At 51.3% G+C, this 70,387-nt stretch overlaps 1 protein-coding gene across 1 annotated transcript; it reads left to right on the top strand.

Annotated features, from left to right (window-relative positions):
• Window positions 1-24,687: 24,687 nt before the first annotated feature.
• Window positions 24,688-60,011, top strand: IGFN1 (immunoglobulin like and fibronectin type III domain containing 1). The gene is made up of 25 exons (XM_074385745.1): window positions 24,688-24,772; window positions 27,063-27,116; window positions 27,923-28,042; window positions 29,624-29,763; window positions 30,955-31,054; window positions 33,045-33,089; window positions 33,317-33,362; window positions 33,934-34,108; window positions 35,378-35,491; window positions 37,266-37,434; window positions 38,597-38,869; window positions 39,611-39,662; window positions 45,597-45,712; window positions 46,263-46,387; window positions 47,084-47,225; window positions 47,590-47,889; window positions 48,403-48,702; window positions 49,022-49,195; window positions 50,555-50,683; window positions 52,418-52,720; window positions 53,713-53,801; window positions 55,974-56,169; window positions 56,889-57,188; window positions 58,283-58,609; window positions 59,767-60,011. The coding sequence occupies exons 2-25, from the start codon at window positions 27,110-27,112 to the stop codon at window positions 59,778-59,780; spliced, it is 3,756 nt and encodes a 1,251-aa protein (XP_074241846.1). The 5' UTR covers window positions 24,688-24,772; window positions 27,063-27,109; the 3' UTR covers window positions 59,781-60,011.
• Window positions 60,012-70,387: the final 10,376 nt, after the last annotated feature.

The following is a 70,387-nucleotide window of genomic DNA, read 5'->3' as shown; positions in this document are numbered from 1 at the left end:
GGTGTGGAAGTGGATATGACTATAAAAGCCAAAGTAAGGGATCCTTGTAGTGATGGAAATGTTTTGAATCTTGATTATAGAAATCTTAATATCCTAGTTTTAATACTGTCCTATCATTTAATAAGATGTTATAAGTGATCTTTGTGTATCATTTCTTACAAATACATGCAAATCTACAATTGTATCACAAGTTAATTTTTTTAAAAGCCCACCTGAATTAGTCAAGATGCTAACTTGCAATCTAACTCAAATTTGCTTTGAATATTAAACTGAACCATATAAAACTGCTAATATTTGACTGCTTTTGACATACGAAAATGATGGTTTCATATGGTCCAACCTAATAAATAGTCATGCATTAGCACACGTAACTGGGAAACTCATGTGCAGAAGCAGTTTCAGGCACAGTGGGATTCCATAGAGAAATGGTATCCTGAGGCCTCTGTCACTGTCTCCATTTCTTGGCTCTGCTTTCCTCTGTGAACTAGCTTTATTTCCAGGTAGGATCATTTCACATTGTTGGAAAGATGCTGCCAGTGACCTCAGCCCTATATTCTTATGGCTTATGAACATCAAAGACAAAGTGACCTTCTTTCATAGCATCCATGTGGCCAGTCTCAGGGAAGACTCTGATTGGCTCTGCTTGCATCACATGTTGATCCATCAACCAATTACTGTGGCCAGGTTGATGAGTAACTCTGACTGTCCATCTCCCTGGGAGCGGGGTGAGACACCATAATTAATTCCTCTCGGGCCCAGTTGGATGCTAAGCAGGGAAAAAACGAGATTGTTTCCTTGTTTTTCACAGGAGGGTGTAAGGAAAGGACTATGGATAACTTGTTTGTTCTACTTTTTCATTAAAATTTTTCTTTAAGGAGCATGTACCACATTTATCAATTTTAAAGAGAAAAGTATATATATACTCATTATCACATACATATGTATTATATATATTATCACAAACATATATATATATATATATATATATATATATATACATTCATTATCACAAGGGTAATATTTAGGAGAGATAAACATTCAGGATGAGCTAAAGTCTATCAAGAATTCTAAGAATACTCAAAAAGAGCTCTTTTATAAAGTTAAATTAGTAACTTAGAGATAGAAGAAGGTGTAGATTTGCTACCTGGAGCCAGGGGTGTATTGTTCATGGTGAACACAGGAAAAAGAATAGAAACGCAGACAATGTTTTATGTCTATGTTTTCTGCTAGAGAGAACTGTCTTTTAATTTTAAAGGGTGTGAACTTGCTTAGCCAGAGTGGCAGCCCAAAATGGAGGCCCCAACTGCAAGCAATTGCTCTCCGCTCATGTCCCCCGATCACTTACGCGTGGAGTCCTAACTAGGGAAAGGAGTTAGACTGGTAGGAGGAGGGAAAAGCAAAAAGAAAAAGCAGATAAGCTATACATCTGCATTTCTTCATGGTCCGGAACATACAGCCCTCCTGTGCAAATAACTCACAATCTTTCTTTCCTTGACTTATCACCAGACCCTCAGCTGATAGAAAAACGCAAGTCAGTTCACTGCAAACTTGGCATCACCAGTATGGCAGGTAAACCTTTCCAGCGCACCGCACAGGCACCATCCTATAAAATCCCCAGCAAGCCTCTGTCTCCTTGCCGTCAGCTCCTCTCTTGTGAATTTGTCCCTTGCTTTCTTGCAAGGTATTTTTCTTTCTCTAATAAATCTGCCTTTCTTTCCTATGACTACCTTGGTATATTCCTTTTACCACCTGCACCACCGGCCCTAGTTAGTTACTACTCACGATACTATGTTATGAGCTTCACAATTTTTTCCCAAGTCCATCTAGTACTGGACTTGGAAAAAAAGACTATGATTTTTTTTTTTATTTTTATTTTTTTAAGACAGAGTCTCACTCTTTTGCCCAGGCTAGAAATACAGTGGCATGATCTCAGCTCACTACACCCTCTGCCTTCCCGGTTCAAGCGATTCTTGTGCCTCAGCCTCTCAAGTAGTTGGGATTACAGGTGCCCGCCACCATGCTCAGCTAATTTTTGTATTTTTAGTATTTTGTTTTGCCCATGTTGCCCAGGCTGGTCTTGAACTCCTGGCCTCAAGTGACCCACCTGCTTTAGCCTCCCAAAGTAGGAGGTGTGAGCCACCATGCCCAGCCTGACTCTGTAGAGTTTTATCAAAGACTCTTCTACCAGCAGTCAAAAGGGAGAAAATAAACCCCAGTCTTGTCACATATTTTTTTCTTCAAATTTTTTAAATGCAGGTATAACAGGTCTACTATGAAGTGTGTAAGCCCCGGTATACAGCTACATGAATTTTTACGTTGGAAAACTCGGGTCTAGGAGTCAGGATCCCTGGTTCTGCCACAGCTCTGCTGTTAAATCTCTGTGTGACTCTGAGCAGGGCAGCTCTTTTCCTCCTGGATTTTGGTTGCCCTAATTGTAAAGTGAGAGCACTAAACTAGGTTGTTATTTTACAAAGTGTGCTATGTGTATGCAAGACGATTCTAAGTGTATTGGAAGATAATTTTTCACTTTGATAGAGATGTGTTTTTTATTTTTATTTATTTATTTTGAGATGGAGTCTTGCTCTGTCACCAGGCTGGAGTGCAATGGTGCAATCCCAGCTCACTGTAACATTCGTCTTCCTGGTTCAAGAGATTCCTCTGCTCAGCCTACTGAGGAGCTGGGACTACAGGCACATGCTACCATGCCCAGCTAATTTTTTTGTATTTTAGTAGAGACAGAGTTTCGCCATGGCCAGGATGGTCTCAATCTCCTGACCTTGTGATTTGCCCACCTTGGCCTCCCAAAGTGCTGAGATTACAGGTGTGAGCCACCATGCCCAGCCATAATGTTTTAAACCTTCATATTGAGTTACAATTTGCACAGCATGAAGTACACAAATCTTAATTGAAGGGTTCAATGAATTATTACTATAACAGCATGATGAGTTTCACTCTTGTTACCCAGGCTGGAGTGCAATGGCCCGATCTCGGCTCACTGCAACCTCCGCCTCCTGGGTTCAGGCAATTCTCCTGCCTCAGCCTCCTGAGTAGCTGGGATTACAGGCGCGCACCACCATGCCCAGCTAATGTTTTGTATTTTTAGTAGAGATGGGGTTTCACCATGTTGACCAGGATGGTCTCCATCTCTTGACCTTGTAATCCACCCGCCTCGGCCTCCCAATGTGCTGGGATCACAGGCTTGAGCCACCGCGTCCGGCCCACTGGGGAAGCTTTTATTGTTCCTAATCTTTTACCGTATGACTTAAAATTCTAACATAATGAACTGGCTGCCTTCAGCCCATTCCATCAAAACCTTTTGGCCTTCCAAAAGGTTTGAGACTATAATCTGACTTTCCCTAATATTTCCCTAATATTTTGCCAGCCACCCCAAGTGAATTCCAACATCTGGTTTTTCTGGGTCACCATTATATTTTTGAATATTATCGATATTGTTCTACGTAGCAGTTCATTCATTTGCATTGCGAAATAGCATTCCTTTGTATGAATATACCACAATTTACTTATCCATTCTATCGAAGCTGGACATTTGTGTTGTGTCCAGCCTTTGGGTATTGTGAACAAAGCTACTACTACTGTAAATGTCTTTTGGTGGACACATGCACTTCTCTCTCTTGGGTATATATCCAGGAGTAGAATTGCTGAGACATAGGGTACTCAGTGTTATCACCATACACGATCTTGTATGAATCTGGTATAAATATATAGAGGTGTGTTTTACAGGAGGGGAAAAAAGATGATCTTAAACTTTTTCAGATTCTTACAGGGATTTTCTAATTTAAAAAGTTTTTTAGGCCAGGCATGGTGGCTCATGCCTGTAATCTCCGCACTTTGGGAGGCCAAGGTGGGTGGGTCATGAGGTCAGGAGTTCAAGACCATCCTGGCCAACATGGTGAAACCCTGTCTTTACTAAAAATACAAAAATTAGCCGGACGTGGTGGCGCGTGCCTGCAGTCCCAGCTACTCGGGAGGCTGAGGCAGGAAAAGTACTTGCACCCGGGAGGCGGAGGTTGCAGTGAGCCGAGATTGCCCTATTGCACTCCAGCCTGGTGACAGAGCAAGATTCTGTCTCAAAATAATAATAATAATAATAATAATAATAATAATAATGCCGACTAGGATTCTTTAACGCTGAACACTATCTACTGAGTTGCTTCCCAGAGAAGCTAGGTAGTGTTACATATTCCCAATCTTTAGCTGTGACTCCTGCAGTCAGGGTGCTTTGGTTGTCAGCAACAGAAACTTACGGAAAAAAAGAGTTTGTTGGAAAGAAGGGGGGAATTCTTATCATCTAAGAAATGACTGAAAAACAAGACTTGAAGAAGGCTGAAACTAGGGTCTCTCCTGGCATGCCACAGGGGTGCATTGGCTGTGACAGATTTCCCCCTCATTCTTAGGTCACTATTCAGCATTCAAAGTCCAGATGACAGTCCCTTGGACCTAACTTGGTTTTAAGCCTGCTCCTGGGCAGGAAGGTCAGGACGCCTTGATTGTCGGCCCAAGGTCATCCCCCAAGATGAAATCAGAAGCTATTACTAGAAGAAGAGCCAAATAACGTGTTCCCTACAACCTCCACTCTTTGCTCTCCCATGCATTTCAGCACATCAGACTCAAGAGAGTGAGCAGCATTATGATGGAAATAGTCTTTCATCTATTTCAACTTACCTTTAAAAGTGAAAAATGCACTCATTTGGATGCTCACATTTTTACCAGTAGTAGCCCACATGACATGTCATAACTGGGTGCTAAAATGCTGACAAGTCTGAGAACGCCACTCCCCTAGGAGACAGACACGCTGATGGACTTGTGCATTCACAAACAGATATCGGATGCCTACTATGTGTCAAGCCCTGTGCTAGACATGGAGACTCATTAAGTCAGTGCAAAAAATGGAAAGGTTAAATATTTGCCCCGGGTAAACGCAAAGGGCAAGCGCATTGCATCAGGGTTAAACAGGGTGGGGCTGGCCAAGGAGGGATTCCTTTCAGGCCCGGGCCTCGCAGCTCAAACAGGGCCCGCCCTAGCCCCACCCCCGAGTGACCGCACACTCCAGCCGTCCAGTCCCGTCACCACCCCGTCCAATCTGCACCCCGGGAGGCTGGCTCCACCCCGGGTCCAGGCCGCCTGGGGCGTTCGCAGTCCTCTGCGGGAGGTGGCGCCCCCCAGAATGAGAACATTTCCGTCCCGGGCCAGCAGGTGTTACCTGAGTAAGACTGACATTCTCCCAGCAGGCGACAAGGCTTGTTGTGCCCGAGACAGGCGCAGCTCAGATTCCCATCCGTGGTAATTAACCCGGGGGAAAAATGTAACCAGTCCCCGAGACTCGGGCCTCCAGCCAGCCGCCCGCTCGCTCCGTCCTTCCCCGGGCGGGGCCGAGCCTGGAAGGATTTGCGGGGGACCGCGGGGAGGACACGGGGCGGAGCTGGGAGGACCCAGGCCCCCTGCCGGGCGGCGGGCTGGGGCCCGAGTCTCGGGGATTGGTTACATTCATTGCTTCGCGTGAAGCGAAGGTCGTGGGAAGCCCACCGGGCCCTCTCGCGGGGGTGCGCTGGCCACTGGGTCCCGGGCGCCCGGAGGTCACCGCTCAGTGTCCCGGGGCGGGGCAGGAGGCTGGGTCCTGCTGATCCCAGAAGACATAGCAGCACGGAGACACTAATCCGCTGTTTTTACACATAATCACTTTACACGAGAGAGATTACGTACCTCGCATTGCACTCATAGAGAGAGGGATCTGTGGGTGTTAGAGGCTTTCAGCTCCTGCCCTCCGGGGCGCTGTGGGACAGAGCCCAGCAGGGAGGGAGCAGAGGCGGCAGCAGCCTCACGGGTTCTAACCCCCCACCTGCCCCTTGCCTTCAGTTTTCTCACCTGCGCAGGGTTAAGCTAAAACCTGTGCCTCTCTCTGCCTCTTAAGGGTAAAACTGAGACTCCGAAGTGTTTGGAAAGAACGCGTCAGGAATGCAAGGCTTTCTTTTTGGACTGTGGATCTCGTATCCCTCTCTGGCCTTGCTCACCAAGGAATGCCAACGTCATTGTTTTAAAAACATGTTGATAATTGACTTGAGGGAAACCAACCTAATTGCTTGGTCCCATGAGTGTAGAGAGCAGGGGATGACCAGGTGGAAGAGGGTTGCTGCTTTGCAGAGATACTCTCAGGGAAAGAAGGAATGGGACTACGGCCTGGAGTGCGATTTTGTTGTTGTTGTTGTTGTTGTTGTTGTTGTTGTTGTTGGTAAAGATTCCTGTGATCAGAACCACCCTTACGTCTACCGATTAGAGTAGGAGACTGGGAATCATTTTGAACCAAAGTTCTCATTTAACAAATAAGGAAACTGATGCCCAGATAGGAGAAAGTGACTTTGTCCTATCCAAGGCCAGGCAGCTGTTGGCCAGAGTCTGCTCTGGGATTTCTTTGAGGCTGATGGAAACTACCTTCCCTGACCTGGACTTTAATCTCATCTCCCCCAGGCTCCACTCCATGTGAAACCAGGTTTTAGGATTTGGCCTTTCTTCTAAGTAATTCATGGAGTTGTTTCCTGCTTCCAAAGCGTTTTGAACTCCTCTTGTAAAGGTAGTTTCTGTCACTATGTCCCTCAAACGAGGCAACGTAGGAAGTTTCAGGGGTTAAGGAGTGAGTACTTACTGGTGTGGAATTTAGCAGAGGTGAGATCTTCATGGGCACTGTGCACTTGATCAGTTTACAACGTGCTGTTAATAGAGGCCATTAATCACAGCCAACTGCAGCTGGCTTAGCCTGGGACAGGGACTGTCCGGCCATGGTTAGGAGGGGCAGGCGCAGGCAGGAGTAACTAGGGAAGGACCTCCTACAGTTACCCTTGAGGCCTGAAAATTAGTTCCAGGAAGAAGACAGTGGAATAAGTGTTTCCAGCATGAAGGCGCCGGCACATATCAATGGTGTCTCACTATCTCCGGCGGAGTCCTTCCAAATGACCCAACCTGCGTAAAATGCCTAACACAGTGTCTGGCACACATTAAGTGATTAATAAATACTCTGGAATTTGAAAGGCCTTACCCCAAACATCAAGATATCATTTTATTCCCACTTTACAATAAGGAAACAGAGAAATAGAAAGGTTAAATTATTTGACCCAAGTTATACAGCAAGGAAGTGTCAGAGCTGGGATTCAAACCCAGACCCTCTGGCTCCAGAAGCCATCCTCTGAGCCACCCAGGCCCAGCAGGGATGGGGCTGGGAAGAACTCACTAACAGTATAGTTGTCAGCCTCAGACTCTATCCACCAAAAATATTCTCCCTCCCTCCAGCTGGGTGTGTGCCACTCTCGCCAGAGAAGGGGTGATCAAGATGACCTCTGGAGGCCCTTTCGGATTTACAATCCTTCAATCCCCCCCTGGAGAATTCCTCCCTCTCAGACTTCACTTGCTTCTCTTTCTGTACTGTCCAACAGGCCAGTCTGGGTCTCTTGAGTGAGTTCAGCTGTCGTTGTGGGACAGAAGAGGAGTATGCAAACCCTGCAGGATTAGGGGTGCTGATGAGGCAGCCATCAGAAAACATCACTTGACAGGGTCTCTCTGTCTCATGAGTCATGAGGGCTGAGCATGTAGCCCTCTTCCTGCTCTTCCAGGAGCCCTGGCCTCCCAGTGACCTAGCCCTTCTTGTTTCCACCTGACGCTTCTCTCACAGCTGCCATGATTTCATAATCTTTTGTCATAACCTTCCACATCATCCCTCCATCATCCGGTCTCAGCTCACGCAGAGGGCTAGAAGGCGAAGGAGCCCACTTCCTGCTTCTCTGCCAGACGACCCCTCCTCCATGCCCAACTGAGATCTCCGTAGAAGGGGATTCTTCATGTTTCTTGTCAAAGTTTCTCAGTGTTGACAACTTATGGTGCCAGGGCATTTGGTGAAATAAAATTTCTGGCGGCAGGATTTCAGGGTTTTGTTGGGGCATATATAAGGATTTAAAGTATTTCAGATAATGTAACTTAGAAGCCTGCAAACTTTTCCTGTAAAGGCCCAGACAGTGAATATTTTATGCAATTCATACAAGTTCTATGCCAACGACTCAGTTCTACTGTTGGAACACAAAAGTGGCCATAAGTGATAAGCAAATAAGTGAGTGTGGCTTTTTGCAATAAAACATTATTTATAAAAATAGACTGTGGCTGGGCACGGTGGCTGATGCCTGTAATCCTAGCCCTTTGGGAGGCCAAGGTGGGTGGACCACGAGGTTAGGAGTTCAAGTCCAGGCTGGCCAACATAGTGAAACCCTGTCTCTACTAAAAATACAAAAATTAGCTAGGTGTAAAGGTGGATGCCTGTAGGCCCAGCTACTTGGGAGGCTGAGGAAGGAGAATCGCTTGAACCCAGGAGGCTGAAGCAGAGGAGGTGAGCCGAGATTGTGCCACTGCACGTCAGCCTAGGCAACAAAAAAAAAGGCTGTGGACGTAGTTTGCTGGCCTCTGATAGAAGTGGTTTAAGGTTGGGGCATGGGTGGGCACCCCAGGAGGCATCAGCGGGCAATTTCTCTGTAATGTCATTGGCTGGCTAAGATGTACCCTGGACCTGCAGAAGCATGGGGCACCTCCCTCGCCCATCCCACCAGAGGTCATCGGTAGATAGAAGCCACTGGGGAACACTAACCAAGGGTCAAGATTGCTCTTCTTTAATGGAGCTGTGTGGTACTGTGTCAAGAGGGAGAAGACTCATAGGTCTTTTTTTTTTTTTTGAGACAGAGTCTCACTCTGTTGCCCAGGCTGGAGTGCAGTGATGTTAGCTCACTGTAGTCTCCACCTCCTGGGTTCAAGCGATTTTCCTGCCTCAGCCTTCCAAGTAGCTGGGATTACAGGCATGTGCCATCAAGCCCGGCTAATTTTTGTATTTTTCATAGAGATGGGGTTACGCCATGTTGGCCAGGCTGGTCTTGAACCCGTGACCTCAGGTGATCCGCCAACCTCGGCCTCCCAAAGTGCTAGGATTATAGGCGTGAGCCACCGCACCTGGCCCCCACAGGTCTTTTGACCACTGTGTTCAGTCCTGACCGGCCCAGACAACCTTCTCCCTAAGGAAGGAGCCCCACACAAATCTCGCTGACGAATGCCCTTATTTTCTGCTGCTGGAACAGCAGTAGCTTACCAGATCTTTCAGGCGCACTTAGGAAGAAATCCTGAAGCAGATCCTCATTAGCTTGTGTGTGGCTGGTGAAGTGGGTTTTGCTCAGGACAGGTTGCCCAACAGCTCTGGGAGGTCTTTGGTGAGGAGGGGCCTTGAGGAATTATCTCAGATGTAATGGACTTATTTCGTTTCCTCTGGGGCACCCCCTCTTTCTTCCACCTCTAAGCCTCTGTGTATGTTTTCTCTGCTACTTCTTCCATCTTCTCCACTTAGCTAGATTCTTCTCTTCCAGCCATCTCCTCCAGGAAGCCTCCTCAGACTGCTCTCTTCCCCCAGTTTTCAGTTGGTGTTCCTGTATGGGCTCCCATTGAGCTCTGATGGATAGTCCCCCACTAAAGCCTTTGTCGTGCTTCTCTGTGATTGCTTGTTTCACCTGTATCTTATGCTAGAATGTAAGTTAGACTGAAAACTTTGTGAGGACAAGGACCCCAGCACCTTGCACAATATCTGTCTACAGAAGTAGCTCAATAAATATTTATGAAACGAATGAATGAATTTCACTCAGGTCAGTGTCCATCACATTCTCTGTAAAGTTCCCAAGAAGTTTGAGAGAGAGCAAAGATCCTTTCCTGTGGGATGGTACCAACCTTTCCCTTTCGGCTTCTGTTCTTATTAGTATGTGTACCGTATGTTCCAAGAGTTGTTGGAACAGAGGCAGGCGTCTTGTTTCAGTGAACCTTCATTTGGAGAGGAAAGTGATGGGGGGAATATTTTCCTGGACTCCTCCTGGAAGGGAAACCTCCAGTCCCCCTTTATTCTTGAGCACCATATTATTTCCCGTGACTTAGTTCCCCTTCATGAGTATGAAGGTATGCTCAGAGCTCTGAGAGGCCAAGGCTGGAGGATTGCTTGAGCCCAGGAGTTCAGTTCGAGGCTGCAGTGAGTGATCAGTGCCACCGCACTCCAGCCTGGGTGATGAAGTGAGACCTTGCCTCTAGAATAAATAAATACAAAGTATGTACAAAGGTATTGTGTGTGTGTGTGTGCGCACGAGTGTGTGTGTATGTGAGTATGTGTGTGGAGGAAGCCTTGGCGGAGTGAATGTTTACCTTGGGAGTAGTTTGAGGGGTTTCTTTTGAAAGGGGTGTTTCTGCGTTTATTGTGTTCTTCAGAAAATTCTGACTGTAGGTAGGCTTAGGATTTTCACACCACTGCAAATTAACTGCAGGCCACCCCCAACTCTCCTCTGCCACCAGCTGGGGAATATGGGCTGGGCTTGCAACCTAAGGGTTCTGATAATACCCTTTGGACTCAGCAACCTTGTCCCAAGGTGCAGCAAGAACCTTCTCTTGGTCATCATACCAACCTTTCCAATTTCCCCAGAAAGCAGAGGCACCCAGATGTGTGTTGAGAGTCAGGGAAACTGAAACACAAGTTAAAGAACATCAGCTGGAAGGAGCCAGTGAGAATTTGAATTCAAATAGCAGTTCACCCTTCCTTTTGCACCCTGCCTTGCCCCAGCCACACTGCTGTGATTCTCAGTGCCCATTGGAGGTGGTAGCTCTGCCACTCCAGGCTGCTCAGAAACCAACTTGTGGGTGGACAGAAGGTGAAGAGAGGAGGAAGGAGAGATGTGTTTCCAGCCTGTTCATGCATCCTCCATGCCCATCTCTCCTTATCTCTTTGGAAAACCTGTCTTGACCTATTTTCACTCTTTTCTTTGGGGCCAGCCATAAATGGCCCCAATCACAGCCCTTGGGTGGTGCCAGATCTGTGACTCGGGAGTTGCTGACTCTCTTGATTTCAGGATTTTGTGACTTTGATGGGATGACCTTTGAGGAATTCTTGGGGGGCAACTGGAATAAGCCTGCCTGGAAGCTCAGTTAGGCCTTGGTTACGAGCAAAGCATGTTTATGGGACATTAAAAATAGATTATAAGCAAATATATAAATCTCTTTCTATTCCTGGCCCTTTGTTTCTGGCCTCTCACCTCCTGGGGTGGCCCTCAGTACAGGGGATCGATTTGCCCACGTCCCCTTAGACTGTAGAGGCTCCGCAACTCCCTGCCCTGTAAGACTTGCCCTCCTTCCCCGTAGTTCCACGTTCTTCTCACCTCCTCTCCTTGCCAGTGTCCCTGGCAGAAAAGCTAACAATTAACTGAAGGCAATTAACAGCCTGGGCAGCTCATTCATTGCTAGAGCTGGAGAGGTGCTAAATCATCTCCCAGGCAAGGGCAACCTCCTTGTAGGTCATTCAGTAGTAGGAGAGGTCCGTGTCAAGTTCTGAGTCTGGCCTTGCTGGGTGAGAAGCCTCACCCTAGCACCTGTAGTGCTGAGCCGGCCACTCTCTGACTGTCCCCTCCACCCCTCTCCATTTCTCAGGCAGTCATTCGGTAAACATGTGATACACTTAGTCTGCTCGGGTCTCTGCCCTTAAAGATCCCATCTCCTGGCAAAACACCCAGGACTGAGTAACTCCTGGGCAGAACCCAGGCTGAGGTGCTGTGGGGATAACCAGAGGGAGAAGGAGACACTGTCCTCTCCTTAGAGAGCTCATAGGGATTGTGTATTGAGAGAGAGAGAGAGAAAGAGAGAGAGAGAGAGAGAGAGAGAGAGAGAGAGAGAGAGTGTGTGTGTGTGTGTGTGTGTGTGTGTAAGGGGGTGGATAAGACATGCAGGCCTGGTCTCTGGCAGGCTTCTTTGCATTCGTGTGATGCTGAAATGGCAGCAGATGGAGGGGGACATAGGGAGGAGAGGGCAGGAGGAAACTGAGTCAAGAAGAATTAACCAGGGAAGGTTTCTGGCTGAGACAGAGTTTCAACAAGCTCTGAAGAATGGTGCTTGACAAAAAGAGATCCAGATTCAGAGCAGATTAAGTGACTTTAAAATAGGCTCAGAGGCAGCAAAGGGGGCCTTTGATTGAAGAACTACAATAAGGCTCTTGTGGGTATGTTGGGCTAGAAAAAAATTCCAGGATCACCAGAATTTTCTCTCTCCACATTAGACCTAGGAGAAGAATGAGGAGGCAAGAAAGGCTTCACAGTTCAGGGCAGGACTTACAATCTTAAGACTAAATTGCCTGTGGCCTAGATCTGTGTGTGTGTGTGTGTGTGTGTGTGTGTGTGTGTGTGTGTGTGTGCGTGTGTGTGTTGTGCATGTGTTTGCATACTTACACATGTTAGACAACCAAATGTGTCAGGTTATTCTATGGGTGAGGCAGTGGAGAAAGCAAGGAGTGTGTGCACATATATGTCACAGGTAGCAAGATGAGCTGTGTATGGGGTGAGCATGGGCTGTAGCCACAGCTATGACAGCCTGTGAACATGTAGGAATCCCTGCTGAAGACAGGGATGGTGCGTGATGGCCTGGTGAGGGAGGTTCACTAATTTAGAAGGAAGATGACATGGGTCGGAAGAGGGGCATCCCTGTATCTCTGTGCCCCCTTCCTTGTGATCCTCTCTCTTATTCTCCTTCAGACCCCAATCATGGTCTGCTCCCTGATTGTCCCTGAGGTGCGTTCACACTCCATGTGCACCATTCTCCACCTTCAGCTTTGCTCTCACATACACATGCCCCTTGGTATGGTTTGAATGCCCCCTCCAAAACACATGTTGAAATGTAATTGCCATTGTGCTGGCATTAGGAGGTGGGGTCTTTAAGAGATGATCAAGTCATGAGGACCCTGCCCTCATGGGAGAATTAATGCCATTATCTTGGGAATGGGTTCGTTATCAGGGGAGTGGGATCCTGATAGAAAGGATAAGTTTACCCCCCTTTCTCTCTCTGTTTCATGCACTCTTCTGCTTTCTGCCTTCCATCATGAGGTGACATTCACCAGATGCTGGTGCCATTGCTGTTGGACTTCCCAGCCTCCAGAATCATGAGCCAAATAAACTTTTATCATTCATAAATTACCCAGCCTGTGGTGTTCTTTTATCGCAGCATAAAACAGACTTAGACACCTCTTCAACCCCAATATCTCCACCCATCCACATCCATTTCTACCCTGTCCCAGAACCACCAGACTACAAAAGAAGAGGAAGTCAGATAAGTCAGATACAGATCTTTGGCCATTAGTGCCCAGGGCAGAGCACAAGCGAACAACTCCATGGCTCCCAGTATTTCTGATGTAAAATCCATCCCTGCCATGCCAGTGAATCAATGTCACTGGTGGACTGACCTCAGAGGAGCACCTGCACCAACATTAGCCATAGCAAAGCTTACGCTCCGTTTCTGTCTTCTTTCGGCCCCATCGGCCATCCTCCATGGGACTCTCTCGCCTCCTCCCTCTCTTTAGCCCTGTGATTATTCAGGCTGCTGGCTGAGCACGTCCTTCTCATCTCCATATTTCCTTCCCCTCCACCTCCATCATGACTTTCCCCCTACTCCCCCGCTTTGTCCATGGCTGCAATTCCTCTCTGGCCTCAGCTCTAGCCAACCTGTCACTTTGCTGTGGATTCAGAGAATTGCTGGAGAGGAGTGGAGAGATTGGGCAGAGATCATTGGCTCAGGGGGCACAGCAGACAGAGCTTGTCGAGATGTTCAGGTTTCATTCCTTCATCGAATATTGCTGAACTGAGCTCAACACAAGAAACTCATCAGTGCATGAAATACACATATGATTCTTGCCCCATAGAGTAGTCAGTTTAGTAGACTGGACAAAGTCTTAAGAAATAACTACTCAATTATATAATGATAAACTGACAAGTCAGTAAATTCTTAGACTCTACCTGCAAGTACATCTAGAATCTAACCGGCTCACCATCTCCACTGTGACACCATCCTCCAAGGTGGCACCCTTGCTCACTTTGATTATTGCAGGGGCTGCATATCTGGGTCTCTGACTTTCCACGTGTTTTTCCCTTCAATCTATTTCCCATTCAGCAGCCAGGCCAGTCTCTTAAAAACACGAGTTACATATTGTGATCTCTCTGCTCAGAACATTGCAACTGCTTCCCATCTTATTCAGAGTCAAAGCCAAAGTCGTTACTATGGCCTTAAGGCCCAATGTGGTCACGGGACCCTTCCAGGGATCTCCCAATGTGATCACTGGACCCTTCTCTCTTCCATCCACTCCAGGCTCACAGCATCCAGGTAGTAAAAGTGGAATTTAAACCTGGGTCTGTCTGGTTAAAAAGCCCATACTCCTTCCACTAAGAGTATTGTCATCTCTTCTTACAAATGAGGGAACAGACGTTCAGTGAGTTTAAGACTAGACTATAGTCACGTGACTAGGAAATGTCAGCGTAGTTGTAAATCCTGAGATAGTTTCCATACCAATCCAATTCTTCTAGAGGATCATAAATGTCCCCAGTGTGGACCAGGGTATTGCTGACAGTTCCAGTCACCTCCACTGTACCAAACTCCTTGTAATTCTCATTTCTACCATAGCTTGTGGTCTTGGTCCTTTTAGCTTATAGTCAGTTTAAACTGATCTTGGAAAGTCAGCCAGGAAATGAATATTTCTCTTCCTTTAAATTCTCATGTTACCAGAATGTAAGGGCAGTTTTTTCACCCCCAAGAGTTTTAAAAATAAAATAGAGGGTACACCCAAAAAGTCTGCTCCCAACCTCTTGCAGAGAGGGCACTCGGGGCACTCTAGGAGACTCAGGAGATGCCAGTGAAAGACTTCATTGTATCACCAGTGGAGCCATCATGGGGGGATGTCGAACATCCCTTTAGACAAGAAAGCCCCAGGAGAGAACCAGCAGGCTCAGGACCCCATTTTCCACTCATGCGGGTCAGATCACACCCATGCAATGAGAAGAAATGTGGAAGGGAGTCCCGGAGAATTTTCTCCAGCATGGAGATGAACAGCAGCATTACTATCTTCAGGTTGGACACAGGACTGAACCAAGAATGGATCTCAGGTCTTCAGGTCCTCACTTCTGTGAAGCCAACATACTGGCACACTGTCAAGCAGTTCCTGATCGAGTTCCTCCAGGGACACAAATCAATCACCAGGCAGCAAAGCCCTTTTCCGCCCTGGGCATTATGAGATCCAGCCGGCTCAGTCAGACTCCCAGGAGCAAACATCTAACAACCTAGGCTGACAGGTGGCCCCCGGGATATTGTCTAAGTTAGCTCAGGGACTGCCTGAGGCCCTTTCCAGAATTAACTACAGGGAGAGTGGGAGGAATGGGTGTTTAGGAAAAGGAAAGCCAGGACAGAAGAGGGAGAAGCACGCTCTGGCTGCCTGAAATCACTGGTTGATGCTGGCTGGGCGTTTGGACAGAGCAGCACCAAAGGACGTCACTGAGCTAAACAACCTAAGTGTCTGTCTCATGGCTGGTACTAACGGTATTCCTCTGCTGGAATTCTCCTTTCATTTATTTATTCTTAGTTTGTCTTTCTCTTTCTTCCTCACGCTGTCTCTCCTTCCTTCCATCCATCCCTTACTCCCTTTCTTTCTTTTTCTTCGGTCTTTTCTGGTTCTCTAGGAGGACTTCTTTAGAGGGAACAGAACGGGGTTGCATTCACGCACACCTTGGTTTCTTGGTTTATAAATGGCGGAGCCAGAATTTTGAGAGGCCGAGACTTGTGTGCCAGTTTCATTTCCAGCTCTGCCACTGCATTCATCAGGACTCACTCTGTCACCTAAACTTACTTCACCTCCCATGTCCCAGGTTTCCTATGTGTGAAGTAGGCATGGGAATCCCACCTTACAGAGGGGTTGTGGAATTAAAGGTGACCATACATTTAAGAGCCCAGCGTAGCACCTGGCACTAAGCCAGGGCATAAAGCTACTGTCGTGGTAAAGGGCTCCATGTCCACCCGACCTCTGCCATTCACTGGACTCTGACAGTGGCACAAACCTTCCGGGATATAAGAATTAATTTTTAGAGGAAAAACCCCAAATTTATTTGTGGCTATGTTTGAGAAATTAAATGAGTAGGGATTCATTGTGGTAAAAACATTCAGGAGGGAACAAAAGATGCAAATTTCAAACAACAAGACCTCATGGGGCAAAGTTCTCCACATGGCACAGAGCCGAATGCCTTGCATATCAACAAACACCCCAACTCCTGGTTCTAACTCTAGAGTAACTGATGTTACTCCAGCACTCGATATATTTCATTTTGCTGCTCTTTTGTATTTGTGTTTGGAAATCTTTAAATATTTGAGGAATGGGTTTAACACTTGGCATCTCAAATTCTGATTGAATCCCTGAAGCAACAGTTACGCTTTTCAAACCAAAATCAGTAGAGAGGTGGGTTGGGCTTTCTACTGTGGCGCCCTTTGAGTCTTCAGTTGTTAACCAATTCTCAACCACTGCTCAGGAATCGGGGGAGTGGACAGCTTTGGCCAGCCACGTGGTGACTGTAAAACATTGTGGTAACGCAGCACTCGGGGCTGAGGCAAGAGAGGGTTTCTCTATTAATCCTGCATCATAACCCTACTCTCAGCCCCTAGCTTTAAGGCTAGGGCCAGCCATGTTTCTTTCTTTTCTTTTCTTTCTTTCTTTCTTTTTTCTTTCCCTTCCTTCCTTCCTTCCTTCCTTCCTTCCTGTTTCTCTCTTTCTCTCTCTTTCTTTCTTTCCTTCCTTCTTTCTTTCTTTCCTTCTTTCATTTTTGATGGAGTCTCACTCTGTTACCCAGGCTGGAGTGCAGTGGTACAATGTGAGTTCACTGCAACCTCCACCTCCCAGGTGGAAGCGATTCTCCTGCCTCAGCCTCCCAAGTAGCTGAAACTATAGGCACCCGCCACCATGCCTGGCTAATTTTGTATTTTTAGTAGAGATGGATTTCGCCATGTTGGCCAGGCTGGTCTCGAACCCCTGGCCTCAGGTGATCTGCCTGCCTCGGCCTCCCAGTGTGCTGGATTACAGGCATGAGCCACCGTGCCTGGCCTAGACATGTTTCTAACTTGGCTGTTAAAGTGTGTGATTCCCAGTGGGTTTCATTCCCACTCAGAATCTTATTGTTCTCTTTTACGTGGAACCTCTCCCTTCCCTGTCTTCCAGTTTTATTATACAAAGCCTTAACAGATATCTCCTCATCTTTCATAGTTACAGTTACAGAGGAGTCCCCAAATATCTCTAGACTTAAAATCGAGTTGTAGAAACGAATCTATTCTTCCTCGCCCTCCCCTGCTCCCCCTTAAAATTAGAGTCAGGTAAACTATTTGCAGATTCTCTCAGGCCCTGATCATTTAATAAATAAATGCCCAGCGCTATTATCTAAGTCAGTGAACAAGACAGAATCCCTCTCATGGGGCATGCAATCGAAGTTGCATTTTACATGGAGAGAAAGCTGATAAACCAAGCCATGCCCTAAAGATGGATGAGATAATTGCAGTGACAATAAGTGCTAGTTACTTTGTGTTCGACGATCAAAGGTCACATTAAACCAATCTGAAAACCAGTCAGCTAGGCAGAGGGTACAGCATGTAGAAACACCTCTCTACAATCCGCAGTGGAAACAGCAAAATGAAATGAGATGATTAAAGAGACAATTGCCCAGTGCCAAGTACCTTGCATGGTCACCCACTGTAGATGCATAATACCTGTTAGTTTCAATTTCGACTTGTCATAGATAGGACTGGCTGTCGGAGCTGAGCATAGCGATGACAGATACCATTTAGTGGTGGCCTGACAGTGGAGATCGTCAACCAGAGGACTTAGATTTTGCCTCTGCCATCCTAGGCGGAAGCCTGAGACTAAGCCTCCTGTGGGCAGGAACTGTCTCCTCACCAACCCTAGGAGGAGGGTCCTGTCTGTATATTTCTTAGGCAGGGGCGTTCAGCCACATTTCCTCCCCATGGCTGAGCTTCCCAAGGACTTGAGGTGCCCAGCCAGCCCTGGCCACTCCCTGCCCAGCCCTCAGCCTGTCCTGCCTGCTGTGTTCTGCTTGGGTTCAGTGCCCCAGAGCCAAGCCACTGGGCGGGGATGGGGTTTCAGCCTGATCTTTACCACCAGCTGTGTGCGGCTGGGCTGCTGGGAATTTGGGAAGTTGGTGCCAGAAGGAGGACAGATGATGCCAGGGAAGGAGCCACGCTGGAGGCAGGGGGACTGTGACACATTGTTGCATCCCCAGGGTCCCTTTCTGGGCTGGCCAGGGGGAGTGAGGATTCCTGGAAATAAGTTATGTCCCCATCAGCCTCGATTTCTACCTCAGGTAAATCAGTCCACAGGCATTGAGCGTTCCCTGAGTGTGTGCCCAGGATTGAGCACAGGGGTTGGGAGTCCCTGTCCCTGCCCTTAGGAGTCTCCGGTCTGATGTAGGAGCCCCTACACTTGGGAGAGACAGGTCTTGGCCTCAGAATATTTTCCACTCCAATTCAACCAATTCTCACCACCCACGGGCTCTTTCTAAAACATAAATATGTGATTTCTCTGCCTGAGAACCTCCCATGACTCCTCATCTACGCCAAAACAGGTGCCAAACTCCATAACAAAGCACAGATGATACTTTACGGCTTTCCTCGGTGTGGATGAGCTTGTTGGTAATGGGCTCTTTCCTGTCATGTCAAGAAATTTGACCTGCCTGAAGCACGATTTTGGGAATCTGCTAAACACAAGTCTAGCCAAGACTCTCTTTTACTTAAGGGGAGCTCTTCCTTGCAGGGTGGGGATTGGAAAGGGTTGATACAGCTTCAGAGCATCTCCCAGCTACAGGCTCAGGAAAAACTGCCCTGTCACAAAGCTTCTGTGATCAGAGTCATGTTCTGGGTTGCAGTGGGATGCGGAAAGGTGGAATAGAAGGAGAGGCAATTCTGGCTCTTGGGAAATTCCCAGGACTCAGAAGAAGACAGAGCGTGTCTACAAGACAGACCCGATACCCAAAAACCGAAGTGAATTAATGCCATCACATGGAAATGTCACTTAATATGGTGATCACAGGAGGAGAGGGAGGTCAGCATGCCAGGCAGGAGGGAGAACGCGGTGGGGACGAGAAGCCAGCCTGCCTGAGTTGGAGGGAACACGCGGGAAGGTCAGTGGGGAGGGTGTTGGTTGGTGAAATGCTCTGGATGCCGGGAAGAGTTCAGATTTGTCATAAGCCAGGCTCCATGCATGGCAGGAGTGTGTCTTCTTCAGCATGGAAGAGTGACTCCATTCCAAATCCGGCCCGACGGAGTCTGTTTCTAATATAAGAGTCTGAGTCAGGCTGCCCGGCTTGGGGCTTCCAGGAAACAGTTCCAGGACTCGGGTCTCCTGGCCCCCCTGCCCCAGTCTGCCTCAGGGTCCCTTTTAAGGTCTCCCAACTCAAGGTGGCTGGCTCCTCCAAACTGCCTCATTGCTACTTACCCAGCATCCTAGCTCCTTCTGGACTCAGTTTCTGCACCTGAGAAAATGACTTTCAGCCCTGGGTTCCTGGAGTTGCTCAGGGTGGTGACTTAGTTGAGAGCTGGGTGAGGATTCCAGGCAACTGCCCAGGTGGGGTCTGCAGTCCTGACCCGCCCCATCTCCTGCCAGCATAAAGCCTCTTCCTGCAAGGCCCAGGGCCACCAGGAGAAGCGGCCGCTGCGGGTTATCAGAGGCACATGGCATGACTGCTCTGAGCTGTGGCGACGACAGCTCCAGCCTCCTCACCGCTCTTGGGAGAGATGAGTAGGTGGGCACCTTTTTCCCAGGGGCTTGCTGCCTCCTTCCTCTCTGCCAGTCACTGGGCCAGCCTTCCAAGGCCATTGTGAGCTGGAGCCGCTGTGCAGAGAGAGCCAGGGCCTGGAGAAGGGGCGAGGCAGAGCCTCCTCTAACCTCAAAGACCTGCCTCCTTGCTGGGCCCCGGCCCTAGACAGAGCCTGTCAGGGGATGGGAGGGGGTGCTCCCTGAAGTGCCCCAACATTACATCCAAATGAGTTATCCACATGGCCATAGAAAAGCCACTGATGGAAATGAAAGAAGAGAACACTCATTGTATATCTTTAACCACAATAGTGTTTGTTCCTGGTAAACACTATTGCCTACTGGGAGGCCATCAGGAATGAACTAAGTTTTAAGTGGTTTAATGTAAATATTTAAAATGTACTACCCGTTATTTCTAGTCCTATTTTCTTCTTTCTAAAAACATACCAGAAGTCTCAAGAATTGCAAGTGGCCAGGTCCTTCTCAACTTCTGACAGGCCCTGTTAGGTCTCTTAAGGATAAGATTGATGATGAAAAGAATATAGCCGTGAAAACTGCAAAGTGTGAGACCGTGTCTATTTTTAAAGAATCCGGTATCTAGGGCGGAGGCAGAATCAGACGGCCTGGTTTACATCTTTACTCAATCACTTACTAGCTGTGTAACAGTGGAAACGTTATTTAGTTGCTCTTAGCTTCAACTCTCTTCTCTGTAAAGTGGAGATATGCTTCTACGTCGTAGGGTGTTACGTGGGTTAAATGAAACAACCCGGGTAGAAAACCTCACACAGTAGATTGGAGGCCAGTGAGTGCTGTGATTTGCTTGATTATATAAAAATAGGCAAGTGTCCCTGCAAAATGAAAACGCAACGTTACAAAGCTGAGTGGGTTTGCATCTGTTTAGCTGGAGTGATTTATTTACCTCCTCACCACCTGGTGGAGACTTGAAGGAAGCGGCTTTCTGGAATGACAGGGTTTGGTGTCTCATTCCCACCAGGAGGTGAATCTGGCTGCAAACCACTTCACTGTGTGCCTTCCAGGAGGAAACCACTTCTCTCCAGGCTCCAGTGTCCATTTCTGAAAAGAAGGGGATTGGATTGGATCCACTGGATCCACAGAATAGTCATTAAGAGCGCGGACTTTGTACTGGACCGCCCTGCTCCACACCCAGGCTCTGCCACGCACCAGCTGTGTGACCTTGGGCAAGTTACATAATCTCTCTGTATCTCAGTTTTCCCTTCTGTAAAATGGGGTTAGTGATCGATTCTGCCTTTTGGATTTGTTGTGAGGGATTAAACGAGTTCATATAGCTAAAGATTCAGAAGACTATTTGGCATATAGCAAGAATTGGGTGAGGATTAATACCGTTTTTGTTATTGTTATAATTTTATCATTGTTGTTAGATGTCCTCAGTGATCCTGTCTAGCTCTGATATTCTCTGAGGGTCGACACTGCCTCAATAGACTGAAGCCTGTTGTGGCTTATCCGTTCCTGGAAAGTGGAGTAGGGACTGCTCCCCAGCCTCTCCTCCCTGAGGATCCAAAGGATACTCTCCTGGAGCCCCTGGGCCAGCTGAGCCTGCTGGACTAGACCCTCCCAGATTAAGGATTGGCTCCTGGCTCGAGTTGCTCTGCCACTGAAAGCCAGCTTTGCAAGCATGATTGGAGACCCCTCGGGGTCTCCAAGATCTTCTTTCCCATGGGGTCACGTGGGATTCATGACACCGCAGGTTGGGATGAGAGAGACGTGAACTAAGGCTGACGCATGCGCTGGATGGGAGATAGGGAGGAATCCTGGCCAGGCAGGCAGCTGCGGGGCAGAGTGGATGGTTCAAGGGAGCAGGTGGACTGGAGAGCAGCCTTGACGGTGGCCAAGGAGGATGGTGGGAAGCACAGGAGGGGTGTCATTTGTCCACGGGTCCTCCCAGCTCCATCTTCCGGGGTGGGGACTGTGGTCGAAATAGAATCTTACGCCCTAGCTCCAGGCCTAGAGCAGGCCCCTAGTCTCTGAAGCCGTCTCCACAGGGCAGCTTGTAGTCTTCTGCCTTTCACAAAGACCCACGCTATTGGTGTTGTGCGGTGTATGTGTATACTTGGGTGTGAGCATGTTTGGATGTCTTTGTTTAGAACCCTTCTCTGCACATCCATCTACATGGACCCCATTAGGTGTGAGAGAGGACTCACTCGGCTGGGACAGAGCCAGTTTTACACCAAAACAGAGGCAATGGCCGCCTGTGAATGAATTGAAACTCTCCTGAGTCACATGGACTGCTTTTCAAGTCCACAGGGCCTTCCCCTTTCAGTCACAGGACTGTAGAAGGTTAAAGTTGGCCAGGATCTCAGAGATTATCCCATCTGACACATGCCATTAGGAGTTAGAGCGTCCCAAGAGACGCCTTAAAGGGGCCTGAGCCTCGTGGAACCCGCATACAATGTGTTTTGTTCTTGTAGGGACAGGAGAACATTAATGAATTGTGACCCTATTCCTACCCAAAGTCACTAAGCCCTTTCCGTAAGGCACTGAGGAACAATGAATAACGCGCACAGATTCACTGCCCGGAGTTCTTCGGATGGGGATATTCCCCTAATCCAGGAAGTGAAAGTCCTGTCTCTGTCTCCCAAAGGAAAAGGCTATCGGGAGGTATAATAAGATGACATCCTGAGAAGGGGTGTTCAATGGCTGGAGATCCAGACATAGCTAAATATTATTGGCCATTACATTTACTAGAGGATAAAGCGGGGAGAGTGGTCAAAACTGTGTAACTCGTCTCAGTTCCTTGGAGTCCTGAAATTTCCATTTCATTGCAGTGAGACGGATTCAAGCATGACACAGTGCAGAAAGGAGCGGGCTCCCTCATGTGGGCTGCAAAACAGGGGTGGGCGCGGCGATTCACACCTGCCATCCCACCACTTTGGAAGGCCGACAGGGGAGAATCACTTAGCCCAGGAGTTCGAGACCAGCCTGGGTAGCATGGCAAGATCTTGTCTCTGTTTAGAAAACAGCAACACGAAAAACGGAGGCTGGGTAGCAGGCCACACCTTGACTCATGGATCTGCAGGCCATCAGGGGAGAGCACACGAGCTATCTAGGGGGCAGCAGAGGGACCCGAAATGCTGAAGGGCTCTGATTTAAGCCCTGTTCACAGCCTCCTCCTTCCCCCTCCTGGGATAATGCAGCCCTGTGGCTCAGGAGGCCCCTGGAGCTCAGGGCCTCACATGAGAACGAACACCTGGGGGTGTTCTCCTGGGAGGTAGCCTCCCTTCTCCAATCCTTTCCATCTCTGCAGCCAGAATGAGGTTTTTAAAATGCAGATTGGATCCTGTCAGCCCTCCAGTTTAAACAAACCTCAGTTGCCCTTACAGTAGAGATCAAAACTCTTCGATGGCCCCCAAAGCCTACCTGTCCAAGCTCAGCTCTCATCACCACTCTTTCCCTCGCTCTCCAACGTCTCCTTCAGAGCCTCATGGCGGTTTCTAATTTGATATGTATTTATTTACGTGTTTATCTGAGACGGAGTCTTGCTCTGTTACCCAGGTTGGAGTGCAGTGGTATAATCTCGGCTCACTGCAACCTCTGCCTCCCAGGTTCAAGCGATTTTCCTGCCTCAGCCTCCTGAGTAACTGAGAGTCTAGGCACCCACCACTGGGCCTGGCTAGTTTTTGTATTTTTAGTAGAGATGGGGTTTCACCATCTTGGCTAGGCTGGTCTTGAACTGCTGACCTTGTGATCCACCCGCCTCGGCCTCGCAAAGTGCTGGGATTACAGGTGTGAGCCACCGTGCCTGGTCTCTAATTAGATATTTAACATCTGCCTGCCCCATTAGACTGCAAGCTTCATGATGGAAGGGCCCTGTCATTTGCTTACCTTTGTATTCCCAGGGCTTACCACAGTGCCAGAGCCAGGGCTCCACCCAGAGTAGGTGTTCAACATGTTTGTCGAACAAATGAAAGACCAGCCCTGACACTCAGAAACACGCATGGAGGACACACAAATGCATGCGTGTGTGCATGCACACACACACATACACACACTTGAGCGTAAGAGATCAGACACCTCCCCTCCCAGCGCACATGCAGAGGTAGCCCCTGTAGAAATCCGCAAGGTGTTAATGAATGCATGTAAATATTCACTGTCCTCCCCTGGAAGCAAACATTCACCCCATTTCCTTTCTATTTCACCTGACTCTTCAATCAAGCCTTGCTTATGGGTGGCAACAGAGCAGTTTTCTGTCCTTAAGGAGAGAGAAGGTGGCTCTTTCAAAGCACACCAGGTGGCCTTATCTCCTGGGCCTCACCTGCCCTCCACTCTCCTTAAGAAAATCAATTACCAGCCATTGTATTTCCAATTTCCACTTGCCATCTGTCTGCCCAGCCAAAAGCCCAACCATCTGTCCTGCCAACTTCGGCCCCCAACCCTGCTGGTCAGGTCACCCCTTCTAGTCCTTGAAAAGCTCCTGAGCAACCTCACCTTCTCCAGCAGGCCTCCTGGCTACACAATTCCCAGGAGCTCCTGCTTCCTGGGCACCTTCCCGGCCCCTCTCGGAGGACTCTGTGCCTGTGACTCCATTAGTGGCTGCCTCCCCTCCCACTCCCAAAGTCTGCTGCCTCTTTGGTACCACTTTGAGGTGTGATTCCCAAGAGGCTGGTGGCTTTATGTATCTGTGTGAGTTATGATGTCAAAGATCACAAGGGACCAGCTTAGCTGAAAAGTTAAGGGTTCGGGTGATGAAAATGTCCTTGCTAAAAAGGATCAGATAAACGAGGCATCATGGAGCAAATTTACACTAAGCCAGTCCGGTTAAGAGCTTAAAGCTCTGCAAAGCGGGGAGTTGGATGGACTGATGTCACAGGACCCTTCCATCTCTGACCTCCTCTGAGCTGGAGCGTTCACCCTGGGGGGCCTTGCCCTGCCAAGCCTGGACTGGAGGAGGAGGAGGAGGCGGGGTGAGTGGGAGGGGCGGAGGGAGCAGAGGCGCCTGCAGCAACCGACACCTGCTCCAGCTCTCCCTGTCCACCAGCAGTCGATCCAGAGCCTCCAGCAAGCAGCAGCTGCACACAGTGAAGACAGTGCAGACAGGAAGCGGGAGGCCAGCTGTACACCCAGGTAAGTGGGCACTCACACCTGGCTGCCTACCCAGGCCAGGGTAGGGCCAGGATGGAGACACTAGCCTGCCGTCCAGCTTTCCTATGCAGGAAGGGGCAGGCAGTGGGCAGGACATCTACTTGGGGAGCATTGCCTGGCTGGGCAATCACACGCTGGGTGCATCTGTATCCCCTATTGGAGACTCCAGTTATCTGGAGAAGAGAATTTCAGTGAGTCTGTCTGGGTGGTTCTGTCCTGACTCTAATTTTCTGGACACAGCTTGACTTTGGGTGTGATATGATGACCAGATTAAAAATATCACTAGCAGGGCAGAATAAGGACCTCGAGCTGAGACTTGTTATATTTTGGTTAACAACATGGTCACAGCAGTGGAGAGAAACCCGTCTGGCTCTTCCTGCCACAATTTCTACCAGTTGAGAAGTAGCAGGGACCACCTGGAGGTAGCAGGGACCTGGATCTACAGGATGGATCTGGGGAGGGTGGGGTGCCATGCGTCCTGGAAAGGTAGCAGGGACCTGGATCTACAGGATGGATCTGGGGAGGGTGGGGTGCCATGCGTCCCCGGGGTTCCAGTGCTGAGAGTGTTGTTGGGACAGCTGAAGTGAGGACACAAGCTGCTATTTGCTTCTGGAAAGAACTGGAATTCTTCTTGAATGTGGGAATGAACTTCAGAGGAGAGAGTTCATTTCCTTTCTCATCCCTTCCAGCCGACACCGCATCCCTCTAGTCTTCCACCCAATAGCTCTCTTCCCCTATGTCAGTGAAAACCAAATCTGGCTTATTCTAGAAGAGAGCGGAGCTCCAGAAGTGGATGGCTTAACGTCACACCCCTAAGTCCCGCCAAGGGCTCTGCTCCTCTTGCCCTCCTCCGATGGGAGTTGCAGGCAGGAGGCTGGAGGGAGAAGAGTGGTATTAGCGTTATTTCTTCATGTGTGACCAACAGCTGAGTAACGGACTGATAGCTGCTCGTGGTGATGTTGTGCGTGAGGATGGAGATGATGACTCAGATAGCCGCGCTGAACTCCAGCTACTCCAGTGTGGGGTTACCGACTGTGCCAGTGCGTTTACATCTACTGGGAGGCTGCACTGAGGGGTGGCTGGGACGGAGGCCCCTGCAGCCCTCCCCCTGGCCATGGCCAGCTGGGTCCCCATCCGTTGGTGGCTGACCCTCGTCCATTGGTGGCTGCCTTCCCTCCCACCCTTCCTCGTGACTCCCTTCGGCGTAGCGCCCGCGGCGCCTGTGACCGCTCCAGAACGCAGCTGGCGTACCATGGCATTCCAGCACACTAGGGTGCAGTGTCTGGGCTGGTGAGGGGCCGCCAGGGGCCAGAAATGCCAGTGGGTGGGCAGTTGCGAAATGGAACGATCTCCATGGGAGAGAGCAATCTGCTCTGTCATGTGTGATTCTATATTAGCTGCAGGGCTCTTTGGGCACAAAATGGAGTCCCCAAAATGGAACCGCTTGGCAGTGGGCCAATTGCACAGAGGGTGGGACTGCTGGAGAATTCTTTCGAGTCCTCCCCCCAACCCCGATTTATGTCACTCATCCCATCCCAGAGCCAACCCTCTTCCTCTCCTGTGTGGGACTCCCCATTGGTCATAACAGATGGATGCAATTAAGAGGAAATCGGGAGAGATGGAGGTGGTGAGAGACTGGAAAGTACTCCTATTCACCTGACACTATAATTCACTGGCTTCAGAGAGGGGCAGATGGATTTATGGGGATCCTACTGTCCTGGGCCAAGAAGAGCTTAAGAGGAGCAAAGTTGAGGACTCTCCCCTGCAGACCTTATGACCGGAAGGATTCCAGATTGGTGGAGCATGGGAGGTAGAGGGCTTCGGGGTCCAGCCAGAAAAAATCTCAGAGCTGGGCAAGGAGCCAGGAGACCCAAAGAATGTCCTTGGAGAATTCTCATTCCAAAGTCAATGGGGCAAGCTGTTACACAGCTGGAAAGAAACTGAATGAGCCTGATTTCCTCTGGATTGGGCTGGCTGTGGTTCACCCTCTGAGCAGGGCCATCATAGTGTACAGGTTCAGCCCATGGTTCCCTTTAGCTGGGAATGTTACCAACTGGGTAGCATCCTAGCCCCTCCCTGACCTCTGAGAAATTGGTTTTGCTGGGGTCAGGGAATTGCAGGAAACTTCAGCTGCCTTCATGGGTTAGAAAAGCTCTCGGGGCAGCAGCTTTTCCAAGCTCCCACCCCAGACATGGGCTGATGCACTGATGGTGTGGGGGGTGGGGTGAAACCAGCCTGAATGTCTCAAAAACAATTCCACTTCTGTTCTCAGGAAAAGGGAACTTCTACCCTCAGAGGAGTCAAAGAGGAGGCAGAACTATGGCAGGTGAGAGAAGAACGAACCTCCCTTCCCCAACCCTCCCCGGCGATCTTTACCAGGACAGAGAAGAGAGAAGTGGTAGGGATCAGAGATTTCTGGGAACTCACCCATCTCATTTTGTTTGTTTGTTTGCTTGTTTTGAGACAGAGTCTCGCTCTTGGTGCCCAGGCTGGAGTGCAGTGGTGCGATCTCAGCTCACTGCAACCTCCGCCTCTTGGGTTCAAGTGATTCTCCTGCCTTAGCCTCCCTAGTAGCTGGGATTACAAGCTTGTGCCACCACACCCAGCTAATTTCTGTATTTTTAGTAGAGACCGAGTTTCACCATGTTGGCCAGGCTGGTCTTGAACTCCTGACCTCAGGTGATCCACCCGCCTAAGCCTCCCAAAGTGCTGGGATTACTGGTATGAGCCAGTGTGGTTGGCCTTTTTTTTTTTGTCTCAGTTTTAGGTTTTGATTTGTTTTCCTAAGGGGTGCAGAGCCTCCACATGAGCTCCAGCTTCCTGAGAAAGAGCCCATTCCCATTCTCTTTTCCAAGCTTTTCCCCAGAGACACACTCAGGGTCTTCACCGGGAGCCCTACCCACTCCTTAGAGGCTCCATTCACACCGCTGGAGGGCAGCCGCCAGATTCCCAGTAGAGAATTAAAAAGCAGTGTGCACAGGCAGGAGGCAGGACAGATCCCCCTGACCCAACAGTAGGAGCGAGAAGGGGCTTCTTGCTCCTGGGGTGAGTGGGCGAATGCCCATTTTGTGGAAGGGCCACCCAATAGGGAGGAGGCAGAAGACCCATCTCCCTCTCTCCTGTGTTCTCCAGGAAAGCTCCGGAAGTCCCACATCCCTGGGGTCAGCATCTGGCAGCTGGTGGAGGAGATCCCCGAAGGCTACAGCACGCCGGACTTTGAGCAGAAGCCCGTCACCTTGGCTCTGCCAGAGGGTGAGAGCCCAGAGGGGAGCTAGAGAGGGGAGGCAAGATTCCTGCTCCCCTACCTCCCAGGAGAGAGGCCAGGAGCACCCACCTTCCTGGGCACCCAGGCCCTACATCCATCACCAGGCCATAGCCCGTCTCCCTCCTATCCTTGAGGGTTCATGCACTTGCCTGGAACCGTAAAAGTGACAAGGGGCCTGGGGAAAAGAGTGGATAAAGAGAATGAAGAGACACGATGCTATTCTGGTGTGAGAAATATCTGGGAGGCAAGGATGGAAAATGCTAAACTGGGGAGCAGGGAGAGGCTGTGGGGTTCCCTGGTCCCTCCTTCCTTGCTTCAAAGCCACTGCTGCAGAGAGGCGCTGTTTAAACAGGTAATCTGACTCCTCCCAACCCTCGCCTCCAGGCAGCTGCTGCCACAGTGGCTCACAGGCTGGGCTCAGGAAGGCCCTTCTAGAAGGCCACATAAGGAAGTGTCCCGGAAAGCAGTGGGAACAAGGGCTTGTTGGGGGAAATGTGGGAATGGGTGTTCTTTCCCCAACATACATTCGTGCAATAAATTTTAATTCATGATATTCTGGAAATAAGAAAAAGAATGGCATTTTATTTTTCCAACTCTGAAACAAGGTAATGAGAAATTGGGAAGGGCCCTTGGACCTTTGGTCTATATTTGGTCTGAATTGCATGTTCCTGGTGGGAGGCTGAGGGATTCCTTGAGGGTGAGCAGTTCTCAGGCCTCCATGCCGGGCATGGAACTTGGAGTCTTTTCTGAGGCTGGAACCTGTGTCTCAGAACCAGCTCCTTTGGGCACCAAATAGCCATTCCTGCCCATGGTTGTCATTCCTCCTTCCCCTAGACAGCAGGAAGGGAGCCCACAAAATCTCTCTCTCTCTCTCTCTCTCTCTCTCTCTCTCTCTCTCTCTCTCTTTCTCTCTTTTTGAGATGGAGTCTTGCTCTGTTGCCCACTCTGCAGTGCAGTGGCACGATCTCCACTCACCACAACCTCTGCCTCCTGGGTTCAAACGATTCTCCTGTCTCAGCCTCCTGAGAAACTGGTACTACAGGCACATGCTACCACTCCTGGCTAATTTTTAAATTTTTAGTAGAGACAGGGTTTCACTGTGTTGGCCAGACTGGTCTTGAACTCCTGACCTTAGGTGATCCTCCCACCTCAGCCTCCCAAAGTGCTACCCCGTGTGCTCGGCTAGAACTCACAAAAGCTCATTCCCTTTCCAGTCTTGGCAGAGCCTTCAGATTCCTTGCTCATCCACTCTCAAAGAAAAGCCCCTCTCCCCGAAAGCCCTGCTGGCCTTTCCTTTCACCAGGGCCTGTCCAGCTGCTTCTTTCCCTCAAGCAGCCCAAACTTCTGCAATACAGAAAGAGGAAAGACTGCCCTCTGGGTGCCTGGAATCTGCTGCTTTCCACCTGCGTGATCTGAGTCCTGAGTCAAGGGGACCAAGGCCTGGCACCCTTTTTGGAAGGGGTAGTTGAAATACCTAGAAGAGGAAGATGATATAAATTAGAATTTAAATAAAGAACACAGTCACCCTCTCCCAACTGGTCAGCCTTCCTGTCTGTCTCCTGCTGCAGGGAAAAATGCTGTTTTTCGGGCTCTGGTCTGCGGGGAGCCCAGGCCCGAGGTGCGTTGGCAGAACTCTAAAGGTGACCTCAGTAACTCCAGCAAGTACAAGATCTCCTCCAGCCCGGGCAGCAAGGAGCACGTGCTGCAGGTGAGAACCACAGCTCTTCCCCCGACCAGGGTCTACTCATCTCTTCCCATCCCCTTGGAGGTCTCTTCGGCAGCCTCCAATCCCTACAGAAGTAAGACACACTCCTCATTGAAGTTGAATCCATTCAACTTCATCTTGTGACTCAAAGTCGCCTGAGCCAATAATGGATCTGGCAGATACCTCTGCTGATAACCTGGGAGGTGGTGTAGACTGGAGCGTGAGAGCTCAGGCTCTGAAGTCAGACTGCCTGGGTTACTGTCCCAGGCCCACCACCTTGGCTTTGGAAAGTCGCTTTCCTCTTTCTACCTCTGTCTCTTCATTTGTAAACATGGGGCAATAATAGTGTCTACTTAAGGAGCTGTCATGAGCTGTAGTTGGGACAGATCTCACTCTGTCACCCAGGCTGGAGTGCAGTGGCACAATCTTGGCTCAATGCAACCTCCACCTTCCAGGTTCAAGTGATTCTCCTGCCTTGGCCTCCTGAGTAGCTAGATTTATAGGCATGCACCATCACGCCAGGCTAAGTTTTGTGTTTTCAGTAGAGATGGGGTTTTACCCTGTTAGGCAGGCTGATCTTGAACTCCTAACCACAGGTGATCCATCTGCCTCAGCCTCCTAAAGTGCTGGGATTACCGACGTGAGCCACTGTGCCTGGCTGGGAGTTGTTAAGAAGATGAAAGTTTTACGTAAAGTGTCTAGCTAGTGCCTGGCCTGTAGCGATCAATCTTGGCTAATCTTAGCAATGTTATAAACACTAATCATGGCATACCTACTATATGCCAGGCCCGGGGCTAGACATTTGACATAGGTTATATATTTAGTTCTAATCATTCACCACTTTTTGAGGTATTATATTCCCATCTTATAAACGAAGAAACTAAAGTTCAGAGAAGTCAGGTAACTTTCCCAAAAGTAATACAGGACAGAGACTATTTCCCATCCCAGATCCATCTGACCCAAAAAACATACTCTTTCTCCTCGCTACATTGCCTCTGATGGCAAAGAATTGGTCCATCCACCCTCTGTCCCGAACCTGGCTTTTGTTTTGGGGTCTCTCTTTCCTGATAAAGCTTGTGAGCTCCCTGAGGACAAGGACCATGTTTTACCTTATACCTCAACACATAGCCGTGTCTAGTAAACAGAGGAAGGGTACATGGTAGCCCCGTCCCTCTGCCCTTGGCCTCTCTGCAGATCAACAAGCTGACAGGCGAGGACACAGATGTGTACCGCTGCACGGCAGTGAACGTGTATGGAGAGGCTGCGTGCTCAGCGAGACTCACCGTCATCGAAGGTGGGCCTTTCCCTGAGCTCGTCTCATCAGTGCATGGGGCAGACGGCCTGCAGAAGAATCAGAGGCCCCGTGGCTGGTGAGGGAGGGGTGGGGAGGGGAGGGGAGGCCCACGGAGGCTGCTTCGGCTGCTGCCGCCCCATTTTGTGCTGGGCTTCCGACTTTATCCACGTGCACACTGAGTCTGCATGTGTTTTAAAAGCCGTACCTTGGCTGATCCTCTGAAGGATATTCTCTTGGCCCAGTCAATAGGCAGGACCTGAAAGCTGGCTTCTAGTCCTAGAGCTTCTGCTGACTCAGTGGGCTTTGTTTTCCTCTCGGGATCTCCGTTTCTGCCCTGTGCAAAGGATCTTTCGGACAGGCCATGCCAGAGGTGACAAACAGGTCACACAAAGGCCAAACTCTCTCTCAGGCATGGTTTTTTTTTTTTTTTTTTGGCATGCGTCGTGTTTAAAATTTTTTAAATTGTCAACCTGTGGTAATTAAAAGATAGGTATCTCTTGAGGAAGCAGGTCTAGTCTCACCACTCGTTATGCTTACAATTGATCTGCGTACAAGTGGCAGAAAACCCTATTCAGAGTAGCCTAAGAAATAAAGATATTTCATCTCTCCCATGGTAAGAAGATCTGAGAGTGGCGTCCAGGGCTCACAGCACAGCTCAGGGCTGCCATGGGAGAGCTGATTCTTTCGGTACACCTGCTCTGCCATCCTTAGCAGGCGGGCTCATCACCTCATCACCGTAAGAGGGCTGTGGTAGACCCAACTTAATCCATGTTCAAGGTAGGACAGTGGCAGAGGTGGCCCCGGTCCACTTGCCTCTCTTAATTTTTTTTTTTTTTTTTTGAGACGGAGTCTCACTCCATCACACAGGCAGGAATGCAGTGGCACGAACTCTGCTCACTGCAACCTCAACCTCCCAGCTTTAAGGAATTCTCCTCCCTCAGCCTCCTGAGTAGCTGGGATTACAGGTGCGCACAACCACGCCTGGCTAATTTTTGTATTTTTAGTTGAGACAGGGTTTCACCATGTTGGCCAGGCTGGTCTCAAACTTCTGACCTCAGGTGATCCACCCTCCTAAGCCTCCCAAAGTGTTGGGATTACAGGCGTGAGCCACTGTGCCCAACCTTTTATTTTTTTATTTTTTGAGACCTGTTGCCCAGGCTGGAGTGCAGTGGTGTGATTACAGCTCACTGCAGCCTTGAGGTTCAAGTGATCCTCCCACCTCAGCCTCCCAAGTAGCTGGGACCAAATGCATGTGTCATCACACCCAGCTAATTATTTTTTATTTTTTTTGTAGAGGCCAGGTCTCCCTCTGTTGCCCAGCCTGGTCTGGAACTCCTGGGCTCAAGGTATCCTCCCACCTTGGCCTTCCAAAGTGCTGGGATTACAGGTGTGAGCCACCATGCCCAGCCCATCCACCCTTTTCATAGAGGAAGCAAAAGCTTTCTTAGAAATTCCTGGAGTTCATTGGTCAGAATGATGTCACGTGAGCACTGCTAGTTGCGAGGGAAGCTGGGAATGCGAGTGTTTAGCTTTTTCCGCCTTTCTAGTGGAAGCAGACAATGAGGATTAAAAAAGGTGTTCAGCCAAACAGCAGTGTCTGACCTATACCCTGAAATGGCAGCTCCCAGGTGGAATGAAAGAGCAGCTGCCCTTTTAGATGCTCTTGAGTTCGTTGTGGTTGCCAGTGTCTGCTTCACATGTTTATGCCACCTCCCTGGCCCCTGTGGACACATGACTGGACCTCCCCCGCATGAGATGATGCTCAGGTTGGTCCCCTTGGTCATGGTAAGGCTCTGGGGTCAAAAAGCTTCTGATGGACAGATCCTCCACCTTGCTCCATCCCTCTTGCTGGGATCGTTCATGCCTTAGAGGACCATGAGGAGAGCAGGGCTCTGGGATCCGTCAGTTCCTCAGGAAAACCATCAACGTGTCTCTCTTCTCTCCCTGCTTGTCCACATTGACGCCTTCCTCTCCGCCCTGGATGATCCAGTTGGCTTTAGGAAGAATCGGAAGAGGCAAAAGGAACCGCAGGAAGGTAAGTAGATTTGTCAGAAACCTCCTTGGGGCCTGTGGGGGAGGCTACTCCTTTCCTGGTGTTCCCTGCCTGGTCAAGCCACCATGCACACCTTGTGGGTCACTGTCAGTCTTCGGGAGAGCCCCTTCCAAAGGCTCAGGTGGCAGCATGGACCACACCGAAAAGCCCTGCATCGACCCTCAGGCATCCCATCTGGGACTGGGGTCTCATTCCTGCTCCTTTTCCAGACCTCAGGAAGGAGCTGATGGACTTCCGGAAGTTGCTGAAAAAGAGGTGGGTTTGGGCCTGTCCATGAGGGATTTTGGAGGCTCCCATAGTGTTCATTCTCTGCTATTTCCATAAGTAAGCTGGGCCCCACCTCCAACCGAGACAGCAGGGAGCTAGACTGCCGGTAGCAGAGGGGAGGACGGGACCGACGGTGAACTGGGCATTCTGGCTCCAGCTCTCCTGCTTCAGAGCGCTGCAGCCTTGAGTTAATCTGATTATCTCTCCTCTGATTCCTCCTTTGCAAAATGTGGTGGTCCACTGGAACACTGATGTAACTTTTTTTAAAAAAAGCAACAGAACAATGCAACACCCACTTTCCCGCAGACTTCTTGCATAGAAATCTACAAGTTGTTAGCAGCAGTTTCTCCTGAAAGCTGGAGCTGTGGGGTGAGGCTCGCCCCACCCGTCTCTGAATTCTTCTGGCCCCCACAGTGGTCAGTCCCAGAGATTCCAGGCTCTGTGCTTCCTCGAGTGCAGATAGAGCAGCTTCCCAGGACTACTTGGGGCACCAGAGCCAGGTGGCCAACAGGGGAACCGGGGTTCCTCTGACCTCTGATCTGCCGACCTTGCTCTCCAGGGCCCCACCCGCCCCCGAAAAAAAGATAGACCTTGAGCAGGTGTGGCAGCTGCTGATGACGGCAGACAGGAAGGACTACGAGCAGATCTGCATGAAGTATGGCATCGTCGACTACCGGGGCATGCTGCGCAGGCTGCAGGAGATGAAGAAGGAGCAGGAGGACAAGATGGCGCAGGTGCCTCAGCCCACGCCCACCCCTCACCGCATGCCCACCCCACACACCTGGACCACAGTGTCTACCCACGCCCACCCCTCACCGCATGCCCACCCCACACACCTGGACCTCAGTGCCTCATTCCATGCCCACCCGTCACCGCATGCCCATCCCACACACCTGGACCTCAGTGCCTCACTCCATGCCCACCCGTCACCGCATGCCCACCCCACACACCTGGACCTCAGTGCCTCACTCCATGCCCACCCGTCACCGCATGCCCACCCCACACACCTGGACCTCAGTGCCTCACTCCATGCCCACCCGTCACCGCATGCCCACCCCACACACCTGGACCTCAGTGCCTCACATCTGGAGGTGGGCTTGGAGGCAGACCTTAGAAAACCAAGTATGGTCGAGGGGCCTGTCTCCATCTAGCCACCAGTGGGGTATCTGGCTAAGCCCCTGTGATCCCAGGTTGGTGCCCTGCCTTTGCAATGTGATTCTGATACTCACAAAACTGGAGCTTTGGAAGAGTTAGGGCCACTGTTTCTTGGTTTCACCATCTGCAAATGGAAATTATAGTCATGCCTACCTCATAGGGTTTTTGGGAGGCTAAATGAGAGAATGTACTTAAAGTACATAGCCCAGGGCCTGAGACATGGTAAGGGGATGATGTTTGCTGTCATTATGATCGTCGCCAGATCGGGGGTACCTGGTTTATTTCTAAAGGCTTCTACGGAAGGGAATTTCACAGTTCCCATTAGCACTCTGATCCCAGAATCTTATCAGCTGTACCGGGAAGTTCTTTCCTGTGTCTAACTTAACTATAGCATAAGTCTAATTTTTCTTCTGAAAATGGAAAACGACTGGTTTTTATTATCCTGAAAATAGTACCTTATCCCCTTGAAGGATAAGTTTCCTTAAACCTAACACCCAGGGTCTCAGCTTTCTCTCCTCCAAGGTTTCTCATTGGCTTTAACACACGACCCAGCACAGAGCTTTGTACACAGTAGGTGTTCAACTAATGTTTGTTAGAAGAATAGATGAATAGAAAAGCCCTACTGTGTTCTGGCACCTGGACACCTGGGGTCTTTTCTTGGTTGTCCTCGTGATCTGATCTCTTAACTTCCCTCCTTGAGGGGCTTGCTTCTCCCCACTTGTGAAAGTGGCCAGTGCATGCTCACCTGGGATGCTGTGGGCCTAGAATGGTACCAGGGCCTATGAGGGTTTGGAGTACCCCAAAGAGAGGACTCCAGGAAATCTCCTGGTGGGTTTGTTGCTCCGCAGTACATCAATGCCATCGCCAACTTGAGACACGTCAGGGTCACCAAGGAGGGAATTGCAAAGTTTGACCTGGAGCTGGATCTCAAGGATTCTCAGAGCAAGATTTACCTGTACAAGGTGAGGCTGGAGGGGTTATGGGTGGGAGGATCTGGCAGGGCTGCTGCAGGCCCACTGAGGCGGGAAGGATGGGTACCCTGGATTCCCCCATGGGAACAACCGGAGCACACAAGTGGTGAGCCCCTCAGCCCGTGGAGTTCCTGGTTGGAGTTGAGCCAAACCCTGGTGTAGACTGTCCATCCACAGGGACTTCATCTCTCACACTGAGCAACCAGGCTCTCCAGCTGGGCCTGTGACTCTCTGTGTATTGTGGCCAACGCTAGAGCACAGGGGTGAAAAGAGGGTTCTGAGAAAGTGCACCCCTTCCATCTGAGCTTTCTTTCCAGAGACTTAACACATCCCGACCTGGGCTCTAGGAGTAATTACCTGCCAACCAGATGCGGGCAGAGGCAGGTGGGGAAGGGCCGGTGAAGTTTGGCTGGTTCTGTAGCCAAACTCATCCAGCTCCATCACTTACAAGCTGTGTGGCTTCAGACAAGACACTTATCTCCCCATGCCTCGGTTTCCTCACTTGTGAACTGGGGGTCATTGACGACCTGCCTCACGGTGTACTGGCTACGGTGCTAAATGACGTCATGTGTGACTTGCCCCTCCCCCTGCCTCTCTGCTCATTCCAGCTTCTCTTCCCCTTGTCCCTTTGTTCCCGCCCCAATGGCCCCATCCCTGTTCCTTTGCCCCAGCTATTCCCTCTGCTTAGCGTGCTCATCCCCGATATCAACAGGACTCCTTTCTTCATGGCAGAGAGACTTCCCTCGGCCACTCCGTGTGATTCCACTATACCCCTCCAGCCCCATCCTGACGCTCCAGAGCCCTGGACCCATATCTACCTTTTTGTTCCCTAGTTCTATTTCTTTCTAACATAAAATATTTACTGACTTATGACATTTATTATTTATATTTCCCCCCCTAGGACTTTAGTTAGTGAGAGCAGGAATCTCTGTGGGTTTCTTGTTTGTTGTTTTTGTTTTGAGACAGAGTCTTGCTCTGTCACCAGGCTGGAGTGCAGTGGGGCAATCTCGGCTCACTGCAACCTCCACTTCCCGGGTTCAAGCAATTCTCCTGCCTCAGCCTCCCGGGTAGCTGGGACTACAGGCACATGCCACCACGCCCAGCTAATTTTTGTCTCTTTAGTAGAGATGGGGTTTCACTATGTTGGCCAGGATGGTCTCGATCTCTTGACCCTGTGATCTGCCCATCTTTGTTTTATTCATTGGTGTGTCCTAAGTACCTAAAACAGTGCCTGGCACACAGCGGGCCCCTCATAAGTATTAGCCGTTGTTAATATTCAGCAAGTAACAAACCTATCTGGGGCTTAGTTAAAGTAGGTATGCATATAGATTACTGGGTTTTGTAGAGCCTTACAGGTGTCTGATGGTATTCTCGGAAAGTTCCTGTTGGTGAGTAAGTTGAGCCGGGGCGCCCGGGCCATTGCTGCTGTGTCCTGCCTCTCTGCTATCCTCGCAGGGCCACTGGGCGGTAACTACTCACAGCCTGAGCTGGAATGTCAGTAACTCCAGGTGCCCCTTTGCACAGAACGTGCAGAGTGTTTGCTCCGTGGACATTCCTAGAGCATGTATTCCCATCCAGCTCTCAATCCCTGTTCCCATGTCCTCCAGGCCCTGCTGTCTGCCCCACCCCAGCTCCTCTGTGACTTCAGGAATCTTTTGTCTGGTGACTGGGCCAGGGGGAGAAAACTGCCAGTTATAACCAGAATGGGACTGGGGCAGGAAGCGCTGGGGACCCACTGAGGACCCTCTTCCTTTTCTGGCCTTAGGACGGTGAGATGATCCCCTATGGCTTCAACAACCAGACCAAGCACAGTCTGCGCCGGCTGGGGAAGCGCTACCAATTCCAGATCCAGGACTTGCAGCCCGAGGACTCTGGGATCTACCAGGTGAAGGTGGAGGATGCTGTGGTCTTCTCCACAGAGCTGGAGGCCAGTGGTGAGTGGTCTACACTGCTGGAGTTGGAGTCGGGGAGATCTGTTAGAAGTGGAGTCCATGTTTGTGCAATATGTGTGTCGGGGGTAAATGTGACGTGGCCCCTACTGCAAAGCGGGATGCATACCCAGATGGCTAAATTATGATGCTGTCTGTTTTCCAAAAGCCTCCATGGACGTTCTCTCTTCTCCTGGTGCCGAGCTGGGCTCTACTGAATTACCATCACAGACATAGAGCATATGTGTCATGCCTCTGCTTAGACCTTCTGCAGCCACCTAGTATTTTCAGATCAGATCCAGACTAATTGCAGAGGCTCTAGAACACCTTTCTGTTGCGTGTCTCGTCTCCCACAATGCCCCAGCAAGAATCTCTGCTTAGGCATGCTCGTGTACCATACAGACCTTTCCTTTCCTGCTTCCTGTATTCCTTCCCCTTCCAGGATCTGCCACCCCTCCCTCATCAAACTCAGTCCCATCCCCAGGAGTGCCTGTGTCCACATCACTCTCAGAGCACCTGCCAGCTCAAGGGCATTCTTGGAAGGACAAGGAGGGCCCCGGGGAAGTGAGCTTTGGGCAGATATGTTAATAAGAACACGGTTGAATCAAGGTTCGGGGAGAGAGAAAGGGGTGTTGTGTCCCAGCAGCGGGGAGGTGCCCAGAGGGGACTTTGGAAAGCCTGACAACCGTGCAGGTTGAGAAAAGAGTGTAAGCTTGTAGTCAACCAGAACCTGGGTGTGAATCTTGGTTTCCCTTAGCTGCATGAGACTGGGGCAAGTTATTTAACTTTTTAAGCCTCGGTTTTCTCACCTGTAAAAATAAATTAATAATACTCAACTTGGAGATGGTCACAGGGATTAATAAGATCAAGTACTGGCTCTTAGCTTAGTGGTTTCCTTCATGCACCCACCTTGTCCCCAGATATAACTTTTGGGTTTAGAAGTATAGAATCCCAGAGCTGAAAAAAGCTCCATTGCTCATCATGATAACCCCTCACTTTACGTGGGGGAATTGACCCCTGAGGTGCGGAGGTAACGGGTCCAAGGCAGCACAGGGAGTTTTTGGCTGAGCTGCTCAAAGCCTGGATTTCTGAACTGCCAGCTTTGCTGCCTCAGGTCACACTGTGTCATAGCATCAAGGTGACACCCCCCTTCCTGCTTCCCCGGCAGCCATCCCCCCCAGAGTGGTGGTCCCGCTGACCGAGACCCGCTGTGAGGAGCAGGGTGATGCTGTCTTCGAGTGCACCCTCTCCAGCCCCTGCCCTAGTGCAGCCTGGCATTTCCGGCACCGGCTACTCCACCCCAGTGATAAATATGAAGTGTTTGTGTCCCCCGACGGGCTGACCCACCGGCTGGTGGTGAGGGGGGCCCGTTTTTCGGACATGGGCCCCTACTCACTGGGCACTGGGCTCCACACTTCCAGCGCCTGGCTGGTGGTTGAAGGTGAGTGCTTCACATCTCCAGGGAAGACCTTGGGGCTGGGGAGGCATGAGGGAGGCGAGGCAGTGGGATTGCCTTCGGTCAGCCATTTGCTCTGGCATGATTCCCTTGCTCAGAGAGAATAAGGAAGGCTCCTTAGATTACCCTCCACCCACTGCAGTGCAGACTGTCACGGCCACCCTCACCCTTCTCAGCTGTGCCTGCTCCACTGGGTCTCTTGGAATTACTCGGGGGCACAGACGGCCGTATGGTCCTAGGCAGCCTGGGGATAGTGGCCTAGGTTCGGTGTGGATGAGAACCCCCTGCGCCAGACCAGAGAACACTCTGAAACCTCCCTGGGGATTGAAATTTGGGTCCAAGATGTTCCCAGAAAAGTGTAAATTGGACATAAGTAAGGCAGGTGTAGAGCAAGTAGATATTGTAAAAACCACGCACCTGCTGCGGCAGTTTCATTACAAATGACTTCTGGCTCAGGCATTTTCTCCAAAATCCTCATGAACCCTGTAGCAGGTGGCCTGTGGGTAGAGGAAGCAGGGAGGTGGTGCTGGGATTCACCCGTTCATCCCTGGAACAGCCTGGCTGCCTCCCCAGACGGTCAGCTTGCTTCTCTACTGGGGAAGCCCAGGTCAGGTGAGCAGCTGGGCTCAGGCAGGTGCTTTGGCCGGATTTAACTGGAGTTTTGGTATTTTCTCTTGTCTCTCTATGTGGGCGCTGACCTTCCATTTGAATAACCCCTCACTGAAGCTGGGAAGGATAAAGACCTTCAGTCCGCAAGTGCCGACCACCAGCTGCAGAAGCAAGGAGCCCAGGCCTCAGAAGCAGAAGGCTCTGGGAGCACTAGCAGCCAGGGAGAGACATTCAGAGAGCAGGGCCCCAGGGGGAGCTCCCTTGATGGGGCCAGGCTGGCTTCCGGGCTCCAGCACATAGCCAGCCCAGACAGAGACGGCCTTGGCAGGCATGGCTACTCCTTGATGGGGGACAAAGGGGCAGCTGACTCATCCTGGGGCCCTGGACAGGGAGGCGAGGGCTTTCTAGAAGCAGAGACAAGCAGAGTCACTCTTCCTAGGGAAAATCAGCCCCGCAGAGAGGGAGGCTGGGCTGGAAGCCTTGCAGTGGGAGTCCATCTACAGGGAGAGAGCTCAGAATTAGGGTCGGGCCTCCCAGAAAAACGACAGCAAGATGGTGGCAGAGATAGCAACGGTGATGGATGCTGGAGGACAGCAGGAGGCTGGGAGGCTGGGTCCCGTCCGCTTCAGGCTGGAGGACTGGGGAGCAGCAGGGAAGGAAAGGGGCGTGGAGGGGACGGTGGAGGGGACAGTGGGGGGGACAGTGGAGGACAACTGGACAGGCATGGCCAGGAGCAACTGTGGGATGCTCAACTGGGACCTGGGAGAGGAGAGAGGGACCTGGAGGGATGCCCGTCTGATCCTGTAGGGTCCTGGCCAAGAGGAAAGCAGATGGAGAAGATTTCGCAGGGTGATAGCCTGGCTGAGATGGAGGGAGGGGATGCTTCGAGTAGGGGAGCCCGGAGAGGAGTGGTAGCGTGGGGTAGTGGGACTGGCCTCGGGGAAGCTGGAGGCAGCAATGGGGCAGGAGGTCCTGGCACCCTGGACTTTACTGGAGGAAGAGGTTCTGGCTCCAAGGCAGGCATGGGCCCTGAATCCTGGGGTTCCCAAGGAGGTACAGTTACTGACTATGAGGATGCCAGAGGCTACTGGGGATCAGGAGAGTTTCTAGGACAGACACCTGGAGGCAAGGACTTCCAGGAACCATCAATATCAGGTGGTAGAAAATTCCTTCTGGGAGATGGGAGTCCTGAGGCCAAAGCTGAAGACTCACTGCAGGAGGCAGACGGTCTACACCAGGGGGAGCCCAAAGTGGGAGGAAGTGTCTACAAAACTGGCCCTGGAGGCCCAGGAGACCCCAGGGGCTGCGACGGTGGCCTCCGGGGGCTCAGGGGAAAAGATGGCCAGGAAATAGCTTGGGCCTCGGGTGAGGTAGGAGATGAGCCCAGAAGCTTCCAGGCTTCCCAGGGCTGGACAGCAGGTCGCAGAGCAGCAGGCAGTGCTGGCAGAATAGACTCTAAGGGCACAAGTCCTTGGGAGGACACGCCATCTAGCCTCAGAAAAACTGGGGTCCAAGGGCAAGAGGGTATGGGTGGTGTCTGGGTGGCTGGACTGACAGAGTCTGGTCAGGGGGTGGAGGCCAGAAGCCGTGGGCTAAGTCGGTCTCCAGGCCTGGGTGCCCGGGGATCTGGGGGAACGCTAGGAGATACGGAAGGATTCAGAGGTCCTGGGTCTGAACTAGATTTCTGGAATGGATCAGGGAGCTCTGGAGTAAAAGGACCCAGAGGTGAGACAGGTTATAAGGATGGCTTGGAAGGTCCTGGGAGAATGGAATCTAGGTATGAGAGGGGCTTAGGATATTCTAGGGGAATAGGTTCTGAAAGCGGGCTTGGTTATAGCTATGGCTCAGGGGTGCCAGGAGCAATGGGATCTAGCCATGGTGCTGGTTGTAGAGTGTCCCCTGGGGCACCAGTGGGAATGGAGTCTGAGGAAGGGGGTACTTACAAGCATGGCTCCGCAGTGCCCAGGGGAGTGTGGTCTGGAAACAAAGAAGATTCTGGCCCTGCAGGAGGAGGGCCTGGGAGAGTTGCCAGTCCTAAGAACGGCTCAGGAGGCCCTGACGGAGCACCCATGGGTGGAGCCAGGAAGTGGGCTTCTGCATGCCAGGGTGGCATGGGCCCTGGGGGAAGGCACCATTCAGATGGTACCCTAAGGAGTCCTGGGATGGTGGGGTCTGTGGGTAGAGGTGGTCTCAAGGCCCCTGGAGCACTGGAGACTGTTGGGACTCGAAGTGTGGAAGCCGAGCCAGGGAGCTCTGGAAGAATAAGGCCTTGGGGTCAGACTGGGAATTATGGGGGCTTCAGGGCCTCAGAGGACCTGGAGGCCTTTGGAGAAGGAGGCTATGAAGATGGCTCTGGGGCTCCAGGAGCCATGCAGCCAGGGTCTCCGAGGGCGGGGAGCAAAGTGGGTGAGGAGGACGGGGCAGGATACCCTGGCGCCAGGGCCTCTGGAGCTGGAGCTGGTGACAGGGACGATACCAGGGACCCTGAGGCACTCACGCCTCACATCGGGGCTGCTTCTGAGAGCCAGTGGGCTTACGGGGCTGGCAGTGTGCGGGGTTATGAGGATGGATCAGAACATCCAGGCGCTCAGGGAACTGGGGTCACAGCAGCATATGGAGGAGGGTCAAGGGGCCTGGGGCCTAGAAGTACAGGGCCATGGGGTGAGGCAGGCTTTAGAGATGGTTCAGGGGGCGTCCAAGGAATGGGATCAGCAGAGGGGCCAGGTTGTAGGAAAGGGATTGGGAGTTCTGGGGAAATGGGGTCAGTGGATAAGGAAGGTTATAGGAAAGATTTGGGGGCTCCTGAGAATATGGATTCAGGGAGCAAGGCTGCTTATAGGGATGGTGTAGGGGGTTCTGTGGAAATGGGGTCAATGGATGAAGCAGATTATAGGAAATATTTAGGGGCTCCTGAGGGAATGGGTTCAGGGAGCAAGGCAGATTATAGGGGTGGTTTAAAGGGTTCCAGGGAAATGGGATCAGTGGCTGAAGCAGATTATAGGAAAGATTTGGGGGTTCCTGAGGGAATGGGCACAGGTTATAGGGGTGGTTTAAGGGGTTCTGGGGAGATGGGGTCAGTGGATGAGTCATGTCATAGGAATGGGATTGGAGGTTATGGGGAAATGGGGTCAGTGAATGGGGAGGATCTTGGGGCTCCTGAGGGAATGGGCACAGGGAGGAAGACAGGTTACAGGGGGGGTTTAAGGGGTTCTTGGGAAATGAGGTCAGTTGATGAGGCAGGCTATAGGAAGGATTTGGGGGTTTCTGAGGGGGTGGGTTCAGGGAGCAAGGCAGGTTATAGGGGTGGCTTAAGGGGTTCTGAGGAAATGGGGTCAGTGAATGAGGAAGGTTATAGGCAGGATTTGGGGGCTCCTGAAGGAATGGGTTCAGGGAGTAAGGCAGGTTTTAGGGATAGTTTAGGGGGTTCTGGGGAGATGGAGTCAGTGGATGAGGCAGGTTATAGGAAGGATTTGGGAGTTTCTGAGGGAGTGGGTTCAGGGAGCAAGGCAGGTTATAGGGGTGGCTTAAGGGGTTCTGGGGAAATGGGGTCAGCGAATGAGGAAGGTTATAGGAAGGATCTGGGGGGTCCTGAGGGAATGGGTTCCGGTTATAGGGGTGGCTTAAGGGATTCTGGGGAAATGGGGTCAGTGAATAAGGAAGGTTATAAGAAGGATTTGGGAGCTCCTGAGGGAATGAGTTCTGGTTATAAGGGTGGCTTAAGGGGTTCTGGGGAAATGGGGTCAGCGAATGAGGAAGGTTATAGGAAGGATTTGGGGGGTCCTGAGGGAATGGGTTCCGGTTATAGGGGTGGCTTAAGGGATTCTGGGGAAATGGGGTCAGTGAATGAGGAAGGTTATAAGAAGGATTTGGGGGCTCCTGAGGGAATAGGTTCTGGTTATAGGGGTGGCTTAAGGGGTTCTGGGGAAATGGGGTCAGTGAATAAGGAAGGTTATAAGAAGGATTTGGGGGCTCCTGAGGGAATGGGTTCTGGTTATAAGGGTGGCTTAAGGGGTTCTGGGGAAATGGGGTCAGGGAATGAGGAAGGTTATAGGAAGGATTTGGGGGGTACTGAGGGAATGGGTTCCGGTTATAGGGGTGGCTTAAGGGGTTCTGGGGAAATGGGGTCAGTGAATGAGGAAGGTTATAAGAAGGATTTGGGGGCTCCTGAGGGAATGGGTTCAGGGAGTAAGGCAGGTTTTAGAGATGGTTTAGGGGGTTCTGGGGAGATGGGGTCAGTGGATGAGGCAGGTTATAGGAAGGATTTGGGGGCTCCTGAGGGAATGGGTTCAGGGAGATACACAAATTATAAGAATGGTGTAGGCGGTTCTGGAAAAATCAGTTCAGGAGGTGAGGCAGGTTATAGGAATGTTTTAGGGGGTTCTGGGAAGATTCCATCAGGGGGTGAGGCAGGTTCCAGGGGTAGTTTGGAGGATTCTGGGGGCATTTTGTCATGGAGTGAGGCAGGTTCTAGGCAAGGCTTTGGGGGAACTGATGGCATGGCATCAGGGGGTGAGGTCAGTTACAGGGGAGGCTCAGAAGGATCTGGGGAAATGGGGCCAGGGGGTGAGATGGGTTGTGGAGATGGTTCAGGGAGGCTTGGAGTGCCAGGCTCACTGGCAGGAACAGGGCATGAAGCTAGACCCAGAGGTCACGAAGCCATGGGGCACAGGTCAGGATATTGGGTAACATCAGAGGGTGGCACAAGCTCCAAGGATGGTCCAGAGACAGCCAGAGAAACAGGGCCTGTGGATGGGGCAGGACCTGGGGTAGAATCTATGGCTGGAATGGCGGGCACTGCAAGTGGCACAGCCTGCAGAGACAGAGGCCCGGGGGGGCTGGGGTCTCAGGGAGGGCCACAGGCTCCTTCAGATGGGCGAGGCTCCACCAAGGGTCTTGGGGGCTACAGAACCTCAGGAATCCCTGAGGCTGAGGAGGCTGCTGGTACCAAGGGAAAATCAGATGTCAAAGAGTGGCAAGATAGTTCTGGGACTCCAGCATCTTCTAGGGACAAAGGGGCTCCCAGGGCGAAGGACAGATCTCTAGACCACGCAGGGATTATAGGGTCTTCTGGGTTTCTTGATGGCAACGGGGCAGTGGAAGGTGAGACCTGGGCAGGAATGGCTGCTCTGGGGTCTGGATATGAACAGGACATCTGGAAAGCAGGCCCAGGAGTGACAGACAGGGGTAAAGTTGCTGGCTGGGGGGGATCAGCATCTCAGGGAGATGGGGACTCACTTTTGGGAGGCAGAAGGATGGGAGCAGGCTCAGGGAGCTCAGCGGGGACAGGCCAGGATCTGGACAGCAGCTCTATGCCTGGCGGATGGGGCAAGACAACATCAGGGCCTGCTGACAGCCAAGGGCTGGGCAGTGCTTGGGCTCCCGACTGGGAAGACCAGGGGTTGGGCCGAGGCAGCACAGGGGCTGGGAAGCAGCCCGCAGGCTCCAGGGCTTCCGGTTCTCTGCAGGAGAAAGACGTTGCTTTTGGTAGGACCCAGGAAGTGCCAGGGGGCTTTAAGGGCAGGGAGGGTGTACCAGGCCAAGAGGTGGCTGGTGGATGCCAAAGCCCATGGTCCCCAGATAGCAAAGGTTCAAGTCCTGGAAGGGGCAGGTCTGGTGGCACAGAGGACTCAGGTATCCTGGGCAAAGGGAATTCTACTGAGTTGGGAAATGTCTTCACCCCAAAACCTGGGGAGTCGGGTCCTCAGGGAGCCTGGCATGGCTTAGATGGTCCCTTTGGCAGAAAAGCCTCTGGAGATGGGTCAGGAGGGACCCAGGGCCTGAGCTCTCAGCTAGGCATGGGACAGAGAGGAGGAAAGAGGGGGCCCTTGGGGTCCCTGAAGGCTGAGAATGGTGAGGCCCAGGGTCCTGGGGCCCTAAAGGATGAGAGGCAGGGAGCAGAAGAGGCTGGGAGGTCAGGCAGGAGGCCTGGCTCACTCAGGGACAGGTCTCAGGCACAGTCAGGGGCTGAGGTTGGAGGAGCAAAGAGAAGGGGAGCAGACAGGGTCGGAAGCAGGGGGCAGCCACCAGTTGGGGAGAACTGGGGCTGCCAAGAGGAGACGCTGAATAAAGATCAGAGCTGGGAGCACCCCGGTCACCTTGGTAGCAAGGGAGGTGGCAAAGACGGCAGGTTGGACATCTGTGGAGAGAAGAGAGATGCTACCCAGAGTTCCACATCCAGATACAAGCCTGGCACTGGCAGGCTCTCCAAGGAGGCCCAGGGTAGGTGTTTCTCCGCTGAGCTGGCTCCAGGGGGCTAGAGACGGGAGGAGCTCCGTGACCACTAGGATGCTTGGGTCTGTCCCAGTTCTGCCTCCGGCCCCAGGAGTCTGTTCCATTCTCAGGAACCTTTTGCAGATTTAGGAAACAACCGTTTCCTCTTTGTGCAGATGGGATCCAGTCTGTGAGAGGCTCAGAGGTCTCCTAGGCATCTGCTCGTGATACCTGATGTCTGCAGCACCAGGGTTATGGACCCAACTCTCTGTGGGTTACCAGACTTCTCCCCTCTATGACTTGGTGGGCGGTGGGGGAGCTTCATATACCTTACTCCCCAGGTCTCCTGGACCAGCCTAGGTCCTGCTGAGAAAAGCAGCAATGCTTGGTCTCCTATCTGGGAAGACCAAGGCGTTGGCGCCAAGGCAGCATAGGCACTGGGAACCACCCTGCAGACACCAGCTGAGCCCATTGGCAGGACCACGGTGGCCCTGCAGGGCAGAGTGCAGGCCATGGCCTGGGAGGCTCGACCCTGAGGACTCCCTCTGTTTCTCTCCAGGCCCCAAGGGCCACTTCTCCCAGGGCCTAGCTGACACGGAGGTGCAGCAGGGGGAGGCTATCACACTCTCCTGTACCCTCACCAGCGACCTGGGACCCGGCACCTGGTTTAAGGATGGAGTCAAGGTACTGCCGCCCCTCACACCTTCTCTACAAGCTGGAGGGACAGAGGGAAGGCAGGGAAGAGGAGGCGGGTAGAGGCTTTGAAAGAAAGATTTTTTTCCCTTCATTTTACTAATGTATCCACCCTGGGAGACATTTCAATAGCTACTAACTCGGTGTGTTTAAAATAAAATTGGATTTTTAAATGATGCGTATCCTATGCCCCTCAGCACACCCCTTGTTCTTCCACCATACCAAATGCCTCTTCTATACCTGCAGAGGCCTACCCATCCTTCAAGGCCTCGTACAAATGCCACCTTCTCATCCCAACCAGAGGGGAGCCCTCGTCTCTCTGTACAACCCCTCTCTCCTGCATTACAGCTGTCACCCCAAGAGAGACATTGCAGCGACTCAGGGCAGGGGCCTCGGTATCAGCTAGGTCTGGCTTCAGATCCCGGCTCTGCCACTACCAGTTACGGGACCTCAAGCAAGCAGCTAACATTCTGGCTCCCTCATCTATAAAGTGGGACTAATAACAGTACTTACTTCATCAGGTGGTTGTGAGAATTAGATAAGGTGCTAGGCACAGAGAGCATTGGCATGAGATAAGCGTTCCAGTCTCACAGCTGTTATCAGGACCCCAGCATCAGTAAAGGGCTCTGGTTAGCTGGCAGAGCTGCGGTGGGGGTGAGGTGACCTTCTGCTCTGGCCTGTCCCCAGCTCACCGCCCAGGATGGAGTCATCTTCGAGCAAGACAGTCTTGTGCACCGACTCTTCATCGCACGTGCACAGGGGACCCAAACTGGGAGGTACACCTTTGTAGCCGGCGACCAGCAGAGCGAGGCCACCCTGACTGTCCAGGGTAAGGCCCAGCCCTGCCCTGCCCTGTCCCACAGTCTCTGTACCAGGTGCTGTGCCTTGCTTGAAAACACCTGAACGTGTGGCTAGTCTGTGGCAAGGATCTAATCTCATCGCCAGAGAAGATGATGGGAAAAGCCGACTCATACCCTGCCTGTTCCAGCACTTGAGCTCTTTCCTTGCCAGGAAGTCCTCGGTGAGGTCTAAGCCTGGTCTCTCCTGCTGCAGATGAAGCCCGTTCCCCTTGTTAGTCCTCATGTGGCAGGGTACAGGGTTCCTCACTCTTAGTCCAAACTTCCTTCTCTGGGTCCTCCTTTCTGCATTCCCCAGGGCCCTGGTCTTCTTTGACTCTCTTGTTTTATCTCTAGATGCCCCCATCATTGCTCCAGATGTGACAGAGAAACTGAGAGAGCCACTGGTGGTCAAGGCTGGGAAGCCGGTGACAGTGAAGATCCCCTTCCAGAGCCACCTCCCCATTCAGGCGGCCTGGAGGAAGGACGGGGCCGAGGTGGTGGGCAGTGGTGACAGGGAAGCCCAGGTGGAGCTGCGGGATGGCTACTCGCGGCTGTGCCTCCCTAGCGCAGGCAGGAAGGACTGTGGCCAGTACAGTGTGACGCTGAGGAGCAAGGGAGGCTCTGTGCAGGCTGAGTTCACCCTGCAAGTCATAGGTACCAGCCCCGTCTTCCCCCAGCCAAGGCCCGAGTCCCCTCCCCATCAGCAAGGGCAGGCCTGGGGTGTGATCTCTGCTGGCTCTGATCCTCATCTGCATCCAGACCTACCCCTAACTCTGCACACACTGCTTAGGAAAAAGCAGTTGAGATCAAAACGTGCTCCTGCTGGGGGGTGCCTCTCTGAGCCCAATACATGGGCCCTCAGGAAGTTGCTGGGTGGGATGATGGTCCCCAGCCCTGAGTGGCACCAGCAAGGTAGGACTGCTGTGGGCCAAGCAGGTGCCCATACCAGCCACTAGATGGTGGGCCTGGCATATCCCTGGGTGCACGTGTGTGTTCGGGTGGAGACGAATGTCAAGCATGTGTGGCCCTCCAGGTAATGCCCAAGCCTCTCTGGACAGTCTGCCCCATTGCTAGCTTATCCACTGATGGCATGGTGAGGGAACCAGCGCTGCTCCCCTCCAGCTCCTCTGACCTCTCCTCTTCCTGCTCCTCTCTGTGGGTCCCCAGACAAGCCTGGTCTCCCACAAGGGCCCCTGGAGGTTCAGGATTGCCACAAGGCTGGTGTCTGCCTTCACTGGCGGCCCCCACGGGACGATGGGGGCCGGCCTGTAGAGCGCTACGTGGTGGAGAGACGGCAGGCTGGCAGGAGCACTTGGCTGCAGGTGGGCGAGGCCCCCGCTGACAGCACCACCTTCACGGATGCCCACGTGGAGCCGGGCAGGAAGTACACCTTCCGAGTGCGGGCTGTGACCTCAGAGGGCGCTGGCGAGGCCCTGGAGTCCGAGGAGACATTGGTGGCTCCTGAGGGTGAGAAAAAAGGTTGGGGGACACTCCTGGGCTCCCCGCTATGCTGAGGTGGGCAGACTGCCCCAGAGGCTGAGTGACACCAACCTGTGCTCGGGGCTCCAGAGGCCTTCTGGAGCACTCTGGAGACTCCTTCCCTCAGCTGCATTTGGGATCTGGCACTCAGATCAGGAAGTGTTTTACAGAGTCTCAGCCTCCACACTCCTCAGGACAGGGTGGAATGTGGCCTGCCCCAGATGCCAATGCCTCCTACCCCAGGGGCTCCCCAGCAGCCGGCACCTTTCGCCGGTCTCTGGCTGACTGGACCCCTTCCTGCCCCCAGCCCTCCCCAAGGCCCCTTCCACTCCAGCCATCCTGTCGGCCTCCAGCCAGGGCATTACACTAACATGGACGGCACCTCGGGGTCCTGGCAGTGCCCACATCCTGGGCTACCTGATCGAGAGGCGTAAGAAGGGCAGCAATACCTGGACAGCAGTGAACGACCAGCCTGTGCCTGGTGAGCATGGTCTGGCTTCCAGAGCTTCCTTAGACCCCTCCTGGCTCCAGGATCCCAGGGAGCTGTCAGTTCCGATTGGTTTAATACAGTGGTTCTCGTCTAGGGTAGTTTGGCAATGTCTGGAGACACTTTTCATTGTCACAGCTGCGTGGAGAGTAGATGTCACTGGCCTCTAGCGCAAAGAGGTCAGGCATGCTGTTGAACATCCTACAGTACCCAGGACAGAACCCACACCCTCCTCTCAAAACACCCAAAGAAGTATCTGGCAAAAAAAAAAAAAAAAAAAAAAAAAAGTCTATTGTGCTGAGGTCAAGGAGTCCTGATTCAGAAATCCTGGCTGGGAGTCAGAGATGAAGCTGTTAGCCCCGGCCCCTCTACTTCTGGCCTTGACCTTGGACAGTTCACTCCTCTCTAGATTTTTTTTTTTGAGACAGAGTCTCACTCTGTCACCCAGGCTGGAGTGCAGTGGTGTGATCTTGGCTCACTGCAGCCTCCGCCTCCTGGGTTCAAGTGATTCTCCTGCCTCAGCCTCCCAAGTAGCTGGGACTACAGGCCCATGCCACCACACCCAGCTAATTTTTGTTCTTTGAGTAGAGATGAGGTTTCACCATGTTGGCCAGGCTGGTCTTGAACTCCTGACCTCAAGTGATCTACCCGTCTCGGCCTCCCAAAGTGCTGGGATTGTAGGCATGAGCCACCATGCTGGGCCTAGATCTTAATTTCCACATCCATAGAGTGGAGAGAAGGGCCCCCCACTAAGTAGTTTCCTGAGAAACAAACTGCATTCTGAGATCAGAAAGACCTCGGAAAAGCCAAAGGGCTGGGCAGGTGCTGGGGGATCTTCTGACAACCCTTAGCGAAATTTCTTTGCCCTGCATGCCTGCTGGGGAAGTCCAGGTTTGAAGAGGAAAGAACGGGCTCAGAACAGCTTCCCAGGAGACCTGGGTTCAGGTCATGGCTCTGCTACTTAGAAGCTAAGGCCTGTCAGGACTTCAGTTTCCTTATCTCTGGAAAGAGAGAGATGAACGAAAGGCATCCTTCCAATTTCACTATTTAGTGATTCTGCTTTACTTAAATATGACAGCAACTCTATAAGGCAGAGACAACCAGGGATATTAAGGCACCTGCCCGAGAACACCCAGCAAGTCAGTGGTGGAACCAGCTAGGGCTCTGGGGCCCCTGAAGCTGTGAGCGGTGCCCTTTCCACCTTGGAGAGAGCTGAGTCGCAGCGGGTGGCGGTTGCAGGGAGGGATGTGTTAGAACCCCAGTCTTGGTCTCCTTCAGAACTCGGAGGCGCCCAAGCTTTCTCCCATGTCCAGCCCCATCAGGGTGGGACTCACGTGGGCGGGCTGTTCACAGAGAGGAAGTGGACGGTGGCGGACTTGCAGCAGGGCTGTCAGTACGAGTTCCGGGTCACCGCTGTGGCTCCCTCAGGCCCCGGAGAGCCTGGGCCCCCGTCAGATGCCGTCTTTGCTCGGGACCCCATGAGTAAGTAGAGCACCAACCCAGGAGCACCAACCCTCCCTCCTTCTCTCTTTCTTTCTTTCCTTCTTTCTCCCTTCCTTCCTTTCTTTATTTCCTTCTTCTTTCTTTCTTTCTCTCCCTCCTTCTTTCCTTTTTCCCTTTCATTCCTTTCTCTTCTTTCTTTCCTTTCATTCCTTTCTTGCTTGACAGGGTCTCACTCTTTCACCCAGGCTGGAGTGCACTGATGCAATCTTGGTTCCCTCTAGCCTCCAACTCCTGGGCTCAAGCAATCCTCCTGCCTCAGCCTCCTGAGCAGCTGGAACTATCAGCTTATGTCACCATGACCTGCTAATTTGTTTTTGTAGAGACAGGCTCTCACTATATTGCCTAGGCTGGTCCTGAACTCCTGCTTTCAAGCTATCCTCCTGCCTCGGCCTCCTAAAGTGCTGGGATTACAGGCGTGAGCCTCAGGCTTGCAGCCTGTTAACCTCTCTGATCAGTGGTGCGGAGTGAAGACAACAGATGGGATAAGCAGTGTCTAACAGTAGTCACAGCAGTCACTACGTTTTCTGGATTCTTGCTGCTGAGCAAGGTCCACGATCCAGCAACATCACCTTACGAGAACTCATGCGAAATGCTGAATCTCAGGCGTCACCCCAGACCTACTGAATCAGGGTCTGTATTTTTACCAAAACGCCCCGATAACTTCTATACTAATTAAAGTTTGAGAAGGACTGCCCTAGCCCAGTGGTTTTCAAACTTCACTGCATATTCAGAAACACCTGGAAAGCTCTTAAAAATGTAGATCCCTAGACTGGACCCCAGACTAATTACGTCAGAATCTCTGGGGTGGCATCTAGGTGCCAGTATATTTAAGCTCGCCAGGTGATTCCAATGTGCAGCCAAGCTTGAGGGCCGGAACCCTAGACTGCTGGGCAATTTCCATGCCCTTTCACACTCATTGTGCTTTTTGCTTGTTCTAAAACCTCTGTGGGTCGGTGGGCTGTTACTATTGTTCTCACACAGGAAGTGGAAAACAGGAAGCCTGCACTGGCATCCCCAAAAGGCACAGGCTTGACCCTGAGAGCTTAGAGTCCAGAATCCAAACACAACGAAGTCTAGTCTTGCGGGATAATGGAACCCCAGAGGTCATCAACTAAAATATCGGTTTTCAGGAATTACAGAAGGATATTTAGGAGAAGGCATTTGGCAGGTTGGTGAAGGAATGAGGAGAATGGGTTGGGGAAGGCTTCCTGGGGGAGGTGGCCTGGGATCTGTGCGCATAACAAAGTACTGGTTAGAATAAGAATTTGGATCAAGGCTCACACCTGTAATCCCAGCACTTTGGGTGGCCTAGGCAGGTAGATCACAAGGTCAGGAGTTCGAGACCAGCCTAGTGAAACCCCATCTCTACTAAAAATACAAAAATTAGCCAGGCGAGGTGGTGTTCACCTGTAATCCAAGCTACTCAGGAAGCTGAGGCAGGAGAATCACTTGAATCCAAGAAGGCGGAGGTTGCAGTGAGCTGAGATCAGGCCACTGCACTCCAACCTGGTAGGCAGAGGGAGACTCCATCTTAAGAAAAAAAAAAAAAAAAAAAGGATTTTGGATCAAGATAGGTGCTTCACGAAGAATCTAAAGGCAGAATTGCTAAGTGAAAAAAATTCCCAGCCTCCCACAAGGAAAGCTAATCAATATGCATGCTGAGTGACCTCCCTCAGGAGATGCCCTTCCTGACGCTCCCATGCGGCCCTGCAGGACCCCCTGGGCCGGTACGGAATCTCCAAGTCACAGACACATCAAACACCAGCATCACCCTGAGCTGGGCCGGGCCGGACACGCAGGACGGGGATGAAGCCCAGGGATACGTGGTAGAGCTGTGTGGCTCAGACAGCCTCCAATGGCTTCCATGCCATGCGGGCACCGTGCCAGCCACCACCTACACAGCCAAGGGGCTTCGGCCCAAAGAGGGCTACTTTGTGCGGGTGACAGCAGTTAACGAAGGAGGCCAGAGCCAGCCCACTGCCCTGGACACGCTGGTGCAAGCCATGCCCATTACCGGTGAGTGCTGCCCGCTCCTCCAACCCCTGAGCCCTGCACGCCGCTCCTGAGAGGGGGCCCCTGAGCAGCCGCCATGCACTTGCTGAGCCAGGATCCCCACCCTCAGTTTCAGCAAGCAACATTTATTGAGCACCTACTATGTGCTGGGCACTGAGCTAGGCAGTTCCTTCTGAGAAATGTTTTCTCATTTCAACTCTGCTACAAGGTTAATGTTTTTATTCCTAAGTTACAGAGAAGAAAACTGAGGTTCAAGGTACTTTGCCCAAATTGTCACCCATGGTATGTGGTAGAGCCAGGATTTAAACCTGGAGACTCCAAAGTTGATGTTGTCCGGGAGAGAGGGCTGCTGCTTCCTGGGCATGGCCCTAGAGGGCCTACGTGCGGCTCAGCTCCCGGGGTTCACGTTCAGAATGGGACATGCCCAGCTCCCCGTTATCACTGAAAGGAGGATTGTCTTTGCCTTGGGGCTTTAACCCCTACAAGCCCCTGAGCTGCCTCTGACCCAAGCTGACACTGACCCTAGCCGTCACTGTGACAGTAGGGAGACGCATATACAGCACACGGAGTCCAGACTCCCAGAATCTTGTCCTGGCTCCCTCCCGAACAGGGTGTGACCTCAGGAAGTCACTGCCTGTCTTAGATAGGTGGTTATCTCAACTGCAAAACATAAGCGCCCCGTCACAGATCACAGATCAGCATCTTCCTCTGTTCCAGCCTAGCCCACCCCTCTCCCTGCAGCATCCCTTTCTCAGCTCCTGTCCCTCCCCTGCGAGCATCTCCCCACCATCCCCTGGGGTCCCCCTGCACTCCAGTTGGGAACCCCTGGGGTCCCCCTGCTCCCAGCTGCACTCCAGTCCTTCAGAGACCCCAGTGTGTTGGGATCTCAGCATCAATCCAACTGGCCCAGTCTTCCCCTCCAGCCCGACCTTGCGGGGGACAGGAGTCCCACCGCAAGGGAGGACGGAGGTAACCAGTCCTCTTGTGTGTTTCAGTCTGTCCCAAGTTCCTCATGGACTCCAGCACCAAGGACTTGCTGACGGTCAAGGTTGGAGACACTGTCCGTGTGCCTGTCTCCTTTGAAGTGAGTGTACCTACAGAGGTGTGGGGAGGGAAACCCAGAGATGCCAAGGGGCCAGACTCAGCCCTGTGGCTCTCTTTTCTTCCCTGTTCCTTTTGGGCCCCTAGTCAGTGCCCCGGGCTTGTGGAAATCAGGCGAGAAATGATGATGGAAGGATTCAGGTCCTCCTCGAAGGTACCGCCCTCGCTTGGCCGCTGGGTGGCCGTTCTGCTCCAGGCCTGCAAATCTCTCTAGTGGTAGCTTCTGGTACTGCACCTCCAAACTCGGGCTCTTCCTGTTCACCTGAGTCTGGGAATTCCGGGAGCCTGCCGTGCAAATAATCCCCTTTGACTTCACAATGTATTTTTGTGCAAGCATGCGACCTGCATTTAACTCAGAGTGACCTCAACCAACACCAACACCACCTGACTTTACAACAGTAGGGTGGTGGCTAAAAGTACAAACTGTTCATGTTCAAATTCCAACATCATCACTCACAGCTGTTTGACTTTGGACAAATATGTATATAATATATGGGTTTTTTTTTGTTTGTTTGTTTGTTTTTTTGAGATGGAGTCTTGCTCTGTCTCCCAGTCTGGAGTGCAGTGGTGCGATTTTGGCTCACCGCAACCCCCGCCTCCTGGGTTCAAGCAATTCTCCTGCCTCGGCCTCCAAAGTAGCTGGGATTACAGGCAGATGCCACCATGCCTGGCTCATTTTTGTATTTTTAGTAGAGACGAGGTCTCACCATGGTGGCCAGGCTGGTCTCGAACTCCTGACCTCAGATGATCCACCTGCCTCAGTATCCCAAAGTGCTGGGATTACAGGCGTGAGCCACCGCTCCCGGCCTGCACAAATATCTTAATGTCTCTGTGTTTCACCTTCCTCATCTGTCAAAAGGGCATAATAACAGTAATCTATCTCCAAGGGTTGTTCTGAGGGTTCAAGGAATTACTATATTGAAAGTGCGTAAGTAGGGCCAGGCATATGGCAGCACCCAATATGTTTGAATATTTTTATTGTTCGTATTGTTTAAAATCGTCAGCGTCTGTGGAGGAAAGTCAGAGCACACAGAGCAAGGTTCAAACCTGTCTATCTTACTCAGAGAACTTGTTCTTAACCATAATAAGACAGCAATAACGACAAGAATATTTAACACACACTGAGTAGTTACCATGTCCTGGGTCTTGTTCTCTCTGCTTTTCACCTATTATTATTATTATTATTATTATTATTATTATTGGTATTTTGAAATGGAGTTTCACTCTTGTTGCCCAGGCTGGAGTGCCATGGTGTGATCTCGGCTCACCACAACCTCTGCCTCCCAGGTTCAAGCGATTCTCCTGACTCAGTCTCCCAAGTAGCTGGGATTGCAGGCATGCCCCGCCATGCCCAGCTAATTTTGTATTTTGAGTAGAGACAGGGTTTCTCCATGCTGGTCAGGCTGATCTGGATCTCCCAACCTCAGGTGATCCACCCTCCTTGGCCTTCCAAAGTGCTGGGATTATAGGCGTGAGCCACCATGCCTGACCTCCATGTATTAATGCCTTAAAATCTCAGAACAATCCCATGGGGTTAGTTAGTTACTATCAGCATCTTCATTTGACTCTGATGCCCAACGTGCCCTGTACTGAGAGCTCTGTAGGGAGTTGGTGGCACAGTCACCAGGCAGCTGGGGTGGTCTTCCCACCCTGCTCAGGGTCACTACAGTTCAAGGCCAGGACACCACAATCCTCCTCCTGGACTATTGCTGGGATTCCCAAATTATCTCCGACGTCATCTTGGGTGCCAAGGTGGTTAACGCTCCCCTCCCCACAAGTCCCTTCTCATTCCCATCCCACCCCCTGCCATGTGAATCCAGAACTCATTATGCTTTCCCGCTCAGATCTGACAACAGCAGCTCCTGGCTTATAGGATAACATCCAGACATCTGTCCAGGTGTGACGTGGAAGGCACATTGGATTTTTGCTGAACCTCCCGTCCAACTTCCTTTCCTACTCCACCAACCCGCTACCATCCCCACCTGCCAAGCTCACACCTAATCACCACCCTTCTTTCCCCCTGTATTTTCCTGTCAACTTTCCCCCCGTAGAAGGCTCTTCTCTCCGCTTCCACCTTCAGCCTACCTTAAGTGCCATCCCTTCCGTGAAACTGCCAGCTGCCCCTTCGCAACCTTTCCTTCCTCTCCTTTCTCAGGCTGTGCCCATGCCTGAGGTGACCTGGCTGAAGGATGGCTTGCCCTTGCCCAAAAGAAGTGTGACCATCACCAAGGATGGCCTCACCCAGCTTCTGATCCCTGTAGCCAGCCTCTCGGACAGCGGTCTCTACACTGTGGCGCTGAGGACCCCACAGGGGAAGGAGGTTGCCCACAGCTTCCGCATCAGGGTGGCAGGTGAGGCAGGCCTGGCTCTGGGCTCGGGACGCTGGCTCGGCCACTCACCAGAGCAAGGAGGTATCCACTGCTCTGGTCATAGGTCTCAGCCACGCTACCAGGGCTGGGTATGCAAGGTGACGCCATTCTCCACCTCTCCTCCGTGCTTGGTGATAGAAAGTAGAAAAGACCCAGGAAGATTCCCTGGGGACTTCCATTGTTCTGCCTCAGGAGCCTAGAGACAGTCATGTCGTGTCTCCTCTCCAGCCTCAGTTACCCTTCTCTTCGAGTGAGTGAGCAGAGGCAGTCACTGCCCTTACTTCATGCCCACGACCCAGGGCGCAGAATTGTAGGCAGCCCTTGTGCAGAATAAAGGCTTTCCTCCCCAGCCACGGCTCCACACAGCCCCTGCCCTGGAGGAGTTTCTGGATATCCAGAAATGAGCAAAGAGAGTAACAATGCAGCCTCAGGAGAGCCCTGCCTCCGTCCAAAAATGCGGACCTTGTCCTGGATCATTTTACTTAAAAACTGAAGTGAATTAAAATTACTCTTTTGGGGAGATATTCTACCCTCTAGAGATAACTTTGGACCTCTGGCTAAGCTCACTCTGGCTCCAGTTACCTACGTGGTGACAAGACTGCGTTCCCCAGGACCCTGAGAAGACCTGGGACCTGGAGGGGGCTGGCAGCAGCCCTGCTGGGTCCCCTCCATGTGACTTCCCTCTGCCGTCTCTCTTGAAGCATGCCCGCAGGCGCCTGGGCCCATCCACCTGCAGGAGAACGTGCTTGGAACGGTCACGGCCGAGTGGGAGCCCTCTCCAGACGAGGCCCGGGGTGTCCCGCTGCACTACGCGGTACTCACGCGCTCCTCCGCGCACGGCCCCTGGCGCGAGGCGGCCGACCGGATCCACACAAACCGCTTCACCCTCCTGGGCGTCGTCCCCGGCCATGAGTACTACTTCAGGGTGGTGGCCAAGAATGAGCTGGGGACCAGCAAACCCTCGGACACTAGCCAGCCCTGGTGCATCCCCCGGCAGCGCGGTAAGCAGCCCCTGAGAGCGGGGAGCAGGCAGGGTGGGGGCTGCGCTCGGCACTGCAGCGGGGTGCACCCAAGTATAGCAGGCGCGCAGGATCGGGGCTGTGGCCGAGTTGGCCCGGAGCACGCCAAATAACAGCCAGCAGCCCTGAGCTGCTGCTCCTCCCACACCTGCCTCACACACACCTGTACTGAGATCCTCTGCACCCCTGACCTCCGTGGGGAGAACGAGATGGGTGTGGGTGTCTGGGTGTCTGAGATGCCTTTGGGAGAAACTTCAAAAGTAACCTTAGAAAATAAGGTGAACAGAGGTTAACATTTCTCTGAGAAACAGAGTGTGTGTGTGTGTGTGTGTGTGTGTGTGTGTGTGTGTGTTTTGAGACGGAGTCTTGCTCTGTCTCCCAGGCTGGCATGCAGTGGTGCGATGTACGTTCACTCCAACTCTGCCTCCCTGGGTCAAGTGATTCTCCTGCCTCAGCCTCCTAAGTAGCTGGGACTACAGGTGTGCACCACCACAGCCCAGCTAATTTTTTGTATTTTTTAGTAGTGATGGAGTTTCACCGTGATAACCAGGATGGTCTCAGTCTCTTGACCTCATGATTTGCCTGTCTCGGCCTCCCAAAGTGCTGGGATTACAGGCATGAGCCACTGCGCCCATCCAACAAAATGTATTCTGCAACCAAGTAGATGTGGACCTTAAGATCAGTCACTGGAAAAGTAGACTGTAAAATCAGATGACGGTCTCGTTTTCATAAAATACAAACAGATCAGGAAAGCTCTCCACCAAAACATCAGCTGTGGTCATCTACAGGTAGTGAGTTATGACTGATTTTTATTCTTTCTCCTTTGATTCTCTGTGTATTCTAAGTTGTCCACAGTGAATGTGTGTTAGCATGTAGTAAAAAAAAATCCATAAAGAATTTTAGGAGAAGGGTAGAATGTGTCAAGCCTTGGGGTCCAAATCGGCAGGCCAGATGAGGCAGGAAGCCCCAGGTAAGGCCTACGTGGTAGCATCGTGAGCTCTCTACCAGACTTGGGCTTCAGCCGGGCCTTCCTCACTTTCTCACCCTCCTCCCTCTGACCGCGGTTTTCACCACAGACAGGTTCACAGTGAAGGCTCCGAGCTACCGGGAACCCGATCTGAGCCAGAAGCCCCGGTTCCTGGTGGGCCTGCGGTCCCACCTGCTGCCTCAGGGCTGTGAGTGCTGCATGAGCTGCGCGGTGCAGGGCTCGCCCCGGCCCCACGTCACCTGGTTCAAGGACGACCAAAGCCTGGAAGGAAGCCCCGGGGTGTACAGCACCGACCTGCTGGGCGTCTGCTCCCTCACCATCCCCAGCGTGTCCCCGAAGGACAGCGGCGAGTACAAGGCTGTGGCCGAGAACACGCTGGGCCAGGCGGTCAGCACGGCCACCCTCATTGTCATAGGTAATGGTGGCTGCCCTGGCAGTGGGACAGGAAGGAGAGCCAGGAGAGCAGCCACCTGCCTGCCTTCAGAGAACCTCCGGGGGCAGGGACTAGAGGGATTCAGCCAGGGGTCAGGAGACCGGGACTCTCTGCCTGACTGTGAACTTTCAGTTATTTAACTGACCAGCACTGGCCCACCTGGGGTCTTGATTTGCCCACTTTTTAACTAATTCATTCATTGATTTATTGAGATGGAGTATTGCTCTTGTTGCCCAGGCCGGAGTGCAATGGCACCATCTCGGCTCACTGCAACCTCCACCTCTTAGGTTCAAGCGATTCTCCTGCCTCAACCTCCTGAGTAGCTGGGATTACAGGTGCCTGCCACCACACCCAGCTAATTTTTTGTATTTTTAGTAGAAGCGGGGTTTCACCATGTTAGCCAGGCTGGTCTCAAACTCCTGACCTCAGGTGATCCCCCTGCCTCGGCCCACCAAAGGGCTGGGATTCCAGGTATGAGCCACCACGCCTGGCCGATGTTAAAATGAGGTATTTGAAGTTGGTGAACAACCATGGATTGAAGGGCTGTGTACTGTCCATGCAAGCTTCCCAGTGGGGCACGTGACACGTGGCAGGCTGGGAGATGAACAGGTGTCTGTTTTGCTCTTTCTTAAATATGTCCAGATACAGACACTTAGTGCCCAGAAAGCCATGCCGATTCGCTCACTGGTAGTCTCCTTTTCGGTAGCGCAAATAACATATGTAAATAAAATTTTTTCCTTCAATCGTACTTAAAACACCTTATATTTTGAATAGCAATAGAAGGCAACCCTCAACTGAGCTTTGTGCAGAAACGGCTCCTCTGCACCGGAGCAGAGCATTTCTCCTCTCTGCAGCGCCGATGCTTAGGCATTCGGGAAGCCACTCTCGAAGCACCCCAGCTGGCATACACATAGAGTCCTGGAAAGAAGCTGCTATTGGGGGTGGTTATAGTTCCCCAAGGGGCCAGCAAACGGCTTTACCCAAGCTCAGAGGGCACTGGTGGCTCCGAATTTGAACCCACACTCCCTGACAGCAGAGCCCGTAGCCTGAACCCCATGCGGAGTTTTCTTCACCACTAGGCAGGTGTGGGGTGGGGTGGCTGCCGTACTGGACCAATGGGAATACCCTGTGTCTTGCAGAATCCAGCTCCTAGCTCCACCTCACCCTGGGATGGTCCTGGACCCTCCGAGCTTCACTTCTGACACCTGCACTGGCCCAGGAAGCCAGTCCCAAAGGATGGAGGCCATGCCCAGAGCCCCAGGCAGACGGAAGTGAGAAGACTTCTAGTGACGTTTTGGCCAGGAAGACATGAAGTCCTTGGGGAAGAAAAACAAGGGAGGAGGGCATTCCACCTTCTGGCTCCAAGCTAAGTCACTCAGCAGAATGACAGCAGACCTCCTGGACCCTCACCATGTGGGTTTCTTTCTTCTTCGCTTCAGGAGCTCCAGAGGGCACCTGCCTGCAGGATGGGCCAGCTCCTTATTTTCCTGGACTGAGCCCCTTGGAGGGAGGGTGGGCACAGCTGGACCTGCTGTGACTCCAGGGAAGAAAGAGGAGAGGTCAGAGGACCTGGGTGAGGACTAGGGCATCGAGGGCGTGTGGGGGGGTGGGCACAGGGGCGTGGCATGTTCTCTCTGTACTTTTCTTCATTAAAACATTAGGCTTATATGAGCAGATCATTTGCAAATTTACTGGGGGTGGGTGTGTTGGAGGAAAGACTCCCAAAGCAGAGCCTTTATTCCGGGCTCCGGTGGGGAGGATGGGTGGGTTCTGGTTGGAGGGAAGAATGGGCTCAGAACTGGATTCTCCTGCAGCCCTGACCTGCACAGCTAGTGGCAAGAGGGAGAAAGGCAAGAAGGCTTCGTGGGTCATGGAGACGCCTCTCTTCCTCCTGGCCCGCCTCCTGCACTCCTGGCTGCCAGGAATCCTGTGAGCAGCAGGGCCGGAGAACTCCCCAGGTGTTACGTGTGGGGACCACAGGGCTGGGGTTGCCCAGGGCTGTCGTTTGTCTGTCACTCTCCAGGTTGAGAAACAGCCTGAGCTGGGGAGAATCCTACTCCATGATCTGAGCCCCATCCAAAGGGATGAAAGAGACCATCAAGTGCCTGAGGGCGTGACTCTCACTCAGGCTCCGTGAGGCCTCCTGAGCTTCTCTCCACAGCCCCACTGCCCCATGTCACGGGAGGGATGGGCTGCCTCCCCTTCCCAGGCGGGTCACCCCGCCACCACCCCCAGAACCCCTGCACTCCCTCACACTCCCTTATTCTCAATCCACGGCCCCAAAACTCTCAGGCTGCCAGGAAATAACTCCAGTTTCCAGGAGCCAAAAGGAAGGAAGGAGCCCTGAGGAAGGCCGAGCCCCACTCTCTCCCAGGGCATCAGCTCTGAGGCCAGCAGGTGACCCGATGGGCTAGAACACTGTCTGCCTTTCACTCGCTCTGCTCAGATCCTGGCTTCTGCTCCCCACAACCCCCCTTTGCCACTAACTGCTGGTCAGCTGCAGGAAGGAAGAAGCTTTTATCACACGAGGAGGGATTGATGTCAAAACCCGTTTCTGAAGAGTGAGAATAGGTGACCAAGGGAGGGCTCCTTGAATCGGAGAGAGAACTGTTCACCCAAAATAGACCAAGAGGCAGGGGCGTGGACCAGATGACTTTTTATAGTGCATTCCTTCCCCCACCAAAGAAACCTGCATGAGCTATTTTCCTTGGAATTTCTCTGGTTATCTCTACCTTGCTGTCACAGCAGGGCCATAGGGAAAAAGGGAGTTCTCAGAAACTGAGAGGCAATTGCTTGACACCTCAGCCTCTGTGGGGCTGTTCTGGTGAGTGCTTTCCCTGCTGTGTGGTCCTGGAGTTGAAGGAGGGCAGAGCCTCAGGCCAATAGTCTGTGATTTCAGAAATGCAGAGAAGAGGTCATTTGCACAGAGTGGGTGACCTAGTGCCCGCGGCATGCCTAGCTCTGAGCAGACACTCATATTAAGGATGAGAAGAGAGACCTTTCTGCACCTCTAAGGGCGGGGTACTGGGGACTGATCTTTTGAGTCAATATAAGGACAAAAGACTGTAACCCAGGATGGCTTCATGAGATACCTTCATTTCTTTGGTGAGCCTGGATCAGGCGCTGTGGAGGCAGAGATGAAGATGACTCAGACCTGAGTCCTATCGCCAAGGGACCCATGGCAGGGAGGCAAGACTTGTATACCAAAAGCCACAATCCAAGGTAGCCTGTGATGCATACTCTAAGAAGGCAGCAGTCAAGCCCAGAGGAGGGCAGAGGAGGAGAGACGCTGCCGGCTGAGAACATCGAGGATGGCTTCCTGAAGTGCTAACATCCTTGAGGGAGAAGTAGCAACTGGACAGGCAAAAATGGGCAAGGGGGCATCGGGGCAAAAATGGGCAAGGGGGCATCGGGGCAGAGAACACCATGAGCGAAGTCATGGAGGTTGGGAAGCACAGGCTGGGTTCAATCGCTGGCAAGGATTCAGTGCGGACAACTCAAGGTGACCTCCATAGCTGTCCCAGCCCTTTGGTCTAATGCCAAAGGGACACATTCCTGGACCAGATTTGCAGGCGTATGTGTGCTCTGGGTGCCAACCACGATGGAAGCAGAGTTCCTGCCCTCAGAGGCCTGGGACAGTCGAAAGCAGTGGTCTCTTTTGGCAGTGGACAGCAGAGTGGTTACTAATGGTGTAAAACACTGATACTGATTTTTTTAAAGTTAATATTGTATTCAGCAATGTTACTAAACGTATTAGTTATAATAGTTTGTCAAAGCTTTTCAGTGTCTAAGTATTTTATCCTGTCATCTGCAAATAATGCAGTTTCACTTCTTCTCTTCCTCTTCCTGTTTTTTGCACCCTAATTTTCCTCACCCTTTGCATTGACTACTGCTTCCAACACTGTAACTGTAGCATAAATAACAGGCATCCCCGTAGCATTCGCCACGTTAAAGGAATGCATCTACCAGTTCATTCTTTGTCTTTTCGGTATCTTTGTCTGTCTCTCCAGCTGGAACGTTAGCTGCAGGAGGGTAGGTGCTGGCCAAAACCAGGAGAAACAAATTTCTGTTGTTGAAGCCACCCAATCTATAATATTTTGTTGTGGCAGCCTCAGCTGACTAATATACTCCTCAATTTACTAAATGAAATTAGCCTAATGTTGACACTAGAATCACAAGGAGGAAATTTACAGGCTAATCTAATTTAGTAATATAGATGCAAAGTCTTCAACGAAATTCTTAACAAACGTCAGTGAATTGAATTCAGCAAGAAGGAAACATGTTTAACATTATGACCAAGATAGATTTATACCAGAGTTGCAAAATGGGATTAATATTAAAAACATGATTAACATAATTCACCACACTGATAAATGGGAAAACCATACAATCGCCTCATAGATGTGGATAAAAAATTCAATAAAATTCATCATCCAGTGAGAGGTAGCAGAGTGTTATAAGAGGGACTCCAGCCAGACAGCCTGGTTTTGAATGCTGATTATACGATTAAGAAACTTTATAACCTTCAGCAAAGCATTTAATCTCTTGGAGCTTCAGTTTCCTTTCTTATCTATACAGATAAAAATAATAATATCTTCTTCATAGGCATTATTACCTATGAAGTTGTGAGGATTAAAAGAATTTACATATGTAAAGCATTTAGAACAATCTTTTCTAAATGCTTTACATATGTAAATTCTTTTAATTTACAATATTGTGGTAATATGCGTGGTAATAAATGTTTGCTCTTATATTTGCGATTTTAAAAAACTGTTAGTTGGCCCACAGTGGGCTCAGACCTGTAATTCTAGCACTTTGGGAGGCCAAGGTGGGTGGATCACCTGAGGTCAAGAGTTTGGGACCAGCCTTTCCAACATGGTGAAACTCTGTCTCTACTAAAAATACAAAAATTAGCCAGGCATGATGGCATGCACCTGTAATCCCAGCTACTCAGGAGGCTGAGGGGGGAGAATCACTTGAACCCAGGAGGCGGAGATTGCAGTGAGCCGATCGTGCCACTGCACTCCAGCCTGGGTGAAAGAGCGAAACTGTGTCTCGAAAACAAACAAACAAACAGTTAACTAGAAAAACAAGGAAACATTCATAACCCTAGAAAGGGCATCTAGAAAGACCTGCAGGAAACATTATAATTAACGTTGAAATGTTGAAAGCATTCTCTTTGAAGTCAGAAGCAAGACCAATTGTTACTGTCATCACTTACAGAAACTATCATTGTACTGGGGCTACTAGTCAGTGGAATGAATACATAAGGATTGGAAAGAGAGAAGCAAAGCTGGCGTTACTGCGGATGGTGTAATTACCAACATAAACCAAATAATCTATAAAGTATGCTAATTAACAAAACAATTTAACAGAAGTTCTGAATAAAATAATCCGCATTAAAAAATTATTTGTATTTTCATGAACAGCTATAGTCAATTAGAAAATGTGACTTTAAACAGGTATCATTTTGGAGAGCCACAAACATATGAAACACTCAGAAATAGACCTAAGAAAAAGTGTGAAAAACCCATATGAAACTTCATTGAAAAAGTATTTTAAAGACGTAAATAAGTTAACATGCTATATTCTAGGATAGGAAGATAATATTTCAAAGATGTTAATTGAATCTATAGATTCGATGCATTTCTTTTTTTTTTTTTTTTTTTTTTTTTTTTTTTTTTCTGAGACGGAGTTTCGCTCTTGTTACCCAGGCTGGAGTGCAATGGCACCATCTCGGCTCACCGCAACCTCCGCCTCCTGGGTTCAGGCAATTCTCCTGCCTCAGCCTCCTGAGTAGTTGGGATTACAGGCACACGCCATCATGCCCAGCTAATTATTCGATGCATTTCAATAAAAATCCCAACAGGGCTTTTCACGCAAATTGACAAAGTGATTCTAAAATTGACGTGAATGAGCCAAGAATTAAAATAGTGAAGACATTGCTGAAGAAGAAAAAGGGAGAAAATGTGCCCTATCAAATATCAAGACTTATTATCTCTGTAGCAATTAAAACAGTCTGATATTGGTGTATCAATAGCCATACAGAATAGCAAACAGGAATAGTTTCCTCTCTGGAAAGTTCATTTGTGACACAGTAGTAATTACAGGTCAATAGGTTAAGGATAAACTGTTTAATAACTTGTTCTGGGACAATTGATTATCCAAGTGAAATTGAATCCCTACCTTATACAATATACAAAAATGAATTCTAGATGTATTCAACATTTATCTGTAGGTAGCAAAACTATAAATCTTAGAAGAGGCTATAGGACAATATCTCTGTTCCTTTGAAGTAGGGAAGGAGTTTTTGAACAAGATTCTAAAGGCAAAGCCATAAAAGAAAATATTATAAATCCGACTATATTAAAATTAGACATGTGTTAAAGGATATCCCACAGGGTAGGAGAAATATTTACCGCAGAAAAATTTGTCAAATTATTGTACATAATTAATATTCACGAGAAACTTTTCAAATCCGTGAGAAAAAAAACTCAACAAATATTGGTCCATAAGCATGTGAAAAGATATTTAGCATCATCTGTAACTCTAGAAGTGCATAGTTAAGCCACAATTCCACAATATTTCACCTCTATTAGGTTGTCAAACCTTAATAATCTGTTACAAGTTTTGGTGAAACTGTGAAGAAATAGGAGCTCTCACCCACTGCTGATAGGAGTGTAAATTGGGGAAAGTCTGCCATTACCTGGTCAGGCTGACCATGGGAATCATGTATTTTAACCCAGCAATTCCAACGTACATGTCTAGTACATGAGCTAGATGACAAACTTTGGCACATGTGTCCTGTGTAAAAGAATGTTCATAACAGCACTGTGATTATTCAAGAGTCACAAACTGGAGATAACCCAATACCCTCCATGGTAGAATCAAGAAAAACATATACTAAAGCTTTGAAAAAGAATGAAAAACTGCTTCATTCAACAACATGAACGTGTTGCAAAAACAACTTGATTGAAAGAAACAAATGACATAAACTACATACCGTCCGAGTCCATTATGTAAAGGTCAAAACTGAGTAAAACTAAACACGTTGCTTAAGGGTGGCTGCATGCATACGTGGTGCAGCTATAAGGAAAAGCAAGGGGGTAGATTAAGGGAGAGAGTGGTTGCTCCTGAGGGGAGCAGAATAAGATAGGGGAGGAAGTAAGGGGAGGCCTTTAAGGAACTGGTAATCGTCTATTTCTTAACTTCTTTAAATGGGTAATGTAACATGGAATTTACTTTATTATCATTCTTTAAGCCAAAAAGTATCTGTTCATGAATTCTCGTATGGATGATATATTTAACAATAAAATAGTAAAAGTAATAGACAACTGCACAAAACATTTCTCTCTCTCCCTCTTCTTTTACCTCTCTTGACTCCCCTTAACTGAATTAGATATATAATACACAGTAATTGAAAGAGTGCTGTTGAGTGTATTAATTTAGATTCCAAACCTAAGTGTATTAGATTGGATTCCAGATGTATTCGTATCATGTGTTTTCTGTTCCTAATTTTAGACCTTGCACAGGATAAAAGTTCTCAGACCTGCACTGACATATAAAAGATAATAGCATTGCTGTGAACTGTCCGCGGTGGTGAACAAAGATGACACTATGTCATCTTACCTGCATCCGTCCACTGTGTCCACCTGACACTCGACCACCTGACCCTGCCCACTCCATCTCTACCCAGAGGGCACAAGCCCAGCCTTCCCTCTCTGTCCTCTCATTGGCCAAGAGAGTCCGGTGGCAGCCAATCAGAAGCGGGTTGCTCTGACGACCTTAGCACCTCCTTCCAGGGCTTTCCAGGTTGGGCTCACCTGGGCCAGGTGCGGGGCGCCAGGCCTGCGCCTTAGGTTCCTGGAGCTCGGTGTCGTGGGAGCATGGAATGGGGAGGATGTAGTTTCTGGCTCCAGACTAGCCTGTTACTCTGCCCCTGTGCAAACAAGAAAGATGATCGCTCTCATCTCCGACCTCTCTCACCCCCACCCTCCAAACCCTAAAGAGACAAAGAACAGAAATTCCTTGCAGGGGAAGTGACCGTTTTCTGTGGCTAAGGACCCACTCCCGGCCTCAGTTTTCTCCTCCTGTAAGATTGGACCATCCCTCCCTTACCTGCTACTTGCCACAGTTGAGTTGACGAAGTAAGTAACTTGGTGGATGTAGAGTGAATGAGAAACCTGGTGCCAGTCCACCCAGAGCTGGCTAAACCTCTGGGGATTTCAAAGAATTGACATCTTTCATTATGCTTGGGTACCGTATCGTTTTAGGGAGGCTGTCCCCGGCCCACCTGTGCCTCTCTGAACCCAGTGACTGGTCTCGGCCACCTTTGTTCTAGCCCCACTGCTCTCTTTGTTGTCCCCTTCTCTGGAACATTCTTCCTCCAGATAACTGCACGGCTCACCCCCACGCCTCCTTCGGGTCTGTGTTCCATCAATACCTTCTTCATGAGGCCTTTTCTGACCACCTCATCTAAGATGGTGAGCTTCCTCTTTGTCACCAATCCCTGTCCATTTTCCTCGGTTTGTCTTTCTAACATCACTACGTGACAGGTTGATTCCATTGGTCTGCCTTCTGTCTGCATCACCCCTGTGGCAATGTAAGATTCCTCACCTGCCACTTGCTTTTTCACAAGCTCGTTTTTTCTTTTATGTTCACTGCTCTATTTCCAGGCCTAAAATAGTACCTGGCACAAAACAGACCCTCAAAGATTTGATAAATAATGTATAGGGTAGTGTCTTGGTCTGTTTTTTGTTGCTTATAACAGAATGCCTGAAACTGGGTAATGTATAAGGAAAGAAAACTTGTTTCTTACAATTATAGAGGCCAAGAAGTCCACGGCGGAGGACCGCATCTGGAGGGGGCCTTCTTGCTGGTGGGCACTGCAGCATCCTGAGGGGGCCTGGGGCACCCATGGCAAGGGGGCTGAGCAGACTAGCCCAGGTCTCTCCTCCTTTTCTGATAAAGCCACAGTCCCGCTCCTGTGTTCACCAGTTCACCCACCAACCCATTCATGGGTTAATCCATTCATAAGGGCACAGTCCTCATGACCCAGTCACCTCTTATAGGTCTCAGCTCTCCATACTGCCACACTGGGGACCAAGTTTCAACATAAATCTCGGAAGGGACGAACATTCAAACCATAGTGGGTTGTCATTTAGTTAGGGAATTTGGAGTCAGACTAATGTCTCAACTCAATAAGCTGACTAGCTCTGTGATACTGAGCAAGTTCCTTAACCTCTCTGAACCTCAGCTTCCTCATCAGCAAAATGAGCACGAAATAGCACTCCTTTCAGAGAGAAAGAAGAGTACATAAAATGCCTCCCGCAGTGGCTGGTAGGAGAACGTGAAGTGAGTGTTGTGACTCTAAATGATTAGGCACGCAGCAACGGTGCAGAACGCGTCTCAAGCAGGAAACTGGCCCCTGCTTTGCTTGGTTCAGGGTCCTGGCCTGGGGGTCCTGGGCAGGAGCTGGGTGAGCTTCGGATGGTGCAGGCCCAGCTCTGAGCAGCAGGGGTACCCAAGCAGACCCTGGTCAGAGCCCCCTAGGAGAGACTGGCCCAGGCACTCCGGGCCAGGATGGAGCGGCAGGGCCCCTGGCCACGCTGCAGGAGAGGCGGGCGTGCCCGGAGCAGGGGCCCTGAGGCCGCTCAAGCAAGGGCTGGACTGCGTGCACGCGTCAGGCTCCTGTCTGCAGTGCCATGTCCAGCCCCTGGCCACCAGCCTCCGGGAGACCCAGGAGACGCTCCAAGCCCTGGAGAGAGGAGTATTGGAGGGTTGTTGGGTTACAGGCCCCAAGTGGCCTCTGGTGGGCCCAGCTCACGAAGTCCCCTGCCCTCCAAGCCCCAGGCTCCTGCTACAATAGGGGCTGGCCGGAGGCTGCGGCGGAGGCAGAGGCTGTGGGGTGCAGCCTGGAGCACCTCGGAGGTGGAGAGGGTGCTGGGCCAGGCGGGCCGCTGTCCTAGGCTCTGCAGCCGCGGCTGGTCAAAAGCCAGCGGGAGCTGGTGGAGGTGAAGGAGACTATGGCGGGGCTGACGAGCGGAGGCTCTGGGGCGCAGCAGCTGGAGAACGGGGAGTCGGAAGTACCCGGCCTTGTGAGGGGACCTCAGGCTGCTCACTTAGCCACCTTGGGCCCTGGGCTTTCCTCAAATGAGATCAGATTCTGTGCCGCCTGCTTCACAAGGTCGTGAGAATGAACGTGCTTCAAGCACTCCGGACGCTGGGTGATGTGTAACTGGCTCCCGCTGCGTCTCCTTCACAGTCCTGCTGACGCTGGCGAATGATGGCAGGGCCCTGGGTTTTGTGGGGAGCAGTCCTGATGGGCAGAGAAGACCCTGCCGTCTCGCTTCTTCCCTTGCGGATGTTTTCCCAGCCCAAAGCCTCAGGGTTTCCCCAGCGTTATTCTCGTGACTGTATCGATTCCCTCATCCAGTAGTTACAGAGTGCTCACTCTGTGCCAGGTACAACCTGGGCGCTGAGAGAACACATATGGCCTAGAGTAGCCCCCAGTTTAGGGGGCGTTGGCCAGTGGCCAGGCAGTTGCATTATTGGCAGGTCAGTCTTGGCTTGGATAAGCACAGGGCGCCATGGAAGTGCTTCAGTGGGATCCCCGACTCAGCCTAGAGGAATCAAGGAAGGCTTCATGGAGGAGGTGGCATGTGAGAAAAGTCCCAGAGGACAAATCAGAAGCTGGAGCATCATATAGGCAAGGAGGAAGTTCAAGATACAGGAGCCACTGAGAAGTGGGTGTTCTGGGAGAGAAGGAGGTGAAGTTCACGGTGCTTCATGATTGGCTGCAGCTGAGGGGGCAGTGGTGCCACCTCCTGAGAGACGGGAGGGTAGAGATGAGGTCATCTGAAACACCGCATGTTGACTGGCAGGAGGTCCGGTGGGGGGTCGGGGCTGGAGGTGTGCATTTGGGAGACGTCGCCATCCCTTTGGTTAGAAGCGTGTGGGAGGGGTTGAGGTCGCCCTGAGATAGGGTGCCGACCGAGAAGGGCGAGCTGACGGTGGGCTCCAAGGTGGACAGAGGGCTCAGAAGCAGCCAGGGCCAAGCAGCAAGGCGGGTGGGAGGGGCACCCAGGGAGTGCCAAGATGGGAGGATCTGCAGGCCTGAGCGAGACGTTCTGAGCAGAGAAGGAGGCACATAGCCGAAGCATAGGGGAGATGGTGCTGCCTCCTCGGGCCACTGGACACTCTGCCACAGGGGCAGACCTCGAGAGGAGGTGGCTGCTAGTGGCCCTGCTCACGGAGCCCCATGCCCTCCAGCCACCAGGTCCCCGCTACAGAGGCTGCAGGCCAAGAAGCTGGCCCGGGAGCAGCAGACGCAGCTTGCCCCACGGGGCCTCTGGGAGCAGAGCGCAGAGCCCGGCAGCAGGGCCACCGTCCTCGAGACCTCTCCAACTGCCCCATGTGGTGCCCAAGCTGGGCGCGGAGTGCCGTGCAGGGATGGTGAGGAAGCCAGGCAGGGAGCGGAGTCTGAGGGGCTGCAGGGAGGGGTACAGCAGCAGCAGCGTTTCTCCGGCCACTTCACCGCCCCACACCTCGTCCTTGTCTGTCCAATGAGGTACTAATACCTGTATTTTGAAGTTGCTGGGATTAAATGAGGAAATATGTGTGGGAAGCGCTTAACATCTACAGGCGTTCAACTGCTGTCAGGATACTAACAGGCTATTAGTATTAGACTACTCACAATAGCAGTAATAACGGGCTTCAATGCCAGGTTGCTGGGAATTGAAACTCCCCAGGAAGCGAGAC

Source organism: Saimiri boliviensis, chromosome 14, assembly GCF_048565385.1.
Source record: "Saimiri boliviensis isolate mSaiBol1 chromosome 14, mSaiBol1.pri, whole genome shotgun sequence".
NCBI classification, from domain to species: domain Eukaryota; kingdom Metazoa; phylum Chordata; class Mammalia; order Primates; family Cebidae; genus Saimiri; species Saimiri boliviensis.
This window is presented reverse-complemented; position numbering and strand designations above follow the sequence as displayed.

Excerpts from the sequence above, each read along its gene's own strand:
- IGFN1 (XM_074385745.1), top strand. Across the intron at positions 31,055-33,044 it reads GAGACTCACCGTCATCGAAG|TTGGCTTTAGGAAGAATCGG; the intron begins GTGGGCCTTTCC and ends TGGATGATCCAG. Across the intron at positions 57,189-58,282 it reads GTGCATCCCCCGGCAGCGCG|ACAGGTTCACAGTGAAGGCT; the intron begins GTAAGCAGCCCC and ends TTTTCACCACAG.